Below are 71,148 nucleotides of genomic sequence, written 5' to 3'. Positions count from 1 at the left end.
CAAATGGTGCATGTTGAAAGCCGAATCTCAAGGATCAGTAGTTCATAGATCTGACAGTATTTTGCTGGTCAGAGTCCAGGGATGGTCAGTATTTATATGCCACAGCATAAAGGATGGGCCGACTTCTTCCTATGTATTTGTTTTGAAGATGAGAGCTTACATTCATAGCTCATAGTGCAGTGGACTGTCTCTGCTCCACTACCAAATGGAGGCCTGCCTTCAAAAGATATAAAAACTTTTCTTCTCCTTCTTTTGTTTTTTTTTAACAGGGGATCACAGATTGTGTTTGGCAAAGCACTAAAGCCTTCTGCGGTAGTGCGAGGCAAAGAGATCATTTGTATGTGAAATACTCATTTAAATCCCATTCAATAAGCGGGTTATCAAATGAAATCAGGGCTCTGTCAGGCCTGCCACTCAGGCCTTTGGGCCAGACATCATGTGTAAAATTGGCCAACAAGAGATTTGGGGGAGCGCTCTGCACGCCCCTGTCACTTCATCCCTCAGGCCCCTTTTAGGAGGTGCCCGGCCCGGGGTCAGCACTCCTGGGGGGCTGCTTCTATGGACTGCCACAGGGCGACAGGGCCACAACATCACCTCCAGCTGGGAGACTTATTACAGCCCCTTGCCTCCCTAGCTCTCTTTTTCTCTCTCTCTCTCTCTCTCTCTCTCTCTCTCTCTCTCTCTCTCTCTCTCTCTCTCTCTCTCTCTCTCTCTCTCTCTCTCTCTCCGTGTCTCTCTCTCTGTGTCTCTCTCTCTCCTCTCCTCTCCAATCCCCTCCCCCACCTCCCCCTCACCTGCCCCAGCCATTCACAACATCATCACGCCATCACATATTCATGAAGCTGGGGAGGGGGGGGGGGGTTCCACAGTGGGGGTGGGGTGGTAGGAGGAGGAGTGGGGGGTTGGAGGGGGTGGCGGTGGGGTGGGGTGTAGTTGTTGGAGACGGTAGGGGGGTGCTTCTGCAGGTGGCTGTCACATCCGTAATTGCCCGATACTTCCCTCTGCAGCGTAAAATTGTTTTCATTATGTGTCATGCACACAGAGCCAGGCAAGGGGCCCTTGAGAGCGTTCCCAAGAGCCAGAGGGAGGAGGCACACCACTTAAACAGCCGCTTAGCTCCAAACAAGAAAGGAGAAAAGGAGAGGAGAGAGAGGAGTTGGCGGACGAGTGTGAAAAAGAAAGAAAAAAATAAAAACGTAGGAAGCTCATCATTAACTGTGTTCCGACAACGGCAGACAAGTGCGAGCTCATGCACACACCAACAACAAAAAAGCAGGCTGAGCTTCTCCTAAACATCTCAGTTACCCAGGAGGGGGAAGGTGGGGGTGGGGGGATGTAACCCCAGCCCCCCTGTGAGCTCCTGGAGAGCTTCCGCGGTCAGAGGGGGGGAGAAGAACAGGGAGCGGGAAAAAGAAAAAGGGGAGAACGTTTCCACCTGACTGGAGTTCCCATGGTTTGCCATGCAGGAGGGTAAGCAGGTCCCAGCAATAAACTCAGGCATTGTCAAGCGATAATGCCCAGTCAGGTCCCTCCTTTGGGATTCAAGGGTGTCTTTTTCTCTGCTCCCCGCGCTGCACTAATCACAGGCCTACTTTGTTTAATTGCGGCAAAAAGGGGGAAAAATGTGTTCAAAAAGTCATCCTAATCCCTCCCTCTCACCCTCCAACTTTATCGCTCCCCTCTCACATCTCCCTCCACCGCCACACTCTCTCTCTCTCTCTCTCTCTCTCCCGCTCTCCCTCTCTTTCACGTTCTTCCTGGGTTCCTCCATCTCCCCCTTTTTCCTATTTTAATGAATTGTGGAACTATGCAGAGACAACAAACACTGCAGCTCTAATAAATAAGGGTCTTGTTTTCCAGGGCGGTTCGGGAGGGAAGAGGTGTAGGTAAGGGCCCGAGGCGTTGGCTGGGTGTGTATAGAGAAACGTTTCCGCTGGGTTAAGGGGGGGCGGGGGAGGGGGGCGAGGCAACAAGTGAGATCACAGTGCCGTTTAGATGCTGCTGATACACTGGGAGGTGTGGTGGGGGGGGGGGTTCAACTGGTGAATAAAAACCTCCATGCAGTTCGCTGCTCGTCGCCCGCTGAGCCGGCATGCCCAGTATAATGACCCTAGCCGAGGCGCGTCAAAGCTCCCATAATGGACACAAATTCGCTCCTTCTATTTTTCAAACGGAGATTTAGAAACTTAAGGTGCAGCGCATTGTACTTGATGACTCCAGGGTCACAGGAGCCAGAGGGGGGGGGGGGGGGGGGGGGGGGGGGATGGGGGGGGAGCAGGGGGGGTAGGGGGTTTATCAATCAGACCTTCTCGCCTTTCTTAAGCTGAATAAAAAGTGACCCATGAAGAGAGACAAACCAGTCTCCTTTTAACCGAGGCCTTTTCTTATTCATTAGATCTGGATTCTGGGTTTTCTCTTTTCCTCCCTTTGCTGGGGAATGAGGGAATCTTGGCCATAGAACCTTGAGGATCGTGCACCACATTCAGACAGCATCTCAGAAATCTAGTTAGAATTTATATGAAAAGTTCTCCTGTAATTAACTTATGGCCAAAAAGAAGTTAGCTGATCCATTTACATAATACTTATGCAACATCGGATGTTGCCGTATAGGATGTTTGAAATTAAGATGATTATTTTGACCAAAATAATTTGTTGAATTTCATTTTTCAATAACTTGATTTTGTTATTTTGTTGCTGTCTTTGATCAGACTAACATTTGAATCCGCTTATTTGACAAACCGGGACAAACAAAAACATTCAGTGCCGATACCTTTGCAGAAAAGATCAGAACATCTGTTTACTCTACAACAGTCAAGTGTCAAACACCAAATAACCAACGTCGAATTCCAATCAGTCTGGCTCTTGATAAACACTTCACGATGCAAGTCTAACAGCATGACTGCAAGTAGCATGAGCAGCAACAACGACAACATTGAATAAGAGCTGTCCTCTACTAACAGTACAGGCATGCTCCTATACCGAGAAAACAGTCTTACAGCGAGCAAAACACCCCGATGCAGAGTGGATGGAAGTATGAGGGTTTAGGTGAGCAAATCCACCCCGAGTAAATGACTTCCCATGTGACCTGGGGCAAGTCACTTAACCCCTGTGTTCATGCCCACCACCCAAGTTTAAACAAGGGGCTCGTTCACACCCATCCTCATCCACTCCAGAGCTCCACTTGGAATCCTCTTGGACCAAATCATTTAGCTGAAAAGCCCTGATCTCCATGCCCCCTCGACAAATATTTACCATCTGTGCTTATTTGCAGTCCTCTTTAGTTCGGTGCCATCTGTATATACGAAAACATGAATTGATCACACATACGGTTTGTGATACACAAAACACATACATTGCTATGTATATAATGTGTCCGTGTAAGAGGTTGGCTTTCTCAAATCAAGAGATTAATCAGTTGCAATTTCTTTTCGGGAGATAGATCTGCAATTGTCATTGTTCCAGGGGGTAGGGACGTCCCTCCCCTAACTTCTGTGCAGCTCACTGGAGACTGTAGCAAGCCAATGAGGGCCACCATGGCCTGTGAATTGTAGTATTATGCTCCTCAATCTCTTTCTCACTCTCTGAAAGACTGTTTAAATGGTTTGGTTTATTATTGGCCAAGGGAGGCCAAAGGCTTCTGTCAGCGTTCGGGGCAAGGGGATCGTTGCCTCTTTACTGGACAGCTGTTCAGGACTTACTCCACTTTTCATATGGATATGTATGTTAATGACAGGCAATGGAGTGGAGATGAAGAGGCCTTAGCGCAGTGCCTTCTCTTCAGCGCACTTCTAAAGCCCCCACAAAAGGAGCAGTAAAAGAGGCCGCAATGGTGAAGCTCCCACTTTTGTGCCCCGAATTAGTTCTGCAAGCAATGAAAGTGATCTTTTCTGGGCGACAGGGGAAGTCTGCCGATGGCTGGACCAGCTCATTAGCACAAAAGTCTGTTGGGACAGATAATTGACTGATGCAGATCCCTCCCCTGTCTGTCAAAACACGACCCAGACTGCAGAATGAAGAACACACACACCCAAAAAATACTTTTCCTTAAAAACGTATCTCACACTTTCTTTGAGCACCACCTCCCCTTTTCTTTAGGTGTTGTGTTTACTTCCTTGTATGCTAATGCTGCTTCCTACACTCAGCTATGGAGCTGAGCTTCCTGTTTATGTTGTCACTCTTGATATCAGATCTGTTTGCTTTAGTCCAGAGGAAAACAGACTTTATTCATCAGGAAGACTACAGTAGTGATATAAGGTCTGGCCATGCATAACATGTGGGTTTCAAATAAAGGCAAGATAAGTCAAATCATGATCTCTTTTTAAAGTGATGCTACAAACTGAGATGGAAAACATGGCGAAAGTGGAAAACATGCCTGTAAAATATCAGTCACTCTCTTCTTTTGTTAAAGACGGTATACTGAATAGTACTGAAATTGGTATGTTGATGTGGCTCTTGGAGAAGGTCTGTATTTCAAAGCTTTTTTGTAGGGTTTTCAGATAAGGGAATCTGTGTAGCAAATATGCTCAGCCCACCAGAAGCCCTTAATGGCTGCATCCTTGTTAAATTGACTGGAAAATGCTGTTTTAATTTTCATGTTAATTGAAATGGACTAATTGTTAATATATTCTGAGAGCAAAGGACCAAAAGGAAATGGGTTTCTCAAAATCAAAATCCATTTAGGATTCGGTGGTGATGAGAATTTGGGAAAATAAAGTGCAGTGCTTTTAAAATGCCACGGACGACTTCAAGTCCTCAAATTCATAGCCTTGCTGAAATTCGAAAGTTATTTTGACACCTTGCTGCATTTACCAAATCCCCCCCCAAAACAACAACATGTGAGGTGAAAAAAAGGACAGTGTAGAGAAGTCCTCCTGAAAACAATAGTTATCCATTTTATCAGCAAAAGAATTTTGTCAAGCAGCTAAACAGGGTATTCTTCTCGGTCCCCTTCTTCACGGGCAACTATAGAAATTAGCCCTACGTTTCTCAGCTCTCACACATGGATACACACGCTTGCATGGACACAAGAAAAATTTCTTTTCTTCTGTCAGCATTCCTGGCCAACAATGGCTAGATTAGTGGACGTGAGGGCCCCCTCGGGGGCACGTATTGTGGCACAGAATACCCTGGGCAGGAACAGCTGGTAGAGGTTAATGGCTACTGAACCTCTCAGCCGGAGCTCTTTCTCTATTGTGTGTTCTGCTCATGGGAAGGAAGGAGGACGCTGACAGCTTCTGGGGTGTGGGGGACCCTCGGAACAGCACCCGGGTCACCCCCGAATGGGGCGCGGGGCAGAGGGTTGGGGGGTGGGGTGGGGGTGGTGGCGGGGGAGAGAGACGGGGGTCGGTGTTGAGGGTGGTAGGTTGGTGGCAATGGGGAATTCTCTGTGGACTAGCGAACCCAAATCTGTGCAGTGAGACAGCGGACAGCAGAATTAGCATCGGTGCATATTCAGCAGATAACAATGAGGGCCAGACAAAGGGAGGGGGCACACTGTACGCTCGTGGAAGGGATAGCGTGAGGAAAGGGGGGATAGAGAGAGGTAGGGGGTAGGTGGTTGGGGGGCAGGGGAGGAGGTAGCAGAGGACAGAAAGGGAATCATGAGTTAGTGGGAGGAACGCTGTGACACCACTCCTGAAATGTGATCTCATCCGATGGAAATATTGATTCAAAGTGTCGAACAACAATAAATACTCTGCTTATAAAATGTTTTACAGAAATATTTCCAAAAAAACGCATATTCCTTCACATCAATTTGTTAATTTTATTCCGTTTTAAAACCCAGAATCAAGTTTGTCTTATATATTGGACATGACTCTGAATGAACTGTAAAACAAAAAACTATAATATTTGGACTTCTTAAAGGTGTGAAAATGTGGAGTAAACAGAATGTAGAATAATCAGCTCTGCAGTCTGTGTAAAAAGCCTATTGGCCATTACCGACATGGTGAATAATCCTTCACAAAGTATTGTCAGAGCCTCCCTTTCACACAAATGATGTCTCTCGCCCAGAATATCCCGGCGTCTTAATGATCCTGTTGCCTCATTTTAGCGATGGGGCCTGTTGTGATCCAGGACTGGGGTCATTCTAATGGGCCTCCTCTCCTGTAATGGCCCCCAGCATTAGTATTCAAAGCTGGTGACACACAGGAATACTCAGTCTTCAGATGTTGCTTCTTGGCTCTCCTTGTTTCAGCCACAAGGCCATTTCCCCTGCTCGGCTCCCTTCTCCGCGTGTGTGTGGCCCAGCCGGCCTCAGCTCACTCAGGCGTCGTAGGACCCCAGCAATGCCACCCAGAGGAGTCCCTCAGTCAGCGCTGCACCTCAGTCTTAATCCCCCCCCACCCCCCACCCCGGCCCCTTTTCCCCACGCCAGCCGGCCACCCCCCGCTGGGAAGCGTGGAAAAGCCCCTCACCCTGATCCAGCACGCCGCTGGCCGCGCTCATTAGGCTTCTGATTATGATAGCGCTCCGGCGTGATGTTTAATCGAGTCTGACACCTGATTCGCCCTGTTACGAATCCTGTCATGCAAATTGAGCCGTTGGTGTTGTTTGATATGGAGAGATGGGCTACGGAATGAAAGATCATCCCGGGGATGAGACGCTGGGGACATGTGCCCTCTGCTCCCATCGCCGTGATTACAAGGATGAGAACACGCGTCTTGTTACGCACCAGTCTATCGTGTAGGGCCGGTGAAGATTAAATTAACATAGCGCTTTTCTCCCCGGTCGAGCCCCAGGAATCAGGAGAGGAGCCCATCTCTGAGTAAATGTCTCATTTCCCCCCACAAACAAGGGCCAGGATAATAACACTCACTCCTCTGAAATCATAGCAGCCTGTCACAAACAATGTAAATAATTCAAAAGGATAGATTGCTTTTTATCTGCTACATCGTGTGTCCTTACCTTAGCAGCTTTGGAGTCGATTCAGACTCCATCTTATTCTTATCTTAAGTAAATACAAAATGTTTCTATTGAAAAACAAAGCCAACTTCATCCTCACCTATTTTTTCTGAACTCCACATTTGGAAGTATGTATTTGGATGACATGGTGAAAAATATTCCATCCAACATAAATGCTGTAATGTATTAAAATAACTGTTGTAAAAAAAGAAAGAAAGCCAACCGGGTAAATCAATTGGCCGAGGGCTCAGGGCTGTCCATTTTTCACTGATGACACCTGTGTTGAGAATGACCACTTCTCATTTGTAACTTGTAGTGACAGTCAAGAGGAAGTCTCTCCTTTCGTCTTGTGTCCCCTCAGTTATCAATACCCCCTACTGTAAACATTTCATTTCCTCTCTCTGTCACCCCTTTCTTTGTTTAACACTTGCTGGTTAGCCCTTAATCTGAAACACAAACTCAGCCAGCCAGGCAGTCAGTCAGCTGCCTTGTTTTCCACATGCTATTCTCTTTCCTCTCCTCTTCTTGTGACAACATTTGCCTTCAGTGCCACTACACTCAACATTCAGGTATTTCTACCTCTTAAATGTGATTACCTTTGAAGCACATTTCCTGTTAAGTGACTTCTTATTTGTCTTCAATCTGAACATTGTCAGCGCTGATGTTTATCTGCTGTGTTACAATGGATCACCTCAAACATGGTCAGATACTGACAGCTACATGGGACTTTTTATACCCTGCTATGCAAGGACATTTCCACACATCAAATTAAACTGTGTTTTGATTTCAGTCACTCCCCGGGCATACGGCCAGGGCTACATTTTGAGTTGTAACACCAGCAGGAACCTTTATGTGAGTCAATCCCTGTCTCAGTGGAAATCGACCTGTTTTTACAAGTCATCCCTTCTCTGAAACACCTGTACTGAGCAACAGGCTCGTTGTTTTCCTCTTACCGGCATCGTAAAGCTTGAGAGACCTCTGAGACATCGTCAGGCGGCTTTGCTGAATCACTCAACCATCCTGGCGCCACTTGTCTGACTGAAGAGTTCCTGTCAGAAACATTAATGTCATGAGATTTGTTGGACCTGACATACCAGATGCTAGTCGTTGCTACTACGTAACATAACTTCAAGCTATGTTGTTAAACATAGCTTGTACACACAATGGTTTATCTGAATGTGAAGTACAGTTCATCATAATATCTATACATGAATATATCATTTGATAAAACTGTTGTGTAGCACCATGGTACATCATATAATTGGAATAGGATCATTTATATTCATCAGTGGAATAGGGATATTTATAATCTATCAAGATGATTATTTGGCGTGGTAGAAAAAGTAAAGAACTTTAATTTGGTATTTTACACCAGGTTATGTGATGTGCAACACTCCTCCCAAATGATATTCTTTTTCAAGACATTTGGATGACAAATTGACGTTGTCCGGCGAAAAATAGCACTGTGTGAAAGCAACAATTTCTCTTTTACAGACAGTACAAACATAATGTGACTGATTTTCATTCCAAGTTTCAGTCAGAATTCTTCAACCTATAATCCCTGGGACATAGAAGAGTTACTCACACCTTTCAGTTAAATAGAAACGTTACTGTTTTCCTAAACTGCCCAGAATATTGTGAAGTTATGGATTACTTGTCATGTTTGGTGGTTCTTATTGATGGTGTGAGAATGTGAAAGTAGCTCGCGACCTGGATGTAAAGATCAGGATTTATGGCCCGGAATCTCTTGAACAATTTTATCAAAAGCCCATTCCACTGTAACATTTTTTTCTCCCATAAATCACTGAGGGGAGATCTATCAGTGGACAGTAGTGAGAGATAGATGAGCAAGGGGATGAAAGGGTCAGCAGAGATTTTTCACTGGCCCTTGCCGTCACTGCTGCGGACCCTACTTTTTCACCTTTATGAATTGGTCTTTTACCAACTGCCATGTGATTTTAATTTGTTTCACAGTCTTCGAAGGAAATAACAGGCCCTGAACATTTAGACTTTGCACGTAAGATAATGTATTGATTGTTAAAGCACTTGTGCGTCGGCTTGCTGGTTCATTTTCAGGCAAACTTTTGAGGAAAAGAAATATTGGAAAATACATCCACCCCTCTACTAACTCAATATCGAAGACATTCTTCGATAGACGCTAAAGGGTCTTCATGATTGACATGCACCGCGTTGTGTATTCAAGGTATAAATGGTAAAATAAATGGTGTTATCTTGGGTTTATCCACATCCTTGTCCTCAGGCACATGCTACAAAGATAAACGGTCGTCCGGAAGAATACATCTTACACACAGGTTCATTACTCTGAAAATAACTGTCAAATCATGGCCTTTACAGAGGGTAAGTCAGCTACTTGCATAAACACGTAGGATGCTGTATTTCTCCCTTGCAGGTTTTTTCTTTCTTCCGAAGGGAAATGCCAGGACTTGTCATCCCACATCAAGTCAGACACTGACACTACACAGAATGAGACAATATACTGCCTTGGTCGCATGTTTCAGTAATGTATGCATGTTGAAATTAAAGATGGAGACTCCACTGCTGTTTTCATTACTTTGTCAAATGAACTATGTAAAATAATCCAGATTTTGGGCACATGCACTGATATGTGGCCTCTCTCTTGAAACTCTCTCCCGAAACTGTATTGTTCTGACCATGAGACCAGCTTTATTTTCTTTCCCTCTGATTGATTTATTTCTTTGTCATTACTCTCAGTGCTGTGTTGGTGTTCATACAGTCCAGCCACCCAATCCGACTTGATTGAGGGCCTTCATTTGCTATGCGGCCATGTAAAGCAGAGGCTTGAAATAGCACAATGACCTTGACGTTCCTCTCTGATTCATCTTTCCCCCAACATTTCCTCACAGATAGGATTTGTCACAGTTATCCATCTGCTTGTAATACTTGGGATTCATCCTGGAACAATATCTTTTTTGTTTCACAGATTTCCACACTTCGAAATGCACAGCTTTGAAGTCATTATCTTAAAACAAACTTTGATTTAGTTTGGTTAAAAAAAGATTTTGTCACATGCCATTTTCACTGGTTTTAAATATTTTTCATATTGATTTTATATTTTTCCTTAAGTGTATACACAAACAGACACACACAATCAGACACACACCCTTCCAAACACACATCCTCACCCGTCCCGTAAAACGGTTAAGTGTTAAAAGGGCTCCACAGAGTTGTCAGGTGACATTGTTGGCATACCTGCTACCTGAGCCCAGGGGCCTAGAAGCGGTGCAGCTCAGGGATGAGAGGGCCGCCTGGTGTCGTCTATCTGCCTGATTTACTGTCCCACCATGTTTGAAGTGGGACAGGCGGAATTCACTCCACTCCCGTCCCCTGTGATCAGTCCTCCCAGATTACAGCCCAGGTGAGGCTTGTTGCTGAGCGCCATCAACTACAGGATACACTACTAGGAAGTGACTGTCTGAGAAACCCAGACTCTCTCTCTCTTTCTCTCTCTCTCTCTCTCTCTCTCTCTCTCTCTCTCTCTCTCTCTCTCTCTCCGGCGTGTCCCCGGCTTGACCTGTGTACGGATAAACAAAACATTGGGGACCACAAAGGTAATGTCTTTTGAGGTCGACAGTCAGAGAGCATACAGAATTGCATTATGGATATAGGACCTTTTTGTTGATGTACAAAATTCTGATGAGAATGTTGCAGTGGTTCTTTCAGTTGAAACTGCAGTGTGAGAGGAGCCTGAGGCCGTAGTGGAGTTTGAACCTGTGTGGACCCAGACAGCATGGCGAGGGCCTGGCGTCAGGGATATGTGTCTCTCAGACCTGCTCACCAATGTGAGGCGCATGCCAAAACTCACAGTCAGAACTGTAGGTCTGTGCAACATATGGATTTTGTAAGATTCTGTCACTAGAGCCCATGCACAAAGCATCACTCAACATTGCAAGAGCACGGCTGGATTTTTGGGGAAAAGTAGTAAAGTCTGTGTATTTGCTAGTTACAAAGGAATAAATAATTTAAATTAAAATCTAGTGTACATTCAAAACAGCGATTAGTGTGGCAGAGTATTTATGTTTGAAACCTGCCTCTATTAAAGTCACATCAAGTGTTGCATTTGATCACTGAGCATTTTGCAGTGCTCAACACATCCAATCAAATCAATCAACAACAGACATTGGTTTCAGGACTGCCTGATAATGTACATTGGCATGGCTTGGTTGATTTGAGTCAATCATCCGTGGTCAAAGACTGTAATCTCCTCAGACTCACCCCTAAACAACCACAACAATCTCCCAAGATGTCCCTACAAAGGACATCAGCTAATGGCAAAGCCAAAAATGTTGTGGGCCGAGGCGAGGCCTGATTGCAGGAAGAGTTCTCATTTTTATTCCCAGCAGAGTTGGCATGCTGATTCAGTGCCATTAGGGTTGGTGCTGAGAGGGGAGGCAGAACCCAATCAACGGTGTAAAAACCTAGATAGAAAACAGATATCAAACAAACTGATTGGAGAGGATTTGTAACTGAGCCGAGCTATCTTAGAACTGCGATCAGCAGCATGCACTGTGTCCTTCTGGACCGCACAATCAAGAATGAATGGTAGGATCATTAGTATTTTTGCTTCTGAATTTCTACAGTTTTTGCAGGTAGGAGTCCACTTCTTTGATGTGAGTCAGAGTTATTGAATTAATTGTATTCAGAGGACATCATTTATGTTTTTTAGTTTAAAAAACATTTTTACCTATGGGAATGTGTAATATTGATTTTTTTACTCCACAAGATACCCCCTAAAAATGTACTAATACAAATAACAAGGAGAAATATTATCTGAGAACACAACATCAGTTGTGTCAGATGGAGGGTGTAGTAAGACATAGTCAGTCAGAGTTGTAAGGAGATGACATTGCAAAAGGTAGAGGTAAAAAATGTGGTTTACAATGGCAGTTGGGTTAATAAAGAAACCACTGACTCTTGTAAAGAATTGCAAGGCAAGGTTGGTGTATTTTAGATAATAACTAGAGACCATGTCTTCAGAGGTATGACTCTAGACAGTTGCCGGAAAGTATTTTCACCACAAGTGAAATATCTTGTTGCTAAGTAACCTATATCAAAAGGTTTTACATATTCTGTTCTACATACCTGCTATTACGATAATTAAACAGTCTGAAATGAATAGAGACTGTGATGTTATTGGTTGCTAGGCCCCAACACAGACTCCAACTCTACATCTGTGGGACACGTCTGTCTGAAATGAGAACATGAAGAGAAAAAAACAGTTGTGTTCTATTTGTGTAACTTTGTGGAAGCTTTTTTCTTCCACACTGAATACTGTACAGATGCACCAAAATTGGGATCTAAAACACGAACACAGGCTGGCTGAAGGACAACACCGAAGGGCACCAAAGGCACAATTCCTTTCTTCTTCTCTACTTTTTTTCATAGGGCAGTAAAGCAGACAACCACTGTGAAATCAACAACACTACAGTGACTTGGCATTAACATGTGTCAGATAAGAAACTTTCAAGTGTCTTGTGAGAACTAAATAATTAGCTATTGCTGTTTTAGCATGTCAATGGCCACTTTAACTCTGAAAGCTCTCATTGTTTTGACTTGCGGCTCTGGCCCTATACCCTCCGTACTAGTTAAGTCTCCCATTGAAGAGGAAATCACAAGGCCAACATTTACATTTAGGATGAGGCCCAGGGGTCTTTGTATGTCAAGGGGTAGAGGGACCTGTTTTGTTTCCCATCACTTTATTGTTATTTCAAATGATTACTTAAAGGGCAAACAGAGTAAAGCTGATAAGCACTCTCTGGTCATGAAAAGATCAAATGTCTATCTGTGCATGGGAGATCTTTACCCACCCAACATTCAGCTACTTACAATACCTCTAATATGTATCTAGTTTCAACGACACTCAAGCTAATGCTCAACATGCTAACTAAATGATTACTGTAATGGATCCTTGATAGATTCCCTTGAAGGTATATTAGGTCAAATGTTTTGTCCCCTTTAAACCAAATGTGTAATCTATCGACGTCCTCTGACTGTTGTTTAAGAAGATGGACAACTCAGTGTCTGTGGAATTTCAAATTTTTGGAGCTGACCACTACTTTCCAGCCAATTATGTTCCAGGGATCCTTTCCCAGCCAATCACTTTGGCAAGTCAGGCCTTCCACCTTGGCTTATTTTGTGAGACGACTGCCAATCAAACTCGGGCCTGAGGAAAGCGCGGAAGTTCAGACGCGAATTGAGGGCATTTTTTCTCATCATTCGAATTCATTTTACAACGTTCACTAGCTTTAAATACACAATGCGTTCAGAGACAGCTGTCTAAAGGGTGCCCTGAGAACTCCAAATGCCCGTCATGATAGCCAATCAAATCACACCGGCGCGGCAGCTTCAATGAACAGGTGGCCTGTTGATAACAAAGGAGGGTGGCCAGTGTGGTCCTGTGGAGAAGTATTAGGCTACAGTAAGTTGAACATAAGGCCCTCACAGCTCCAGCCACTGTGACAGAAAGCTGTCAGATCTAGCATTCACACCCACATGGCTGACTGATCATATAACCTATAGTAGTGGAAAAAACCCGTGGTTCCATTTTGAAAATGATACCGGCATAGTGATAGCTTTTTACTAAGGTCACGTGTTTCTAATTCCATAAAGCATATCAAATGCAATTACCTTAAGTCTCATTCTTTAGGCCGTCTCGAACACTATAAGTGTGCATGAACTTACATGGAATTGACAAATCTTCACTTGGGGTGTTTGGAACTCCAGGGAGCCCCAAATTGAATTACATGCACAAAGGGGAGCCATCACTAATTAAAACCATGTGATTGATGACACTGACGCGTCATGCCAGGAGAGAATAAATCACTCTATCCACGTTGTAGCCTTGGTTGCTATCTCCACAGCCTGTGTGCTGCAAACCCCGTTTGTGAATGATTGAACTACACAATAATAGAACAGTGGATCTGTGTTGCAGAGAGATCATCTGTGTTTAGACGACCATTACGAAGCTCTGTACATGGTCACACCTCTAGACTGTGCGTGGAGGTGACTTGATTTTTGTCCTCATCAGTACAATATCTCACATTTCATACACCGTGAATCAAATGAGATGATTTGAGACGTCGACACAAGCACTGAGACTAAATAAGATCTCACTCGAATTACATCGTTAGAATGTGAATCTGTGGTCAGTGAATATAATTGTGACCTGGCTTATACATCCTTGCTCTTAATTATGTTAACCCTACGGGAACTCTGACCCATAAAAAAGGCTAGCTGTCAAGCCACCCGTCAAGGGACAGCACTTAGTGGGTAATCACTGTCTAATGGCTTTTGAACTGGGCCAATGCAACACACAAATGCGCTTGTGTACGCGCTTGCACACACATACACACACACACAAACACACAGACTCACAAACACACACACACACACAAAGGCTTCGGACTATTTGTACCTGCAACTCTCTGATCAAAGCTTTGTTTTGGTTCAGTGTCCTTTCTCTAACCTCACCAAAGCATGCTGGGAAATCTCTAATTGGGAAGTGGAGACCTTAGTTGACAGAGAACAGTTAAAAGTGATTCACTATACCTGGTACATCAATAGATCCAATCTGAAAGATAGTATCATCCGTAATTACAGTGCTACAACCCCTAGAACTTTTCGGTTTTGTATTATAACAATCTGCGGAACCTGTGTGGGACGTGAACTCATACAGTATCACATTCATCTTCAGTTTGTGATGGACTTTTCAGTTCAATTCGTCAAAACTGTCAATGATACAAATTCAGAATGTCAATGATTTTTGACATGAATTGGGTCTTTATATTATATTATGGCCTTGCATTACAACAAATGACCTCTATGAAGTCACCTTTCTACAGTATTTCCATGTGGAGCGGAAGTTGTTTGGACGGATTTCTGAGGTGAAAAGACCAATGCTCCTACCCCACGCAGTGACCAGCCAGTAGGAGGTCCACTCCAACTCCCTCGCTCTCTCGCTCTCTGGGGGGACTATTACACTGGATGTCTCTGGCCCAGAACAATTTCACACTCTTTAAGCTGTGTGCAAGTCTGATCCTGTCAGTGGGTTAGTTTTGTTCCAGGGACCAATTAGTGGGTCCTACCTTAGCCTGCAGCTAAAAGGCGTCTAATGGCGGGGACATCCACCTGAGAGGTACGGAGAACTCCCCGCTGAGCTTTAATTTGAGAGAAGGAGGGTAGCGGCTTCTGAGGCTTTTACCATTACACAGGACTTCATTGTGGCTGCTGCCCGTTTGATCTTAAAATAATTTACTTAATGATCTCACCGCGGGAGCAATTGGTCCTGCTCGATTAGTCTGCAAGGTCTAATGGACATGGGAAGAAATAGGGGGGGAGGGAGGGAGGGATGGAAGGAGTGAGGGAGGGATGGAAGGAGTGAGGGAGGGAAGGAAGGAAGGAGGGAAAAGGACAAGAGAGGGATGGCACAGTAAGCTAAAAAGCTCCTGCTTTGTAACCTTGAGGTTCAAGCGTCATACCGACAAGGAGACTGACGTTTTGTGGCCAGCAAGATTCCAAACTGTGTTTTAAAATTCATCATTTGAAACCTGGCTGAGGATCTCAAATATGTTAAAATACTTCAATGTTTAACATTAAAGGAACAGGCCAGGGGCCATATTTATAGTAGTATGTTGGTTGCTCTGGGTTGATTTCTCCCTCTTCCTGATCCTGGGTATGAACCCTAACCCCAACCCTAGGTACAGGCGTTAAAGGTTCCTGGTATGGGTTTGTCTGCCTACAAGTTGTGAGTCACTGTAAGGGGGAAGGGGGGGGGGGGGAACGGTACACTGGAGCCCCCGTTATTAAAATAATTACATTTATGATCAGAATTTCCCCAGACGCTTCCCCATTTTATGGAATTGAATGAGCAGCAATTAAGTTTAATGGGAAAGTTTAGAACTCATTTTAGTTCGCAGGGGCAAATTGAATTAAGGCAGGCACATAATTGCAATAACACTGATGCCTACTTAATTTAAATCACTGGTAAAGAAAATCTGGATGATTTAATAACAAATTGAAACACTGTAATTTAACCTCTGCCTATGTTGTACTATCTGTCTTACCTGTGCTATTTTCAGTAGAAAAGCACAGAGCTGTGTCTTAAGAGCAACCTAGAGGACGTCAAGGGAGAGCATTATTATACCACACATTGGAACTTCAACATGCAGTGTGCTGGATAAGATATTACAATGGAACGGTTGAACATTTTGTGCAGATGAAGGCAATCATTTGTTTGAATTGAGAGAAAGAGAGCGAAACTCAGAGAAAGAGAGACTGTGTGAGAGAGACAGATGGAGAGAGGGATGACCTATAGGGTGAGGCGTTTGGGGGCATGTTGTAAAAAGGAGTTGAGTTGGAAAGATTGTTTAGCTCGAACTAACCAATCAGGAGCCACAGGGCCAAAAAGCCCGACTGCCCCCTCCTGTTCTAGTTGGACTCAGGTAAATTGGTGCAGTTTACGGTAATCCCTCTGGCAAAGAAAGAAAGAGAAGGTGGGGGAAAGAACGAACACAGATCACTGTTATTAAATCTCAGAGAAAGGTTGTGAGTGCACATGCAGTTGGTTGGGACACGTTATGACAAACACATTAAACACTTTTTACATGCATCAGCTTCCAAGTAAAATTTCTGAATGAAAATTTGGGATGTAGATAAAACTATGTGACATCACATTTGATACAAACAGCTGCCTGTGGACATCTATTCAGAGTCATGAGGGACGGCTGAACTAGCTGTATTCATTAAAAGCAGTGAATGCATTAAAGACAATTTAATTTAATTTTCAACTTTATATTTTTGATGCTGTATGAATATATAAAATGTATTTATAAGGTAACAATAAATTGTCTTAGAACAATGTCTAAATTAATATTCCTTTTCAACATGTTTATGATAGTTTAGAGGGAGCGTTCACATTCAAACTGGTTTGAACAACATTGCAATTTTGCTTTTTTTTCGAGAGGAACTAGTTTCTTTTTACGTTTGTCAATAAAACGTACGCATGGTAAATAGTCGACAGTCTACTGCTGAAAAATCCATTCACCAAACCGTCGTAAATCTTAAAGCAGAGGTTGGGGGGGGGGAGGATTCACTACAATGGGATCTTTATTTCTCAATGCAATTCTTAAGTTAAAACTCAGACTCCACTCTGCTTTGCATGAGAAAAAAGGATGAGCTCGCCAAGCTTCCATTGGGCTTTAAAAAGGCACCACTGGAGCACTGTAACACTGTTTGTGCTGGTGAGAGGGCAAACACCAGAGCGAGGGAAGAATACCTCTTCGTTTGCACTCTTGATTTTTATGTCACGAGTTTCAATACAACTTGGGCAAAGGTCAACCACTTTGCTTCGTATAGTGAGTGAGTAGACCAGTGATTACGAACAACATTCAACTCACTCATAACAAAATACTCAAATAGGCTTTTATCGTGTAAACACTGCTCCTGTTATATTATGATTAACAATGAAGTGGTTACCATGCAAGACTATCAGGATCATCTTGACAGATATTGGTGCAATACATTTGCTCCTTTTCATTTTATGAAAAAATTCAAAATACATAAATCCACATCAATACATGAAATTCACTGCCTAGTTTAACGTGTTCTTATTTCACTGTTGGAAAAAAAACAACATACATACTGTTTGTATAATATCAATATGACAGTAGGGTCTAACATGCATTTTTAAATGTTTATTGACCCGTCCCATCGCCAGTCGTCCTACTGCTGGGCTCTGCCTGGGCCCACAAGGTGTGCATATTAAAACCGTTTTTTCTTGTTTTTTTACTGGAGCTCCACAACACCTGCGATCCCTACACCATTGAGCCCCCTTTGCACCGCAAGAACATAAATCACTGTTTGTGAGCGGAATATCTCACTGAGGGCCAGCATTCCACAGCTTGTGCCGGGATTAGAAAATCAAAAGGGCACACGCTCTGACAAATGTTACGCAAGGCCCCAAGGAAGCGGGAGTGTTGAGAGGCAACCAAGGAGGCTCACTCAGCTCTGTCATTTATTACAGTGCGGGACTGACAGCAGCCCCAGGGACATCACCGCTACCATCCCCAAAACCACTGGCTGCATGTGCCATCCAAACAAGTACAAATTATGGCCCAAACGCAGCGGAAGAGTCGCAGCTAATTGCAGAAAGCATGATCCGGTGTCTTCATTATCTTGTTGGTTTTGGAGATTCATGTTTCTTCTTTTTTTGGAGAAAATTAGGCGATGATATACCTTTGGAGCTATTTTTCTTTTCCACTGCTTATTTTTTGAGTAAATATATCTGAAATTTCACATGGTTATGAAGAGTAATTTGCTTTCCTGACAGTAATTGAAAATGATTTCATGGGATACTATTCTGTGCATTTGGCTTTACTGTGTGTAAATATAAATAGCTATGAAGTAGGTACAACAATACTGTATACTGTAGCTGTGTCAATCCAGCAATCATGGTAATGAAAACGCATGCTTTTTCAAACACTTCTGAGGGTGTCCTGAGATGTTAGTCAGAACATCGGAGGGATTAATTTGCATTTATGGAGTGAATGATTACACAAGTACACTATATATGAGAAAATAAAGCAGCCAGCTCAGGTTAAGGCTGACTGACAGTGGCATTGTCTGCTAGGCTTTCACTTCATTCGGAGAAGCCCACAGTGACCCCAGGCATTATGACCACGGGGGCAGTGCCAGTCTCTCAGGATGCTGATTAAGTGGGATAAACCAGCCTCTCAGACACAAGTGGTCCGGCAGTCCTCAGGGGAGTCCCCACAGGTCTCCATGGTCTGCTCCCAGCCCCCTACCACACCCCTTAGTCTCTCCCTCTCTCTCTCACACACACACATACACACACACATACATATGCACACACACACACACCGTCACTGTGCATGTTTGTGTCCCATATAGGCTAATCACTTATGATTTTGATTGTACTACAAATAAATTGATATGTACAAGAGCCAAATAAGTAATGAGTGTGGTTTTAATCGTTTTTTGTTGAAACGTAGGCCTAGGCTACAATATAAATTGTGAAGAGCCTAAGTATTTCTAAACAAAGCAGCCACGGAACACTAAGCAGCGACAAGACATTTGCCTGAAATATGAGTTAAAAGCCAAATAAAATACAGGAAATTGCATAACAATTGTAAAGTAATATGTGTCCTTAATTCTTTTGTATTTCCACGCAGGAACACACAAAAAACAAGCCTTTCAAGATAAGCGCCTCGGCAGTTGTGCCGAGCTTACCGCGTCCCCCAGGACAACATATCCATCAACAGATGCCCTCGGGTGTGGGATAACAAATTTGTTCATTCTGGGGCTTACATAACTCCGCGGGAGGCTCACAAGAGACCTACGTTGGGTCGGAGTTGGAATTTTGATATGCAGTACGAAATTCCAGTGGTCTCAACATGTTGTTTGTTTTTGCATGGAACATTGAGGTTCTTGCTAAACTATCCGACCTATTGTCAAAATATTTTGTAACAGTTGTTTTTTCTTTGTAAACTAATAAAACACGAATTGAATAATAATGTATAATAGGCAGGACTATCTTTTAAAAAATGTCATTATATTGTTAGGTAAAAATACAAATAGGGATTACGTGTATTTAGGTAGCCAGGTAGCCCATAGGATAGAATATTTTTTTTAATGGGAGAATAGCAGACTTTATTTACACGATGAACACACGTTTTATGATACGATTTTGATACTCACCAACTTTATGTTTCAGCCAAAGGAGTTGCCGATTTAATGTCCAGCTCCCAATTCAACGCTAAGGGACGTCTTCTCGAGGCAAGCTTGATGCCAAGTCTTGTGATCTGGCTACAAAAGAGACAAGCCACTGCCCTCTGCAGGATGTCAGAGATAACCTTACTAATGTCTGTTTGTTTCTGACAAGGCCAAGGCCATGTAGTCTTTTTTTCTGTGGTGTCTTCTTTTGAAAATCTTTCCGTCCTTTTTGTCTCCCTATGTGAAACTTTTCACAGCTAAACAGTGAGGGATTGTTGTGGGAAAATAGTTTCTGTGATCAAGTAAGTAACCTAATGGGTTCCCAATAACAAATCCTGTAGAGGGCATCCTTGTAACGCACACAGCCCCCCCCCCCCCCCCCCCCGCACTATTTAATTTCCCACTAACAGCACATATTTTGATATCTGGCCTCCCTGTTCAGCCTTGATTAATTATCCTACTGTATCAGCAGGTCGTATGCCATATGTGACATTTGGGCAAGTGCCAAGAATCGGAGACGTTATGAGTGTAAACATGCATACAAAGTGGTTCTATGTCAAAATGGAATCGACTTTGTTTTGTCAAATTCGCTTTGGAATGCTCAAACTGACCACGCGACAGAAAGTGCACCAAATCTCGAATCGGTCTGTGCAACCACACAAACAAAATATATCAGAACCATGTTCTTATAATGTAGTTAATTTACCTAAACTTCTGTCTCCGAAGTTCAAGTTATATATGAGCGTCGGATGGTTGTCACCAAGGGAACGAAACGCAGTAACCGCCCACTAACATTTAGGCACGAAGAAATCTTTTGAGCTTGTGCGGGGCAGTCTGGATATTTCTTAAAACACAAACGATTAATGTTAAAAAATAATAACAGACGCTACGTTGATACTTAAAGTAACAGTAGGTAGTCGTGGAATAGCTTACTAAGATAGAAAATGTCCAGAGAGGACATGTCCGACGAGGAAAATGAAAACAATTTTTCTGAGGACGATAGAGTGAAGTTTGTGGGGGGTCAAGTTTGTCAAATATTACAAGTGAAACAGGAAATATGGGATAAATGTGTAGCAATTGAGCCAAACCAGAAAGTACTTGAAAGGTTTTTTGAAGAGCAAAATTATAATCAATTTTTTATAACAACATCGACTGTTGGTCTAATTGCTTCTAAGGAGGTAAGACTTGTAAATATTTCAATTTGCGTTGTTATTTTTGAGTATTTCGATGTTCTTAAAAAAATCCTTAACATTTAAAATGATTCTCTGTAGGTGTCACCACTACCCAAAAATAATGCATTCTACATCCTCAAGAAGAAGCCTCTGCCAATTACTTCTGAAAACTACAGGAAACAACTTATTTTTGGGCTGGTCTCTCAGTCACCTCTGCCACAGCTGTCAAACACGCTACAGCAGGTGATTTTTCCATTCATTGATTTTCTCAAACGGAAATACAATGTCATAGCCTACACAATATTATAGCTTCATACCGAACATCACATCAGCTGTGTATGAGCATTCTTTGCCGAATATTGTCTAGGTGTGTGTCCCACTTCTGTCAAATAAGAAGAACCATCAAATGTGGCCTAATCTGATGTCTCAAGATATTAGTCGTCATGTCGAGCACATGAGGAACAAGACATCAGTGGTGCGGGGACACTTCCTGGGGAAAACTATCCTTCCCATTCCAACAGCAACAGCTGGGATAGAAGGTTCCCAGAGTAATGTCAAAATGTAAGAAGCAACTTATCCGAACGCTTGCAACAACTGTTTTACAACACGTGATGTCTCCAAGGCTACAATCTTAACATAGTACCCTTTCTAAGTCAACCTTTTTTTTAATTAGGCCTGACAGCTTTGACAGGACAGTCGTCCATGCTATTGAGTCCATGGTCATCAGTTGGACACATCTGATCCAGAAGGTTCTGAAAGAGGATTCTTCAGAGCACCTTCTGCAGGGGTTGAACCCAGGCCCCAGTGCAGAGATTAACTTCTGGATCACCAGGAATGCCAATATGCACAATATACATCAGCAGGTGTGTACTAGTACTGCATGTTGCATCATACAGCACTTCTCCCCCAAAATATGAAGCCTATCTTTCTGAATAGAAGTTGTATTTAACCAGTATGTCTTCTGCCTCTTCAATCACAGCTTCAAAGTCCCATAGTCCAAAAGATGGTCAATATTCTAGAAATGGCAGAAAGCAGCTATTACCCTTCAATCAAAACCCTGATTGGAGATGTGTTTGATGGTAAGAAACCTTTGTGTCACACTCGAATGTTTTGTAATGAACAAACGAAAGCTTTCCAGCCTGGCTACGATAATAAAATAGATTGTTTGTGTTTGAACGGAACACCACCAGCCTTACAAGAAGCCTGGAGCATTGAGCTGCACCTGCGTCCACTGAGTGTCCACCTGTTTCAACTGGAAAAGGAAGAGTTTCCTCGTGTTGAGACTCTCCTCCCGCCGCTCTTCCACCTGCTGTTCCTCATCTGGACCCGCTGTCCGTCGTACAGCTACCCCACGCGCATGGTGGTGCTGCAGCAGGAGCTGTGCAATCTACTCATCCAGCAAGTGAGTGAAAACGCCTGGGAAAGGCAGTCAAGACGGTTTTACCCAAAGCGGCATACACATACTGCATGTAGTAAGTGCAGCAGAAAATTAAAAAGACTGAAAGTGCACAGTTCTGACAATGTTACAGTGCTTAGTGCAAAGTAACTTTTTATGACACAGGTAAACAATAACCTAGTAATAATCCTGTAATATTAATCAGGGTATGGATGTATTACAGATTAATAATCAGCCTAGGAAATCACAACAGAGGACAGCTGATGTTTAATGTCTAATCTCATCCAGGCCACAGATTATCTGGCACCTGAACAGTTGCTGAGGGAAGACACAGAGGAGGGTCTGGAAAAGGTGCGGGCGGCGATGAAGGTCTTCAGATGTTTCCGGCACTGTTACCAGGCTCAGCGCGAGAAGCTGGCGTGCCAGGTCACTCATGCTCTCTGGGACTTCCCGTCTTCCATTGTTTTTGGACGCTTCGACCGTTTCTTGAAACGACTCCTTCAGTTAGAGGTGAAAGATCATACTTTGTGATTTCAGTCACCTCCGTATCTAGGGAAGATTCTTCAGTGTATAGATGTCAGTGTGTCTCGCCTGATTCAAACTTTGAAAATGGTTTGACCTTGAGTTGATGTGGTGTTTTTTCTCAGGACTTGTTTGAGGTTATTCTGGACTTCCAGAGGTTGGAGAAGCTTGAGTTTGGTGGCCTTAAAGGGAATGTGTTGAGTGACCAGGCCTCTCAGATGCACAGGGAGTTCCTGGAGCACTGCCAGGTGTTTAAGGACAGTGACTACAATCCACTTGATTACAATGCTCAGGTAATATTTTGCTGTGTTCCCAAGTAATGAAAATAAAAAATTAAACAATGTACTTTGACAGAGAAATTTTGATATTAACCAATAGTTTCTTATCCCAATTCTCTGATATGGTATGTAAGTCTCTAATGTTTCATATATGCATAGTACGTGACTCTCTTTAAACGAGTATTTGCTTTAGATAAGATACTAACAAGAAATGTGGTTTCTAACTGTGCAGTAATCAGGATGCAGGGCTGTAAAAGCACAACTGACAAAGTGTTTAGGCAGGCAAAACCTAGCAACGTTTGTTACTTGCAAACATCCACCTTTCAGTTGTGTGTTACACATCTATGATACACTGCACAGTATGCAGCAACACAGTGGCATTTTAGAAATTCAGATAAATTCCTTGCCTGGAATTTACATAGTGTAGAAATGTGTTTTTGTAACATAGGACTCAAGGAAGTCAACCTAAATTCTTTTATCTTAACAATTATTTTTATTGACAGGAATTTCAGAAGGACTATGAAGCCTTCAAAGAGAGGGTTGTGGACTTTGATCGCCGTCTCGCGTCCATTCTTTGTTTGGCCTTCAAAGATTGCTCAGGATTAGAATCAGCATTCAAGGTGACACCATATAAGTCATTGACGTAATTATAATTCACAGTAACATCCACAATCATCTGGACTGACAGTTGCTGTTGTTTTCCCCTTGATAATTAAAGCTGCTGGCCGTTTTTGGAACTTTTTTGGGGAGAGGACTTGTCAAGCAGATCTTTAGTCCCAACTTCCAAGTTTTACTTCAGCTCTTTATGGAGGAATTGGAAAAGTGCAAACACCTATACGACTCCCAGTTACAAGGTCTGACCCCTGTGCCCAAAAACATGCCACTCATGTCGGGAGCCCTGAAGTGGGCAAAAATGCTCAGAGAGCGAATCCAAACCCCATGGGAAAGTTTCCGATTTGTGTTGGACATGTGAGTGCAGTGGTCATTTTTCTATTTTGACAATTATACTTCATGTTCCATTATGTTAAATAAAGACCTTGGCCGGGTTTCCCAGATTTGTTAAGAGCTTTTTTAACGAATCTGGGAAACCTGGCCCTTATTATTTGGTACCTGGACGCTATTTGGCATGTCAAAACCACCATGTTTGTTCCATAGGCCAATGGAGGGTGCAGAGATGGATCTGGTGTACCACATGTACATGGAGATGTCAACTCTTCTGGATCAGTTTGAGGATGACGTCTACAATGACTGGTGTAGTGGTTTGGAGCAGATCTGTCAGTTCAACTTGGAACAACCTCTCATCAATAGACATCCTACATCTGGCTTGATCTCAGTGAACTTCAATCCCAAGGTCTTGACAAATAACATGAAGGATATAGTAACATTTAAATTGGAACTTGTTTTCAGAAAATACTACTATCTCCTTAAATTGACTTGTCCTTTACGTTTCTTTCCACTTTAGCTAGTTGCAGTCTTGAGAGATGTGAGGTACATTCTGGCTCTCGATCAGACCAACATCCCTCCTGCTGCTATGGCTGTGTATGAGAAAAGAGAAACGTTCATAAAGGTTAGAAACATCGAGCTTCTCAAATCATTCATCCTCAAATCACCCTGAAAAACAAACACCTCATGTTTATCAAACGCTTTTGTTTGGCAGTACATAGGCAGTCTACAGTTACTGGTCCAGTGGTACAACACGTTAAAGCAGACGGTTCTGGAGGTGGAGTTTCCTCTCATCAGAGCTGAGCTGGCGGACCTGGACCTGGAGCTAGGCCGGGCTGAGACGCTCCTCACCTGGCAGGACCCGGACAGCTGGAGCTTCATCCAAGCCACCAAACATGTGGTTCAGAACCTGCAGTGGAGGGTCCAGAGGACCAAAGACAACTGCGACGCCATTCAGACCCTGATGAAAGGCTGGAGCAAGCAGGCTTTGTTCTGCAGGAAGGACAACAGGAGAGACGCGCTCTTACAGCTGGACGACAGGAGCGACCGCGTGAGCAAAAGATACAGTGCCACACAGAAGGATGGATGCACCATCCACAAACTGATACAGGTGAATATGTTTATGTCTACAGTACCACTACGTGAGAGTCAGTCAGTTTTATGTTAATCCGTTTTAGTCTGGTGACAGGTGACACGACAAAACGACCTATAACGATTTGTTCCCGATTCGTCAAAACGTCTCACTCCCTTAGGAGAACATGTCCTACTTTTGTGCGGACCCTGCTTCGGAGTTATGGCAGTCCTACCTGGAGTATGTGGACGAGATGCTGGTGGAGGGCTTCTTCTGCGCTATCAGCCACTCCCTGGAGTTCTTTGTGGAGAACATGGAGGCAGGGCCGCGTCAGGTTCCTCTGCTGGAGGCCCGGATGGTTCTGAATGGTTCTGCGGTGTCCTTCCTGCCCTCCTTAGAGAGAGAGGCAGGGGACGGCCTTTATGAGCTGGTGGAGACCCTGGTCGGAGACATTTTTAAGATGTCGGGCACGGTTAAGAGGGTGGCATCTTATCTGGAAATGGAGAGCTACCAGGTACCAGAAACATTTTGTGAACGAGACTTGTTTTGTTTGTTTGTCTATGCATCAATCTTAGTCACACATTTTTTATGGATATGTTTTCATTTACAGGATGACATGGATGACTTGTTGGATCTGTTAGATATGAGGCAGCACGTCATGGAACGAGTGGAGGATGTTCTCAAAAAAGCCGTGGAGTACCAGAGAACATTTGACTGCTACACCCACTTGTGGCTGGATGACAGGGCTGAAATACTAAGACACTTCCTCATCTATGGACAGGTGCCAAACTCTGATGAGATGGATATTTATGGGGAATATGCATTTCCAGAGACCCCACCGACGATTGAGAAGTTTAAAGAACAGGTTAAGTTCTATGTTGAAATTTCTTTGGCACGTAGTGTCAGGTTCAAACTTTAGGTTTTTAACATGGATTTTATGTTACATTTGTGGCTTTGTTTTTTCAGATTGACTATTACGAAGACCTGTATGCACGAATCAGCAAGTTTGAGGACGTCAGAGTGTTCGGGGGATGGTTTAGAGTGGACATCAGGTCATTCAAGAGCAGCCTTTTGAACATTATTAAAAAGTGGAGCTGGCTGTTTAAGGAACATCTCATGACATACGTCACAGACAGGTAAACCTCTGGGAAAAGGTACTGCCTTTTACTTTGTACCTTCTATAACAAACAAGTATAAGGTGAAGCAAGAATAAGCTGCATGTACCTGACACAATACAATCAGTCTGTATCAAAGGCTATACAGTATTCTTTACATATGTGTATGTTGTACTGTATATAAACACACACACACTCACAGTATGCACTGTTTTGTTCCCAGTCTGAAAGAGCTGGAAGAGTTTGTCCAGGCCACCAGAGAGGGTTTGGGACAGCCTCTGATGAAAGGGGACCACCATGGCCTGGTGAAGGTCATGGGTCACCTGCTGGCTGTGAGGGACAGACAGGTGGCCACAGACAGGCTGTTTGAGCCTCTCAAGGACACCATCACCCTGCTGGAGGGATACGGAGAGGCCATGCCAGACCAGGTCTACTCACAGCTTGAGGTTAGGAGCCGGGAAACATGGCACTTTTTCCCTAGTTAGCCTAAAGTTAGTCCATAAAAAGCGATTCAATTTGTAAACTTCTGTGGAAGTGTACTTCTTTTTGGCAATAATAGTCATCTAGCCACTCATTAACATGTGCTCCACATGCTCTTTAAAAACAACGGTTATTTCAGGAGCTGCCTGAGAAATGGAGTGGTGCCAAGAAGCTGGCTTTGTCAGTCAGGCATGAGGTAGCGCCTCTGCAGAATGCAGAAGTGACCGTTATTCGTCAATGGTGTTCGGCTTTCGATGTGAGGGGGCAGTCTTCCTACTTATGAGATGTTCCTCAGACTTCTGCCCATGTATTCAGAATTGTAACCCGTTCTCTTCCGATTGTGAGGGATTAACCCATTTTGTATGCATGCCATTCCACAGACGAAGCAAAGCAAATTCAGGAAGAGGTTCAAAACAGAAGCACCTTTCAGTTACAATGCTGTGAACCCATATATCAGACTGGAAAAAGTAAGGGTTCCATCATAAAAAAAAAACACTTCATATGTAGCTATGTGTGAAAGTACATGTGTTGACAGTGATTTGTTGTCCAGTCCCACAGAGAGATCCAAGCCCTGGAAAGAGAAGTGGCAGAGCTTCAGGAATCCACCAACCTGTTCGAAGTCACCATCCCTGACTACCGAGACCTCAAGACCTGTGGACGGGAGATCACCGTCCTCAAAGAGCTCTGGGACATTGTTGTGTACGTTCAGGTGAGTACTTCAGCCCTGTACCTGGATACTGGCCATGGCATGTCCTCACAACTGAGGAGGAAATATAAACAGTGCAGCCTGGCCTGTTATTAGCAAAAGACATCTCCCTCAGAGCCTGTCCTCGACAGCATTAAACACCTCTGAGGCCCTGAAGCATCCGAATGTCCTCATTAGGCACCCTCAGCCCATTCACTTCTGCCTGTGCGTCTTTATCTATGCAGGGCAGTGTGGAGGACTGGACAATGACCAAATGGAGGGAGATAAACATCGACCAGATGGATGCCGAAATGAGGGGGTTTGCCAAGGTGAGGTCAGCGAACACATCACACCCTCACTGCGGCCTCATATCAGCACACTGTCCTGCCCCCGTATCAAGCCGGACAGGGTTCGAAGCAGATGTCCAGATAACTGCAGTAATTGTGTTTGCCTTCCTTCTGTCCGGGTAGGACATGAGGCAGCTGGACAAGGAGGCCCGCGTGTGGGATGTGTATTCGGGGTTGGACCTCTACGTGAAGAACCTGTTGACGTCTCTGAGAGCTGTGAATGAGCTCCAGAACCCGGCCATACGAGAGCGCCATTGGGCCCAGCTCATCCGAACCACCAAGGTGGTTGACTAAAGAAGCTGAACATGGGATGTGAACCTATGATGTGAACCTATGATGTGAACATATGATGTTCAGCTTCTTCAGTACACACAGTCAGTGTTCACATATGATGTTAAAACGAGTTCAGTTCAAATGGAATAACCCCCAAAGCATCTGTCCGCTTGTAGGTTGACTTCACAATGACCAGTGGAACTACTCTTGGTGACCTCTTGGCACTACAGCTTCATTTGTTTGAAGAGGAAGTTCGCAACATTGTGGACAAGGCAGTGAAAGAGATGGCTATTGAGAAGGTAAAACTATCCATTAAAATTCATTGCATCTCAAACAAGGTAAATGTATTTTACACTAAATTGTCAATATACTGTACATATTATTGTTTATTGTTGCAGGTTTTAACTGAAATCAGTCAGACATGGGCAAAGATGGAGTTTTCATATGAGAGTCACCATCGAACATCAGTCCCTCTACTGAAATGTGACGTAGAACTCATCGACACACTAGAAGACCATCAGGTAAATGATATCACAAAAAAGTGTGCTGTTACGCTTTTAGACTGTAAACCCCATTATTCAGAAGTGGAGATATATAACATCAAATGACTTAAGCAATCTAAGCAATTTCTTTGAAAAGGTATATCATTTATACAATACAGTAATTGATTTATTTAATAGTCTTTATATAATCACTTCAGAGCGAATTAGAATACTTAACTCGTTTGATGTTATCAGTTTCCACATACGTTTTGAGTAAACCCCTTCTCGGGGTTTATAGCGAAGGTGTTCTCCAGTATCTTTCGTTTGTGGTGCGGATGTTGTGTTTGTGTTGCTATGTCGCTACAGCGGTGGTGAGAATGCACAGGGGGGTGGTCTGCCTCCTACGAAGCTGAGAGAGTAGAGGTCCTTTTCATGCGGCCCTATTGAGTCCCTCCAGATTTATGACTGCTCTGGGAGAGGGCCCTTTGTTCTCCTCAGAGGGTCTTTGTTAGCATGTACCACATGTGCAGGAGGTTACACACAGCAATTAGATCTCCCCTCCCCCACCCCACTGCGTCCTTCTGTCTGCAAACGGACCAGCGCCCTCAACCACAATCTATCTAGGAAACGAGGGGTCTCCATAGCGATTCAGTAAAATTCAATTCAATATCTATATTGCTCCATGGGGAAATGTGTTGAGTTGTTAGTGTCAAACAGAACTGTTTGTGTGTAAACATTCTGGAATTAGTGAAATGTGTCACCAACTAAAAAGTTCACAGTTTAGTTTCAGGGTTTCCTGCAGAAAATTTGATAGTTAAGGTGGTAGGGTTTGCTGTCAGACCGGGGGGGGGGTTATAGTTTGTGCGGTATACTAATGCGGGGAGGGGGGTAGTTTATGCGATTATGCAGAGAAGGGAGACTGGCGTTGGTCACTGTTTGGAATGGAAGTGAGAAAACAGGACAACGGCGGATATCGCTATAAAAAAAAAAACGGACAAAAACAATTGTAGTTAAGGCGGCAGGCGCGTGTTGCTTAGGCGGCCACCTCAACTGAAAAGTGCTGCGGGAAACCCTGAGTCATTGAAATGAGTTGGATCTTAAGCTCTTTAAACTGATGTGTTACACATGACCCACCCAATTAGGTGCAGCTCCAAGGCATCTCCCAGTGCAAGCACGTGGAGCACTTCCTGTCCCAGGTGTCGGGTCTTCAGGGCCAGCTGACGGTGGCGGACTCAGTGCTGCTGGTCTGGCTGGAGGTCCAGAGGACCTGGGCCCACCTGGAAAGCATCTTCATCGGCTCAGAGGACATCAGCCTCCAGCTGCCTGACGATGCAAGAAGATTCCAGGCTATTGATCATGACTTCCAGGTATTCTGGTCGGCAACATTCCAAATCCTCATCCAAATCATGAATTTAATCGAATATTCCGAGAGTGTTGGGAATTGATGTCTTGGTTGGTGTTTATCCTTTTAGAAATTGATGTTTGACAGTGCCAAAACCAAAAATGTAATTGAGGCTACAAACAAACCATACTTGTTTGAGAAGATAGAGGATCTTCAGAAAAGGTGACTGTTTATCTATTGGATCTATAACCAATATATTTAACATTTATATGAAAGGTACATGATACATGAACTGTACGAGATGGGATTTCTGCATGTTCTTCTTCTATGCTTCTTCTCTTTTGCAGATTGGCACTGTGTGAGAAAGCTCTGGCCGAATACTTGGAGACAAAACGACTCGCCTTTCCACGCTTCTACTTTGTGTCTTCAGCTGACCTTCTGGACATCCTCTCCAAAGGAAGCCAGCCCAAACAGGTGCTGTAGGATCCTCACTGCCGTCATCGACACATGCATCTCATTTCACCGTTCCATTCAATTCATTTTGGCATTTCTCATAGGTCACGTGTCACCTCTCAAAACTGTTCGATAACATGGCAGACCTAGACTTCACCGGGGACGATGGAGTTGAGACTGACAACGTTGCCGTAGGAATGTACAGCAAGGAGAAGGAATACGTTCCTTTTCCGACTCGCTGTAGCTGTGTCGGTCCGGTAAGATGACATAAGTTGCAATGGCAAAGGAAAGCATGAAACAGGTCGAACTCCAAAGTATGTTGCCAGTTAACAAGGTGCGAGGGTGTAACAATGACATGGGGCGGTGTGTGTGTGAGGTGGAGGGCTGGCTGACGCGGCTGGAGAGCACCATGAGGGAGTGTGTGAGGGCCCACCTGGCGGAGGCCGTGTCCGTGTACGAGGACCGGCCCAGGGAGCAGTGGGTCCTTGCCTACCCGGCCCAGGTGGCTCTGACCAGCTCCCAGGTCTGGTGGAGCAACGACATGGAGCTGGTGTTCCAGAGACTGGAGGAGGGCTTTGAGTCTGCGCTCAAAGACTACAATAAGAAACAGGTGACGCGGCCGACCAAACCAAACAAAGCGCAAAACCATAACTGCCGTCAAACTCCCAGATGTTGAAATTGCAGGGATCAATCACGTCAACTGGCACAAGGATTATGCGGTGCGCAGACCCAGCTATTATTAACGGAGCGAACTGAGGTATTACCACATAGAGGGATTATCCCATGCACCTGTAGTGGAGGTGTGGACAGCTGTCAGAGTGTGGACACCTGTTCCATTATCCCACCCTGGACCCTGGGACCTGTGCTGAGGGTGGGCACTGCCCAGGGGCTGTGCTCACAGTTAGTGTGTGATCAGGGTTGTCGGATTCATCAGCAGTACTTAAGGTTAGCATGTCCTTGGCTGCTGTTTGAATAATCTCCCTCGTTCCCTTCAACCTGCAGTACTGTACTGATTGGATCTCCTGTCATGCAGAGCTGGTGATAAATGCAAGCTATCCCTCCGTGTTTTAGCCAAAACAGGAGACTGAGATTACTTCTCATTTGCTCTACAGTTATAAGGATGCGGAAGACTGTCTTCATATACATTACACACACAAACACACGCACACACACACAGGCATCACACACACACACTTCAAAAGCACTTTGATGAATGAGGTAAATTTGTCTTTTTTGCTTGTAGACTGGAATGCACGACCTTGCTTCATAAAAGCAGTGTTCGCATCTACTGCAAAGAGACACACAAAAAACTGTAAAGCTTGCAGAAAAGTCAACATAATTAACTGTTTAATAAGCATTACCGATACATCATGTAATTGTCAGGAAACATCAATATTACAGGTGTGTTAATTCAGATTGACCTACCTTGTTCGCCTTGTCCAGATTGCGCAGCTCAACTCTCTGATTAGCATGCTGTTGGGGGAGCTGAGCTCTGGAGACAGGCAGAAGATCATGACCATATGCACCATCGACGTCCATGCCAGGGACGTTGTGGCCAAGCTCATCGCTCAGAAGGTTAATACAACTCGAAATGTCCAAGTCGATAATCTACGGAATGCCAAAATCTATTGATGGATTTGACTTTCCACTGGTGCCAGTAATGTGACTGGGCACTGGTATCATGTCCAATTCTCATGTTTTGAAAGGTCACCAATGCGCAGGCCTTCCCGTGGTTGTCCCAGCTCCGACACTGCTGGGACGAGACACAGAGGCAATGCTTCGCCAACATCTGTGACGCTCAGTTCCTCTACTCGTACGAGTATCTAGGCAACACGCCGCGCCTTGTCATCACCCCCCTCACAGACAGGTAGGCGGGGCCTAACCCTCGATCATTCTACCCTGACCCCTCCCAGACCATCCCTCCATGTTCTCCATCCGGTGAATTGACCTCATTCAGTAGTGACGCAGGACTGATGGAACCGTCCATTCGTTGTTTGTTGTTTTGGGAATGTCCAGATGCTACATCACCCTGACCCAGTCGCTCCACCTGACAATGAGTGGTGCCCCAGCAGGCCCCGCCGGCACGGGGAAGACTGAGACCACCAAGGACCTAGGGAGGGCTCTGGGCGTCATGGTGTATGTCTTTAACTGCTCCGAACAGATGGACTACAAGGTTAGCATGTACAGGAGCCACATGCTGTTGCTCTACTGTTAACATCCTCACATCATTGTTTTGTAGGATTGTGGGTGATGTTGTCAAGTCGTGTTTTCACACTTCCTGTCTTGTTTTCTCAGTCTATCGGCAATATCTATAAAGGCCTGGCCCAGGTGGGAGCTTGGGGCTGTTTCGATGAGTTCAACCGCATCGCGGTGGAGGTTCTGTCGGTTGTGGCTGTCCAAGTTAAAACCATACAGGACGCCATTCGCAACAAGAGGAAGAGGTGAGGAGATGGACAGGAGTTTGAAAATGTGGCATCACTTACAAATACAGTATTTATGCAATAGGTACATATATGTAATTTTGTTTAAATATTTTTTATTAAAACTTGAAATAATTTATTGTGTGTGCAAAATTTTGCTTTTACCTCTTCATTCCATCTCAGGTTCATTTTCCTTGAGGAGGACATTGTTTTAAAACCATCTGTGGGGATCTTCATCACCATGAACCCTGGCTACGCCGGCCGGACAGAGCTTCCTGAGAACCTCAAGGCTCTCTTCAGGTGAGACCACTTGAAGACAGCTTGAACATGGGACACATTTGTAGGCCCACACCAAAATCAGGGTATATGAATATTACTCTTTAAAGGTCCCATATGCAAATCCGTTCAGGTCTTAAAGAACCATCTAAAATACAAAATGATATATATTATATTTGGACATTTCTGTCTTGAATCTTTGTCAGAGGGTTTTTCTCTTTTTAAAACAGTAAGTCTTGATCATTCTCTGTGGCCTGTTTTTAGACCTTGTGCCATGGTGGTCCCTGATATTGAGCTCATCTGTGAGATCATGCTGGTGGCAGAGGGCTTCCTCAGCGCCAAGCTCCTGGCCAGGAAGTTCATCACCCTCTACACACTCTGCAGAGAACTTCTCTCCAAACAGGTCAGAAAAAGATGCCAGATTAGGCTGTCTTAAACGTTGGAACAGGTGTCGATTTTCACGGCCATCTGAACCTGACCTATCTTAGGACCACTATGATTGGGGTCTGCGTGCCGTGAAGTCCGTCCTGGTGGTTGCTGGTGCTCTGAAAAGAGGGGACAAGACCAGACCAGAGGATCAGGTGAGCAACTGAACCATTTCCTCACCAACTTAAAAGAACTTCCTGTCCCTGGGAGGTTTCAACCGAAGCTCATTCCCAGGTGCTGATGCGAGCACTGAGGGACTTCAACATGCCTAAGATCGTCACTGAGGACGTGGCCATCTTCATGGGCCTCATGGGAGACCTGTTCCCTGGTCTGGTGGTGCAGAGGAAGAGGGACCTTGAGTTTGAACAGGCGGTCCGACAGACAACCCTGGAGCTGAGGCTGCAGCCAGAGGAGACCTTCATCCTAAAGGTTAGATGGAGCTCCACCATGAAGATCCAGGTGAATGGTTAGACGATTGTCAGTTCTGGATGAGGGCCACTCTGTGAGACTGTTTGGCTGGTCTTCTCAGGTGGTTCAACTGGAGGAGCTCATGGCTGTTCGGCACTCAGTCTTTGTGTTGGGAAACGCTGGAACTGGGAAGAGCCAGGTAACACAGAGGGAATGTTAACGACGCTCTGCCTGGAGATAACATATCATGTCAACTGACGTGTGTCAAAGTCAAGATCAAACTGATGCGGAGGGATTTGTGTTTGGATAGATATTGAGGACGTTGAATAAGACCTATTCGAACCTGAAGAGAAAGCCAGTCTGGAATGATTTGAATCCAAAGGCAGTGGACACCGATGAGCTTTTTGGCTTCATCCATCCTGCAACCCGAGAGTGGAAGGATGGTAACCATTTTCAGTAGAATTACACACCAGATTGAAAAATGACGAAACAAATGTCAAGAAAAAAAACATACAAAAAAAAAGGTTTTGATTTACGTAAGGCCACAATAGTAACTCCCAAAATGACAAATTTTCTTTACTGACTCTGAATGAACATGTCATCCTGTATCAGGTCTGCTGTCTTCGCTGATGAGAGAGCAGTCAAACGCCTCACACCTCGGGCCCAAGTGGATTGTTTTGGACGGGGACATTGATCCCATGTGGATTGAATCTCTCAACACGGTGATGGACGACAACAAGGTATCCTCCTTCCCGGTCATCTAAACGTTGAACATGCTGCGCTGACGTGCAGAACATGCCAGAACAGATCTGTCTTGTTTTGATATGTCGTCTCAGAATCTGTCCCTTTACCACCTCAGAAATAAAGTAAATAAAGTCATTAAAAGAAACAAATAAATACACATAAAATTGCTCAGCCTCTTACCATTCCATTTGTTATCTAGAAAAAAACATGTTATCAGGTTTGAACAGTCTTTCCATCCAAACGTTTCACTCATAGTTTTGATTGGTCTGGGAACATTCAGTCATGATTTCAGCGATCGTGTCGTTTCACACGATTCCTCGTGTGGCAGGTCCTGACTCTAGCCAGTAATGAGCGCGTGCCTTTGACCCCATCCATGAGGCTGGTGTTTGAGATCAGTCACCTGAGAACGGCCACGCCGGCCACCGTGTCCAGGGCAGGCATCCTCTACGTCAACCCCCAGGACCTGGGCTGGAATCCGTGAGTTTCACCCAGCCTCCCAGAAATATCAGGTGGAGTCAGGTGGCTGAGCGGTTAGGGAATCGGGCTAGTGATCAGAAGGTTGCTGGATCGATTCCCGGCCATGCCAATGACATTTTGTCTGGATAAGAGCGTCTACTAAATGACTAAATGTTAATGTAATATCACACTGTGGAGATATACACAGTGTATAGTCAATACAAAATCATGATTTTCATCCACCAGATTTTGATTTAAAAACACTTTTTACAAATTCAAGGTGAAAACATATTTAGCAAACCCATTCATCCAAAGCAACAGGCTGAATTTGAACCTAACCTCTTGATTTGCACTCAAATGCTCCACCACTAATCTCCACCCTCCCCTAATAAAGAGTTATGTCCAGTACTCAGATGTGACCAGTGTGAAATATGACCTCTGAGAGACGCTGTCATGTTCGAGAGGCTCTGCCTTCTGTCCAGGTATGTCACCAGCTGGATCGACTCGAGGGCTCGTCAGACCGAGAAAGCACACCTCACCATTCTGTTTGACAAGTACGTTCCTCGCTGCGTTGAACAGATGAGGAGCACTTTCAAGACCATCACGCCTATCACAGAGAACACGATGATCCAGGTTCCCAATCGCCCTCTTTCTCTCTGACTCCACGCACGCACATACTTCAAAACACACAGATTGGGGAAAATACGATGGGATGGAGACAACAGATTGAGCTGCCTCGTGTCTTTTCCCGCCTCTGCTAGACTCTCTGTACGTTGTTGGACTGCCTTCTGACACCAGAGAACATTCCCTGCGACTCTCCTCGAGAGCTCTACGACACCTACTTCACCTTCGCTTGCATCTGGGCCTTCGGAGGGGCGCTGTATCAAGATCAGGTATGGGGCCGTCAGACTGCTTTCACACTGGGATATCGGTCGTGTTCATTGTGCTGGTGCAGAGGTGTCAGGCAGACAAACTGTCTCCTCAGCTGTGCGACTACCGGGCCGAGTTCAGCCAATGGTGGGTCAAGGAGATGAAGGCCGTGAAGCTGCCCGCCCAGGGGACCGTGTTTGACTACTTCCTGGACCCAGTGACTAGGCGCTTCCTGCCCTGGAGCCACAGGGTCCCGGTCTTCCACACTGAGCCCCATACTCCGCTCCAGGTGACACCTCCCCTACCTCACACACAGTTACTGTGTTTCATTGAAAAAGCTCCCCTACCTAACACACAGTTACTGTGTCTCACCCCCAAAAAAGTGAAGAAATGATAGCAAAAACATGACAAACTTTTCAAACCAGCTCAAAAACGCGCGTCGCAGGAAGCGTTGTTTTCCTCTGGGAAACAATTGCACGTCGCGAACAATCCGGTCGTATTAAAAATGGTAGAGGATGCCTGAGTGAACATAATGAGAGAGGGCAAATCCACACATCAAGGAGGTCATTGCGGGGGTTCCAGGATTTCAGAAAGCCTTGCCACTGTGTCTGATTACTGTCTAGTGCACCACATAGCAGAGTGTGTGGGGGTAAAGGCACAGGCACAGTACCTCTGGATCTCACCCACTCGCTTTTGTCTTCCCTCAGGCACTTGTCTACAGCTGCTACTGTTCCAAAGACTTCTTGCTGAGCCATAATTAGTGGGGTTTTGTTCCAAGCTAATGACGCTATTATGACAGACGCGTGGCGCTCAACAGAGGAAATATAAGAAGTGAAACATTAGGAACAATTCACTGGGCACACGCGTCTGTCAGTAAATCACAAGCCATAATCGCGGTTTGTGTTTCTCCCCGCTGTTTCCGTGGCGCCAGGCAGTCCTGGTCCACACCTCGGAGACGGTGTGTCTGCGGTTCTTCGTGGACCTGTTGCTGGACAGGGGCCGACCCTTGATGTTGGTGGGGAACGCTGGAGTGGGGAAGAGTGCCCTGGTCAGAGACAAGCTGGACGACTTACCAGACACCTTCATGACCGCCAAAGTGCCCTTCAACTATTACACCACTTCCCTCATGCTGCAGAGTGAGTGTGCGTGTGCGCGTGCAGTTAGTGTGTGTTTGTGTGTGGGCGGGTAGAGATAAGGTTTGTAATCCATGGCCAATCATATCCTTCACTGACTTGATCTAAACAGTAGCACCATCTACTGGTAGTACTTAGAGAGCATGAACTGTGTCGTTTGCTCAATCATATCTGATTTTCTCAGCCATCTTGGAGAGGCCGTTGGAGAAAAGGGCAGGCAGGAACTTTGCCCCTCCAGGAAACAGGAAGTTGATCTACTTCCTGGATGACATGAACATGCCAGCTGTGGACAGTTACGGGACAGTGCAGCCTCACACTCTCATCCGCCAGCACCTGGACTACCAGCACTGGTAGTGCTGATGGCCATGACACACAATACACAGTACTGTAAACAGACAATAAGTGGATTTGTTTTGACCTGTCGTAATCTGGACGATTGGGTTCCATCTCACACACTCAGGTATGACAGACAGAGGTTGTCCCTGAAGGAGATCCAAAACACGCAATATGTCGCCTGTATGAATCCAACAGCAGGAAGCTTCAACATCAACCCCAGACTACAGGTGCCCAACAGTTCCAGTTCCCCCAGTGTAAAGTGTCGAAATCCGTGATCGTAAAAACCCAGGACGGTCCCCATGTTGCGAAATCATGCTGAAGCTCTCTCTAATCTCCCTCCCCTTAGAGACATTTCTCAGTGTTCGCCGTGAACTTCCCGTCTGCTGATGCCCTGGAGTCCATCTACAGCCAGGTTCTGAGTGGCCACCTGCAGCAGCAGCCCTTCAGCTCCGCGGTTCTGAAGACTGGCCCGGCAGCGGTCAAGGCCGCCATCGCCCTCCACCGCAAGATGGCCCACAACTTCCTGCCCACGGCCATCAAGTTCCACTACATATTCAACCTCAGGGATCTGTCCAATGTCTTCCAGGTGGGTCAGATAGAGTGCTCTTGGAACAACGCATCTGCAGATACAGTATGTATGAGGGAAAAAAGTCGATGTAACGTGTGTTCCAGGGCCTCCTGTTCTCTGGAGCAGAGACTGTGAGACATGGTTTGGACCTGGCTCTGCTCTGGCTCCATGAGACCAGCAGGGTGTACTCAGACAGACTGGTGGAGCCCAAAGACCTGCAACTCTTCCACAAGCTCCAGCTGGACACCCTGCATGAGAACTTCGAGGTGCCGTCAACACGCTTCCTCCTCTTAAGCATACACACACCACACATAGTCATCCTTCACGCTCACTCACTGTGTGTTGCACCATGCCACCAGCTTCAGACGGCCCGGTCCCTGTTTGAGCGACGTCCCTGTGTGCTACCTGTGTGTTTCCAGGAAGTGGAGGAGCAGGAAGTCTCGCGACAGCCCCTCGTGTTTTGCCACTTTGCCCTGGGGGCCGGAGAGACGCGCTACGCGGCCGTCAGAGACTGGGCCGTGCTCAGGAGACTCCTCAGCGAGGCGCTGGACGGCTACAACGAGCTTAATGCCGCCATGGACCTCGTGTTGTTTGAGGAAGCCATGCAGCATGTGTGAGTAAAGGGTAAAGGGAGTTTAGGGATCCATTATCGACCATTTAAAACTCTTCAATGTTCCAGACCCTATGATCGGTCAGGACCGTTTCTTCCGTTGCTGCAGCAACGAAGAAAAATAGGATAGAATAGAAATATTATCCTACTTTAAAATTAAAATATGGAAACACTCTGTTAAACCTTATGCGTAGTATATATGTCTTGAACAGCATTAAACTTGACATTTCTCTTTTGTACGTGGTCGGACGGTCAATAATGGAACCCCCATGGCTAAGTGCCAGAATGAAAGAATTTGTCTTCCCCAAACAATCACGATTGGATTTTTTAGTCAGAACTTTTTGATCTAGATCTGTACAGTTTCATATCTACATATGAAAGTATGATGCTGCAACTAAACATTTTTGGTTTGTATTATATTATATAAAAAAATATAGTGTATATAAATATAGTGTAATAATATAATATAGGAGTATCCAGAGCTTGCCGGTCAGTAATGGGTCTCTTTACGCTTAAGGGTTGGGAGGGTTTAGTGAGTAGCAGCATATCCTGGATCAGTGGAGTGTAGCTCAAGTCCAGTGAGCTAAGACTAACCGTGGTTGTGCTGGTGGTGATGGCAGATGTAGGATCAGCCGTGTCCTGCAGTGTCCCCGCGGTCACGCGCTGCTTGTCGGCGTGGGGGGAAGCGGGAAGCAGAGCCTCACTCGCCTGGCGGCCTTCCTGTCCTCGGTGGACGTGTTCCAGATCACCCTGAGCAAGACCTACAGCATGCAGGACCTGAAGGTACAGCCAAGCCCTGCCTCCCTTAGACAGCAAGAACCGGGCCGGGTCTTGGCTGGCTTGATTTGTTTCACAGGTCCTAATTGAGATTGTCTTTGACTATGGAAATCCCGAATGCATTATAGGCAATTGTGCGCATGATCATTTGTTCATGTGATTCAGATTAGGTGTGAAATAGATTAACTATTCATTTTGTGTTTTAGTGTAAATACATGTGTATACGAGGTAGATAACTTGCAGGTCCGTAATTTGAATAACAAGATTTACTAATTGGGTATTTTTGTAAATACCTCATCCAATGTTGATACTTTAGTTTTTGTCACTGGCTGCTCACTACCAAAGAAGTATAATTCAAAATGACTGTGATTAATTAACTAAGATCGAAGTTTCTTTTAGACAACATTTCCCAGATCAATATCTCTAATAGTCTCCTGCAGGATATTGATCTAATTTAGTGGTCTTCACCCTCTCCAGTGACTCATGAAGGAACAATTGTCAGGTGCTATTAAAGAGGCCGGGAAAATATTTCAATACCTCATTGATGAGGAAGGCCTTATCCATTTAATCATCTGCTTAAAGATCCCAGAGTTCTCAGTGAGTTTGCGCCATTCCATTGATCGCCCCTCAACTACTCCTGAACGGGCGCTGTGTTGAAGCAGTGGTGCTCTACGCAGTGCGTGTGACACATCTGGGTGTGTGTGTGCAGGTGGATCTGGCTGGTCTGTACTTAAAGACAGGTGTGAAGAACCAGCCCACAGCTTTGCTCCTGACCGATGCCCAGATACCTGACGAGCACTTCCTGGTCGTCATCAACGACCTGCTGGCTTCAGGTATCCCATGAGGGGGGACGCCATAAACACACACACACACATGTGCCCTCACACACACAAACTGGTTGCTGTAGAATAACGACTGAGGTGTGAGAACCGGTGGAGATTTGAAGGACTGCGATGAGTGTTGCCGTTGGGACGTTTTGATGCAGCATCTCAGCTCTTGGGGGTTCACTGCTTGCCCCCTCTACCTCCCTCTTCCCCTCTCCCCACCCTCTCATCCCTCCATCCCCCCGTCTCCCCATCCTCTCATCCCCCCCATCCCCTCCATCCCTCCCCTCAATCCCTCCATCCCCTCCATTCCTCCATCCCCCCATCACTCCCTCCCCATCGTCCCCCTCTCCCCATCCCTCTCCAGGAGAGATCCCGGAGCTCTTCACTGAGGAGGAGATGGAGGGCATTGTTGCCCGGGTGACGCCTGAGGTCCGGGGCCTGGGTCTGCAGGACAGCAGGGAGAACTGCTGGAGGTTCTTCATCAACCGCGTCCGGCTACAGCTCAAGGTCACGCCTTTCAAAGAATTGACACAATTCAGCACTCTCTCAATTTTTTTCCATTTCAAATGTCGTTGCTGCGTCGGAGAGACCGATCCATAGAGCCTGTTATAACATGTGGCTAGTTGAGAACATGGCGGGTCTTGACAGGGCCGGACAGACACTCGTGGAGGAACGAGAGAGGCGGGGGGGGGGGGGGGGGGGGGGGGCTGGAGGAAGAAGAGGTCTTGTGTCAGTGCACATGTGCCTGGTCCATCTGATGCGTGGGTTAGACCTTCTGGTGCAGCCTCCGTCTGCTAGGTCCAACAGTGGGCCTCCGCGTGCCAGACACCCACCACGATAGCAGTGGCGAGCGGGTGAATAGAAGAGACCTGCCAGTTAGTATTGGATGCCTCTGCTCCATTACTGGTCTATAACTGAGTGTTTGGGTTTGCACGTGTACATTTGGCAGCGCTTCCCCCCCCCCCCCCCTTCCTCGCACGTCTGTGTTTGTGTTCAGCACATATGTGTGTTGGGTGGGTGGGTGTTGCCAGCGCGGCCAGTCTGGCACGCTCGCCCTCCCCCCACCGTCTCCCAGAGCTGTGTGACGGTGCTCTGATTCTCTGCTTCCTGCTTCCTGCTCCGTAGGTGGTCCTGTGTCTGTCTCCAGTGGGCCGCGGGCTGAGGGTCCGGGCGCGTCGCTTCCCCGCCCTGGTCCACTGCACCACGGTGGACTGGTTCCACCTGTGGCCCGCGGAGGCCCTGCGCTCCGTCAGCCACAGGTTCATCCAGGAGATTGAGGGCATCCAGGTGAGGGTTTCCCAATCTGGTCTGGTTCTGAACCGTGTCATCCAAATCGTATTGGTTGGTACCAGTGGGCTTGTCTCACTGGTGTTCATCAAATCCTTCACAACTGGCTCCCTCATCATTTCCTCTCTGGTATGAGATGGTGATTCATACAGGGAATATTTCCTGGATTTGAGTTATGTTATGGCCATGATGAAGAACAATTCAAAAACCTACTGACGAAATATACAAAAACAACAGTTGACACTGGCCTATGTTTGGGGATGTCCTTCCTAATGAGACTCCAAGAGAGGAAGACTTAGTTAGTTAGACTTTTAATGAACATCTTGTAATGACCAGAGTGCAGCTGTATTACCTTCTAGATAGATCCCTCATCATTAGTTCTACTCTGAGGTGCTGATAAATCGCTGATCACATGCCCGGAGACTAGCGAACACTGCAGACGTATCGTTGTTGTCCCTTGCGGCAGTGGAACGATCACTACCCAGGATCATTTATGTTAATGAGAGTGGAGTGATTAATAAGCGTCATGACGACCCTCTCAGAAGGCACAGCTGTCACCTCCAGGAAGTGCCGTCACATGGTGCGGGGGCCGCGTGCCAGCATAGCAAACTAGGGCTTTCTCAATGCATGCGTGTGTGTTTGTGTGTCGTGTGCGAGTGTTTGTTTAGGTGTGTGTTTGTCATATGTACACTTTGATTTACCGTCGGTCCAGAGTATGTTACATGTGTTGCATGGTGTATCCATAACAAGACATGATTGATTGCACTTTACCAGCTAACATAGATAGCACTAGCTTAAAATTACGTTGGGGTGTATTTATCAATAAAATATACTATATGGAAATGTGCCTTGTATGAGGGGTTGAAAACATGAAATCACTATTTGTGAAAAATTATGGCCAAAGCAATCAATATTCTACAAAAAATCCCAGATTGTTTATCTTATTAAAGTAGCGGGCTGACAACAAATGAAATGGTCATCTATTTGAAGTTAGAAATGCACAACCGACAAATAGCTGATGCTCAAGTAAATCAAATCAATGAGAACTTTGCTCGCATCTCAACTCCACGCGCACGCTTTGTCAAAAAGCATAATGTCAGGTCTTAATTAATAATGATTTTATTTCCTTGCTGGATTCTTGATCGTTAACAATGGTTTTTATGTGAGTTATGTTCATGTTTGATCCCTGTTTTCTATGCTCGTTTGTTTCTGCATTAATTGATCCTTTACCAGTATGATTAATAAGACGCCATGTCATCGAGCACCTTATGATAAATACTAGAGCAGCGTCGCGGCACAGCTCCGACAGAGAACAGAGAAAGTTGGAGAGCATGAGGGATAACGTGAACCATGATCCTGCTTTCCAAGCTGCATGTCAGCGGCCGAAACACATTATTTTAACAGTGGTTTCAAAGCCTAATCATTCCTGCCAGCTGCACCAAAAATTTCAGATTGAGTAAGTCGAAGCTAGCCAAGTAAAATGGCAAAACTTGTAGATGAATTCGGAATTTATGAAGATCATATTTCAGGCTCCATCAGCTTGCCATGTTAAACTCCACTCAATCCAGAGCGCCCTGTGCCCCCCCCCCCCCCCCCCTTCCCCGCTCCTCTGCTTATTTTTACAGCCCGCCGTCCAGGAATCCATCAGTCTTTTCATGGCCTACGTTCACACCAGTGTCAACCGGGCAAGTGAAAAATACCGGCGCAATGAGCAGAGGTACAATTACACCACCCCCAAGAGTTTTCTCCAGCAAATCACCCTGTACGCAAACCTGCTGGCCAAGCGTCGGACTCACCTCCAGAGCAAGATGAACCGGCTCGTCGGCGGCCTTCAGAGGCTCCAGACCACTGCCTCCCAGGTAGGGGGGGATCCAGCTTTATGTCGCAGGGTTAATATCGAGAACCAGCCGAGCTCAAGGCTGAGGCACGAGATTAGCAATGCCTTCAGTCAGATAGACTACTGCATACTGTACATGTGAAATGTCCTCTCGGCCCATCTCTGGTGGAACGCTCATGAATCTTGGATGTAAATCACGTTTTTTATCGCTCCGCCACAGATACCTATGACACGTCGTTTCCGTTGGGCTGTATACATATTTATATACAAATTCTCCGTTCGCGTGGCGAATTGCATGCTGAACTCATGGGCCGCGTCATCTGAGGCAAAATCTGTAGGATTGTGACCGTGTTCCTGACTTCAGGTTGAGGACCTGAAATCCAAACTGGCGTCTCAGGAAGCGGACCTCACCGTGAAGAACCGGGACGCCGCGGCTTTGATCGCAAAGATAGGCCTTCAGACGGAGAGGGTCAGCCGCAAGAGAGAGGCCGCAGATGTGGAAGCACAGAAGGTGAGCCTCTCCGCCTACCACAGCAGCAGGGGTTACACAGACCACCCGCCCTGTTCCCATTTGAAGATATCATTGGCTATTACGATAGCCACGATACGATATGACGATATGACGATATGACGATATTATTGCGGCCGACTGATTCCGTTGACAGGATTGAGGCAGAATACTATGAGGATACGTCTGCTGTGTGTGTTACGCAGGTGGCCGTCATCCAGGCAGAGGTGTCTCTGAAGCAGCAGGACTGTGAAACAGACCTGGCCAAGGCAGAGCCGGCTCTGGAAGCCGCAACAGCAGCCCTGGACACCCTCAACAAGGTCCTCTCTCCTGCTCCCCGTAGAAAACCAGCCAGTCCTACCCCAGCCTAAGAGATTCACATGGCCTGCTCCCAGTGTGTCAAAACGCAGTTTTCCTAAGGTTATTGGATTGGATGTGTTTACCGTTCCCATCTCCAGGTGAACTTGACAGAGCTGAAGACGTTCCCCAACCCCCCCGCGGCGGTGATCAACGTGGCGGCGGCGGTTATGGTTCTGCTGGCGCCGCGCGGCCGGGTGCCCAAGGAGCGGAGCTGGAAGGCCGCGAGGGCCTTCATGGGCAAGGTTAGCCTGTCAGCGTGTCGATCCCGTCTGATTGATGCCATTCTCATCTGGGCGAGCCTTGACCCCGTGACCCCGCCTGGCTCGTCTCCATGCACTGTTACTAGCTGGAGGGCTGTATGAATATGCTCGCTGACGAGGAGTTCGGGGCTGTGCGCTGTACGGATGCCACAGATCCCCCAGTCTATACAGCAGGAAACTATAGAAAATATGAAGAAAAAATATATTACATAAAATCTGTTTTAGCATGTTTAATTGAATACGTCTAAAACTAAAGCTACATTTGTCATTGAATGTCAATATGTCTGACTTCCTAGCATCTTTCTTGAGCCACTCTATCTTCTTCCTGTCGCCAGGTGGATGACTTCCTGCTGGCGTTGGTGTCGTACGACAAGGAGCACATCCCCGAGTCCTGCCTCAGCGTGGTGAAGCACGAGTACCTGAGGAAGCCAGAGTTCCACCCCGACCTGGTCAGAACCAAGTCCACTGCCGCCGCTGGCCTCTGTGCCTGGGCCCTAAACATCGTCAGATACTACGAGGTCTGACAGCACATTTATGGACTTTTTTCGTTTGTTGTCATTCTGGACATAGACTGAGCTAAATGGTGATGTTTTTGGACTATTATTTGTCTTTGTGCTTAAATTGTTTTATCAATCAAGTGTACTTATGTATGACTTGAATGTTTTGGAAGTCTGTGTAGTGCACAAACACTTTGGAATGCATGCATAATTCCTGGCATGCTGTGTGAGTATGTTTTAGTTGCTCAGTGTATTGTATCTGCAGGTTTACTGTGACGTGGCACCCAAACGGCAAGCTTTGTCCCAAGCTAACGCAGAGCTGGAGACTGCAACGGTGAAACTGCTGGCTGTGCAGAAGAAACTAGAAGTAAGTGTGAATGTGAACCGCGTTTGAAACGCAAGCATTGGAAATGTCCTCCGAAGCGAGTCCCTGCAGTGTCTCCCTGTGTTGCTGTGGTGTTTGTCTGCAGGACTTGGATGTAAACCTCCAAAGCCTCACGGCACAGTTTGAGAAGGCCGCTGCTGAGAAGCTTCGCTGCCAGGAGGAAGTGACCCGCACCAACCAGACTATTGAGCTGGCCAACCGGCTGGTGAAGGGTCTAGAGGTATGGGGAGAGAGAGAGAGAAAAGAGATGGCGAGAGAGAGATGGCAAGAGAGAGAGATAAATAGAGAGGGGGTGGGGGGGTGGCGAGAGAGATAGATAGAGAGGGGGTGGGGGGGAGGCGAGAGAGATAGAAAGAAAGGAGAGTGAGTGATAGAGGAAAAAGAGGGAGGAGATATAACGAGAGACGGAAAGGGAGAAAAAACGAGATGGAGAAAGAGGGAGGGTGAGCATTGGAGAGGGGAGGAGAAGGGGCGTTCAGAGTGGCCCCGACCTGGCGCTGGGTGACCGGTGGATAGTGAGGTGTGCGTGGAGAGGTGGTGTTGACAGAGCTGCATCACTAACCAGGCCAGAGATCTGCGATCCCCGAGAGGCCTGGCCCTGCCTGTCTGTGGAGTGAGTTGAGCTGGAGTGAGTGGAGCTTCTCCCTGCTCTGGCTAAGCAGTGTGTCGGCGATGTAGGAGGCAGGTACGGAAGTATGTTGGAACCGCGAGCGCGACTGTCTGTCTGGCACACGTCCAGGAGGAAAATGGAAGAGAGATGGCAGGATGGCAATGCAAACAGAACACTCAAGCTGGGCAGCAGACTGGTTTGGGAAAGAGACTGTGAGCGTTCATGGTTGGGTGGCTGTGCTGTTCTGGTTCCACAGACAAAATAAGCACACTGAAATCCTTTGTTGTTCTCTGCGATTTTTATTGTATTCATCTTAATGGTCTGTCCGGTCGTTAAACAAAATTGTGGGTAGATTAGAAAGAATTCTAATTGTTTATTTTGTCTTTTATCCCTTCAAATCTGGCTGAAGTGAAACTGTTTTTCTCTATGGTCTAAGTGGTTCTCTGTGTTTTTGTAATGCATGACTACATTAGTCATTGTTTTTTCATTGCCCATTTTATACATTTGACTTTCTTATTCTGAGAAATAAATGTGGCTTGCATGAGACAGCTTGGCTTTTAAACACATCAAGATGAATGTTTTGTCTTTATGGCATTGACCTGGAAGCAATAGTGTTTAGTCTAATAAATCAGACCGTCTATATTTAATCATTAACTTACCTCAAAGCCTCAACAGCTGTTGGAAATTAAAAACACTTCACCCCAGACTGAGTGATATTACAGGCAATCCATAATGCATTAGGGTAAAATTATAGTGATTTTTAACTGTCTGGGAATTTAGTATGCAGCAAATTCTGGTACCACAGCCTCTTGTAAGGAAATGCCAAACATGATTTATTGTTGTTGGGCTGTCATAGTCATACTAGTGAGGGCTTAAAAAGACGCCAAATTGATACTGATTAAATATGCAGCCCAAACTTTCAAAGCTACTTTAGAGAAATTGGAGATGTTTACTGTACTACTTTCCATTCTTATAGTTTGTGCAGTAGATGTGGGGAAGACTGTCGTCATGCATCAGTCCTGATTAAAGGGCTAATCTATGTTGACGCTCAGGAAACACACAGTCACTGTACCCTTACACCAGGCATGTGAAGTTTGACAGTTGTGCTGGACACGTGTGTTTCATCAAGGCTCATCCTCCGCAACCAGCATAGCCTTCTTCGGGTTTCTCCAATACACAGTCTTCATGATTCGTTTACAGTTTCAGGTGATATAGTGGTACCGCAGCTGACCCTCTGTTGTTGCGTGTGTCCTGCAGTCAGAGAAGGAGCGCTGGTCCCTGGCCGTGGTCCAGTACGAGGCGCAGCAGGAGACCCTCTGTGGAGATGTGCTCCTCACGGCGGCGTACGTCTCCTACGTGGGCTACTTCACCCTGTCTTACCGGCAGGAACTCCTCCGCGATGCCTGGATCCCCTTCCTCCGCTCTCAGAAGGCAAGATTCCCCAGGGTTTACCCAGGGTCTACCTAGAGCTTACCCAGGGTCAGTCTCAACACGACCCAGAGTGTTCCCAGGGCCTCCCTAGGGTCTATCCAAGCCCCACCCAAGGCCTACCCAGGGACTATGCAGGGTCTACCCCGGGCCTCCCCAGGGCTTCCCCAGGGTCTATCCAGGGTCTCCCCAGGGCATTTCCAGGGGCTGTAGACATGTACACCTGTTGATGGGTTTAGCTCATCCCGCCATCCCTATAGTAGATGGATACTGTGCAATGAACACAGAGACTGAACACTTAACATGGATACTGAACCCTGACCATAGATTCTGTACACTGAACGTTAAACATGGATCTTTTACACGGAACATATATACTACACAGTGACAGCCCTTCCCCCTCTGCCCTGTTCCAGACCCCCATCCCCCTGACAGAAGGCCTGGAGCCCATCCTCATGCTCACAGACGACGCCACCGTGGCTGCCTGGCACAACCAGGGCCTGCCGGGAGATAGGATGTCCACGGAGAACGCTGCCATCCTGACCACCAGCGAGCGCTGGCCACTCATGGTCGACCCCCAACAGCAGGGCATCAAGTGGATCCGTAACCGGTGCGGGCCGGGGCTGAGGGTGGTGCAGCTCGGACAGAAGGGGTGAGACCCCACCCCCCCCCTTCTTCCTTTTTTTTCAAACCGATCCGAGGAACTGATGCGATGTCGAGGGAGACGTGGAGCGAATGAGGGAAACAGATGGTAACGTTTGTGTAATTCCTTTAGAAAGCTGTTGTTGAGCATGAATAATTAGCGCTAAGCATATGCTCCATGGATATGTTCCAGCAAAAACATTGGGATATGGAATCACAGGGAATCAGAATGTATTGGTCAGGGAGGTTCAGTTGTCAAAAGCCATTTGCTAATAGTTTGTCATGCTCAATCTTCTTGTCTGAGGACTGTAAAGGAAAAGTTATTATAGGCTAAGTATATATAAGAGAGTAATGTATAAGTTACAAAAGAGAGTTGGACTTAAGACACCGACAGTCATGCTCAGTATAATATACTATGATATACATATTATGATCCAGTCCTTGAAATCTTTCTGTTATTCCCAGCTACTTGGAGATGATTGAATATGCTTTGGCGTGTGGTGAGACTCTTCTGATTGAGAACCTGAAGGAAAAGGTGGACCCAGTTCTGGAACCTCTTCTTTGCAGAAACACCATCAGGAGAGGGAGGTTTGTATGCAAGAAACCCATTCAATGAAACTAAACAAAACGATCAACTCTTTTTAGTCTGTGAGTCAACAAGGGTAGGGGTTTGTAGGTTGAGGTTTTGTATTATCGCTATACTGTCCGTACATACGGTGATTACCCCAAGCAGTTTTTCTCCGTGGTGTACTAATAACTGGTATTCTCTGTCAGAACATTCCGAATCGACCTGCGGTTTGCCGACTATATCCCTTTTGATACACATGTCAATGTGGCCCCAGCATGTCTAAATGCTAGCCTGATGTAGGAGACAATGGGAGAGGATTTGCCTGATGGTTGGGTCCTGCTGAGCACCCGAGCTCCAGAGACACCTGACTGAATGCTGTATGATTGCCTGCTCTTTAGATTATAGATGGATTTGTTGTGCATGTTGAGAATCCCAGAGGCAGACATATTGATTGGCCTCTCAAAGCCCCGGTGATAGATGTATATTTGTGTGCAGATATGCTTTATGTGTGTTGAATTTTGAGCAGTTGTTCCTAAAGCCAATGATTGTGGGCAGCGCCTATGGTTTTTAAGGACTTTCTCTATTTCTCACTAAAGAGGAAAACAACACTTAAAGTCCTTGCTCTTAATCATTTAATCATTACTTTGTATCAAACTCCAGCAGGCTCAAGTGGTGATTATTATATATGTATTATGTGTATGGTGAATGGGGTTTCTCTGTTTCATTATATTTACAATCAGAAAAGCACTTCATGAAAATGGCCTTATTATGGTGTGCCGTAAAAGGATGTTTTATGGACGGATATCTAAAACAGTCTAAAACACTGATCTGCACCTATTCAGTAAATGTCCTATTGAATCAGTCCAGCAACAATATTAATTTATCAGAGCAACACAGTTGTTCGTGATTATCGTTGATGAATTATTTCGGACGTTCCCCTTAATGAAAAACACATTACTTTCAACAAATTCCATAAAGTGGTCACTAACAGCTGAACAATTGGAAAATGAAAATACCATACTGTAAATCGACAATGCTCACAACCACATTGAACACTCCTTCCTTCGAATTCCTTCCTTGTTTTCTCTACCGGAGTGTGAATATTGAACATCTGAGGGGACGTTCTCTGAACTCCTCCTGGAGTCCTGTCTGTCGACCCGTGACACTTCATTGTGGTAAATCTGATTATAAGTTCATCCCTTGTACATGACCCACGCACATGCTTCTGCCTTTGATTAATACTGCCTGCTGCGGCCGCCATGATGGATCTGGTGAAGCTCCACCGCTGAAGTTCATTAATAATTGGAATGTTGTAGAGTGTGAAGTAATGAATACTAATTATTCCTTTCATGGCTGATGGAGGACTACCAGCCAATCCATCAGCAGGGACTTTAATTTGGTGGAGTAATGGTTCTATCAATAGTACATTAATTCCGGCTTGTGAAGATATAGAGTTGAACCAGACCCAGGCCATGAGGAACCTGTGCTGTGAAATTGGGGCCTTGCCTGACACCGGAGGGGTAATTAGAGAAAAATGAAAAGCCACCGGGTTTGTCAAACCACTGCTGATTTAATTGAAATGCAGGAGCAGAGAACTATTGGCCGCTGTGCAGATAATGTTTCAGATGTTATTCAGGATTTTTTTGTTCTCAGTTAACATTTACAGCCAATGTTTCACCTCAAAGGGGCAGTGTGCCAAGGCTTGGTAGATGTTGGTTGGTAGTACTACAGGACAAATAGGAACTGAAAATATTGGTTCTGTGTATACAGTAAGCATACAGGACACTTTTTTCAATGTCCTTGTTTGTACTTGCATGCAGGTACATTCGGATTGGGGGTAAGGAGTGTGAATACAACAGCCATTTCCGGCTCCTCCTCCACACCAAGCTAGCCAATCCCCACTTCCCCCCGGAGCTGCAGGCTCAGATGACCCTCATCAACTTCACAGTGACCCCTGCAGGCCTGGAGGAGCAACTCTTGGGCCAGGTGGTCACCAGAGAAAGACCAGACCTGGAGAACCTGAAGGTAAACCTACAACTTCACCGTCTGGGACAATTTTTAATTTTTTTTATCAAATACCCTCACTCAAGCAATGATACGGGCTTGAATGGGAAGTTAGTCACTTTGCATAGCATGCAAGTTGCTGTGGATGTGAGTGGGCCCTTCGGTGACGTGTTCTCCACGGGTTCCCAGCTGGAGCTGACCACGCAGCAGAACCTCTTCAAGATCCAGCTGAAGAGCCTGGAGGACGAGCTCCTGAGCCGTCTCTCCGCAGCGCAGGGCAACTTCCTGGGAGACCTGGCCCTGGTGGAGCAGCTGGAGGGCACCAAGGCCACAGCGGCCCACATCCACTGCAAGGTGAGGCCAGCGACCGCTGGGGCCTGACCGCAACGGGCCCACTTTCTGAACCAGTGTCCCTAGAAACGGAAAGCGGTAAGGGACATCATTGCTGCGCTAAGCGGCGTCCATCAAGGTGAGTCCTCGGCTTGATTGTTGATTTGGGAGTTCAGCAAGCGTCCCTCAAGTGTTGGAGGGTCTCGTCGAGTCAGAAAGAAAAAAAGACGAAGAAGAAGGAAAAAACGCTTCCTTTTATTGGACGAACTGCAAACGATGTGTACTTAAGGACACGTGTCATGCGAGCGGGGGGGTGGGGGGGGGGGGGGGGGGCGATCTGGAGCGTGACTGAAAGGCTCATAGCTCACGGCGTTTGCGGCGCGCACAGGTGGTGGAGGCCAGGGAGAACGAGACAGAGATCAACGAGGCTCGAGAGCTCTACCGCCCAGCGGCCGAGAGAGCGTCACTCCTCTACTTCATCATCGACGACCTCCACAAGATCAACCCCATGTACCATTTCTCCCTCAAGGTGAGCCCTTAGACCAGCGCTAAGCTGTTCCCAGATTAGCTTTGTGCTCGAGTGTTAACATATGTTACATAACATATATATATATATACAGTATATATGTTAAGATGTAGCATGTTACATCTTATTGTTATATTATTACATGAATGCTGTATAGAGTATACACAAACATTATACGGTCAGTCTTTGTCAAATCTTTTGTCAATTTACTTTGGATATGAGGTTCAGAAGACATTTTCTCCTCACCTATCTCTTTAGGCCTAAGGGTGCCACCTGTGTCAGTGCCACACCGAACCACTTTGACGGTTCCTTATGCGTTTCTTCCTCCCGGTGTCTGTTGTAGACATTCAACACCGTGTTCCACAAAGCCATGGGCCGGGCGGAGTGGAACGAGGAAGTGAGGGCGAGGGTTCTCTCCCTGACGGAGGCCATCACCTACTCAGTATTCCTGCACACCAGCCTGGGCCTGTTTGAGAGAGACAAGTTAACCTTCTTGTCACACACCGCCTTCCAGGTACGTGGCCCCTGGGGGGCCGCCCCGAAGGTGGGCCTCCCTGTCATCCTCATCAATCAAAGCATTTTTCTGCCCCCACATTAACTTCAATTAAAACCAGTCAGCGGGACCACACGCTCCTATTGATTAGCTCTCCCACCTGGCCCCCTGACTGCCATGCAGCCAGTTGTCTCTGACAGGGGGGTGTGTTTTGATGGCATTATGCAAGTATCTGTCAGGGCACCAACTGTTTTCGTCTCAGTTCTAGTTATCCTCCAGGGGCTGTCCTTCATCTGGCCCTGCCACACCTGCTTCCGAGTGCTTGCTAACTCAATGTGTGTTCTCACTGTAACACAGTACCTTTTGTAAACAATGGTACGTGGAATTTTGCTGACTAACTGTAATCCGGGTTGTTTTTCCCGCCGGCCAGATTCTGCTAACGAGGGGTCAGGTTGACGGGCAGGAGATGGACTTCCTGTTGCGTCTCCCCGTGGAGCCCAGCAGATCCAGCCCAGTGTCCTTTCTCTCCCCTCAGGCCTGGGGGGCTGTCCGGGTAAGTCTTATTCACTCAGCCATGACCGGAGCTCTCTCTGTGTGTGTGTGTGTCAGAGGCAGAACAGATAACTCCTTTCTCTGAGATGAGAGTGATGGTTTTCAACGACCTTGAAGGGGCTCCTCCACAAGCTCCGTATTCTCTCCGCGTGTGCCTGTTGATTTAGAGGCTATCGTAGCTCACGACACCGCATAAGTGACGAGTCGGTACCTCGTCGTTTGAGAGAATGAAAGTGTAAAAGTGCGAAAGTGTGTGTGTTTGAGAGGTAAACGGAGACGTGAGGAGATCCGTTGACGTTCTCAGACCATCTCGGCCCTGGAGGACTTCCGGGGGCTGGATCGAGACATCGAGGGCTCTGCCAAACGCTGGAGGAAGCTGGTGGAGTCTGAGTGCCCTGAGAGGGAGAGGTTTCCTCAGGAGTGGAAGAGCAAAAGCTCCCTGCAAAAGCTGCTCATCCTGAGGGCTGTCCGCCCCGACAGAATGACCTACGCCCTCAGGTCAGGTCAGGTTTTCATTTTTCATCCAAAAGCAGCAACTTCTTCATTTAACAAACACTTAACATACAAACAGTGCATGTACTGTGTCGTCAGTACAGCGGCTCAGGATTAGTAGTATTACTAAAACAGCAATTCACAGTATTAGCAGAGGATAGACGTTCGACAGACATATCAAACACCCTGGGGAGCATTATCCAGTAAGCCTGTGCTACGTCGACAGGAACTTTGTGGAGGAGAGTTTGGGCGTTAGGTACGTGGAAACGGCTCGGATGGAGTTTGACAAGACGTTCGAGGAGAGCAGCCCCTCCACCCCTGTATTCTTCATTCTGTCTCCTGGAGTTGACCCTCTGCATGCCGTGGAGAAACTAGGTACGGCCTTGCAAAAAACGCCAAAATAAACATACTAACAAACCAAAGTATTCAAATAAGCTGAGGTAAGATATGCAGTAATATAAAAATGTATATTTCTCTGGACATGCCAGTGGTACAGTATAGTGTACACAGTGTTGACCAATGCCTTGGCTGTTTCAGGGTTGAGGCTGGGCCTCTCCATCGACCAGGGAACTGTGCACAACGTGTCTCTGGGCCAGGGCCAGGAGGAGGTGGCCCACAGGGCCCTGGAGAAGGCCTCACAGCTGGGCCACTGGGTCATTCTACAGGTAGGACACCTGCCGGCGTACAAGAGAGCTGCTTGTGGGAAGCCAGGAGGCTTATGCAGAGAAACAGCCCGTCATTGTTGTAGTCGAGCACCTGATTCGACAATGACCTCACCTCCTGAGCTGGGGAAACAGAGTCAATTTGGTTCAATCAAATCCATGATGAGGTAAATCAGCTGCGTTAGTGAGAGGCTGGAAATGAAGCCTGGAGCTATTCCTGGCTCACTGAGACATATGGTATGGTCAGTGTTTGGTTCTTTTATATCTGCTCTATAGTGTTCTTTTCATGCAAAAGATTCCCTGATAAACACACTTACGGTAAATACAAATGAAGATTCACAGGCACAAACGAGGTTTATTCCAGTACACAACTATCACAGCTGTTGAACGGTAGGTCTGTTGGTGTACTGTTCTCCAAACAGCAAACCAAACAGCAAACATCTCCAAACACCTTGTTTGTGCATCGCATGAGTCAGGGTTGTGATGGTCTTTTGAAGTCCCTGTGTTTAAAAAAAGCATTTTTACAAGCCATTACTTACCAAACAGTTTTTTGTAGGACGTTTTTACGAAACAGTATTCTCCTGCATTGTGCTTGACCTTTTCAAGGTATGTTTCGATTGGTCAGAGGTCTAATCCGGTGTTTGTGTTTGGTCAGAACGTGCACCTGGTGGCTCGCTGGTTGCCCACTCTGGAGAGTCTGCTGGAGAGCACATCGCTGGACTGTCACCCAGACTACCGGGTGTTCATGAGCGGAGAGCCTGCGCCCAGTCCCGAGCAGCATGTCATCCCCCGGGGGATCCTGGAGAACGCCATCAAGATCACCAACGAGCCGCCCACGGGCATGCACGCCAGCCTGCACGCTGCCCTGCATGGCTTCTCTCAAGTGAGGAGGAAGACGAGGGCCAGGTGGCTGGAAACCTGTGTTATGATTCCAATTGTTCTTTTCTTTTTTATTTGGACAATTTACAGTAAAAAAATGTTGGGGTATAATAACAATGTTTCTTTCTGTGTTTAATTTTTTTTATATACTTTTTTTTGTACAGCCCATTTTACAAGCAGTGTCACAGAGGGCCTAAGATTTGTTTTTATGAGTGGGTTTTCACCTTCCGTGCAGGTTTCTGTGCTTTAGCTGGTATGTTGCTAATTATCGGGTGTAACTAATGAAAGTATGAAGTGAATGAAGTCGGATCTCTCCCGCAGGACACTCTGGAAATGTGCTCCAGGGAGCAGGAGTTCAACGGCCTCTTCTTCTCCCTGTGCTACTTCCACGCCTGTGTCACCGAGAGGCGCAAGTTTGGGCCTCAGGGCTGGAACCGCAGCTACCCCTTCAACACCGGGGACCTGGCCATCTCTGTCAACGTGCTCTACAACTATCTGGAGGCCAACACCAAGGTAGGGTTCTGCCCAGTTAGCAACGTTCCACTGCTAGTTATTTGCCCAGTTCCCCAACGAGGACTTTGCCCAGTTATCTCTGCCAAGCTACCAAAGTAGCAGTTAACTTCAAACCAAGAATAAAAAAGGTTCTTATTATACGTGTTTTGCTCTAGTCCACCTCTATTTGAGCTGTGTAAAAGGAAAAACTGTCGTAGAATTTGAAGATTCAGACGGCGATAAGGAATGATCCTACACTTTCTCCCATTATGTAGAAGTCTTCTGTTCTGACGATAAGCGGGACAAATGTTTGATCCTTTATCATATTTTCACATTTTCATGCGAACGGCCACCAACACCCAACCTATAATTTTACTTAATTTGAGAGAGACAAAGAATCCATTCTGATCCCGTTGCGCCCCTCAGAACTCCTAATGTGTTTCTCCTTTCACTCCTATTACTCTGGTCACAACCAATTATGTCTCCAGGGCATTCTACCCTCCAAAAACGAATGTCCTTCATTATGTTAACCAAACAGTAACCTGTATGTACGTATACACTGAATTCATTAGGGAGGCAATGAAGCGTTCTCCTAAATGTAATTACATGCAGCTGATGTGACAGTTCACAACATTGCATAAGTGATCACAGCAATTAGAGATGATGAAGGAAGCAATTTGCTAAACAATACAGGTACAAATGATTGCGCGCCTCTGTCTTTTGTCGTTTTTTTCCCCCGCACTCTTTTTCTTCCTCCTTCACCCTGGTCGGATTGTGACCTCCCGCAGAGAACGAGACGGTTCTTTCGGAAATGGCGTGAAGCGTGTCACAAAACATCACTTTAACTTGATCTCATTTGAGTCAGAACGACATGCTGTAGAGAACATTCCTATCATAATGAGAAACGACTGGAGAACACATGATCATAGATGTTCACTGCGATGTATGCAATGACAATACATTGTACAACTTTGTTCATAGATGTCTAACGTGCACAATAATGAATATGTAGAAAAAATCTGCAAATACATCATGTGTAACTGGAGCATAGCCTATCTTCGGGCATCAGGTGGCTGAGCGGTTAGGGAATCGGGTTAGTAATCAGAAGGTTGCCGGATCGATTCCCGGCCGTGTCAAATGGCGTTGTGTCCTTGGGCAAGGCACTTCACCCTACTTGCCTCGGGGTAATGTCCCTGTGCTTACTGTAAGTCGCTCTGGATAAGAGCCTCTGCTAAATGACTAAATGTGAATCTTATATGTTGTGTGTTGTGTCTCCAGGTTCCCTGGGAGGATCTGTGCTACCTGCTTGGGGAGATCATGTACGGAGGTCACATCACAGACGACTGGGACAGACGACTGGGTCGCACCTTCCTACTAGAGTACATGCATCCTAACATGGTGAGGGAAAGCTTGCCATAGGCCTTGGGAGTTTTCTGTAATCACAGACAGAGCTTTATTGTCATTGCACACGTTTTGGTTTTCAAGCAAACAATCACATTGTTACTTTTATGTAGTTACGCTACAGTATGTATATACAATATATTCATTTTTTAGACAGTTTCGTTTTTATTGACCGATAATATAAAGCTCAATGAGAAGCTTATTGTATTGCTGTGTACAATAGTGAAAGGGTGCCCTCTTGAGATGTCGGTACAAAACTACAGTTTATCTTCCTTGTCACTAGCCACTTAGTCAGGTTTCCATTCTTAGAGAAGAAGAGAATTATCCGGTGAACAATCGCTCATACAGAGCTTGGTTCAAACATGTATCCTTTTCCTAACGTGAGACTTCCACCTTGGCAGAAACTCCCTCACCTGCCTGGTCCAGCTCCTCTCTGACTCCCAGGGTCCCACTTGGCCAAGACTAGCAGATATCCACCACTGTGTTTCTCTTCCTGCACATCCACATTTGCCCACCGCTGTATATTATATTGAGTAAAATCTTGGTGCCATTCTGTTCCAACGAAGGCTCTGCAAAATGCACCTTAACCATACTTTTGGTTGAGGGCATTCTGGAACTTACTGTATAGTGAGCAAAACACTTAAAAAAGAATTGGTCTCTTCTAAACTCCTTCTCAGACATGTTTGTTTAAGAAGACTGTGCCCTGTGTTCTTCCTGTAGTTTGAAGGTGAGCTGTTTCTAAGCCCTGGTTTCCTGGCTCCTCCGTACATGGACTACAACGGTTACCACAGTTACGTGGACGACAAGCTTCCGCCGGAGAACCCGACCCTGTACGGCCTGCACCCCAACGCTGAGCTGGACTTCCTGACGGTCAGCTCACACTGCCTCTTCAGGACGCTGCTGGAACTGCAGCCCCAGAACTGCTCTGTTGGAGAGGGGGCTGTGCAAAGCTCAGAGGAGAAGGTATCAGAGATTACAGACCCAGTCTTGAATATCCACACAATACCAGCCGAGTGGCCAACAGCAGAACAAATCTAACCTCACCAGCCATCACCATCTTAACAGCTTGACCATTCAAAACCTGGTGATTGCGCACTTCTGTTCTGCAGGTGAAGCAGGTGCTGGACGAGATGTTGGAGAAGCTACCAGAGGAGTACAACATGGCCGACGTGATGGCCAAGACGCCCGAGCGAAGCCCCTACATCCTGGTGTGCTTCCAGGAGTGCGACCGCATGAACGCGCTGCTGGAGGAAGTACGACGCTCTCTGAAGGAGCTGGACCTGGGGCTGAAGGTGAGAGAAACCAGCCAGGTCATTCGTAGCCTGACGTTGTCATACTCGTAATTCTAGTCAGAATAAGAGTCTGAGAACTCTCCGTTGGGCTGTGACTATGGGGCGTGTTTCCACCGAACTCGTAAAAAACAAATGCCTCTTCGCTCAATTGGATAGACCTACAACCAATCAGAGCAACGTAATATGTTGTTTGTTGAAAACAAATTCAACCCAAGCGCTCTTTCGTGACGTTGTTGATTACGTTACTGTTGATCATCTGTCCATCTTCGTATAAAGCCCGCCCTGGCAATTTCATTGGTCCGCCCAGCTCCTGGTTTTATATAGTTTGTCCCCAATACGAGCCCCTCCAAACCCAACTTCCTGACCAAATGTTTTTGTGGGCGGGGCTAAGTTGGGCTGGAAGCCAGGCCAGGTCATTCGAGCACTTCAACTCCAAATGCTTATTTATTTTCACTTTTTTTTGTTGTCTCATATTAAACTTGTATAAGATGCACGAGTCCCTGAGGCACGTGTTGCATGATGGGAGTTGTGTTTTGTGTTCAGGGAGAGCTGACCATTTCCTCCAACATGGAGACTCTCCAGTCAGCCCTGTTCTACGACACGGTCCCGGAATCCTGGGCCCGGCTCGCCTACCCCTCCACCAACACACTTGCACAATGGTAACTAACGGAGCCCATGAACTATGCTGTGGTAATAAAACACTTCAACAGGGGGAACTTCCTGGGTTTCAGAGGAATGTTTACCGTGTGCTGTTCATGTTGGGTGCAGGTTCAGTGACGTCCTCTGTCGCTGTCGTGAGCTTGACTCTTGGAGCCAGGATCTGGTTCTGCCTGCTGTGGTCTGGCTGTCTGGGTTCTTCAACCCCCAGTCCTTCCTCACCGGTGAGCATACACACACACATACACATACACACAAACACACACACACACACACACACTTGCAGCTGTGTTGGAGTTTTGTTGAGGCTGTGTTCGGACTGTGTAGGGGCTGTATGGGGGCTTTATTTGGACTGTTTAGAGGTTTTGTGGAGGCTGTGTTTGGACTGTGCAGAGGCTGTGTGAAGGCTGTTTGGACTGTATAGAGGCTGTGTTGGGACTGTGTACAGGCTGTGTGGAGGCTGTTTGGACTGTATAGAGGCTGTGTTGGGACTGTGTACAGGCTGTGTGGAGGCTGTGTTGGGACTGTTTAGAGGCCGTTTTCAGACATTGACCTGGAAACACGTGTTCAGCTGTCATGCAGAGCATCGCTCGTAAAAACCAGTGGCCACTGGACAAGATGGCGCTGACGGTGGATGTCACCAAGAAGAGCAGGGAGGACTATGGACACCCGCCCAGGGAAGGAGCCTATATCCATGGCCTCTACATGGAGGGTGAGGGCCTGGCTGGTCAAAACCTGACCGCCATCAATCCCTTCGCATCCCAATGTGTTGATCTGTATGTCTGTGAAACCAGAGGAGATTACGTTTCTGCTATTAAGTTTCTGCTCTATTAGGTAATGAAACCTTTACTAGTGTATTTAACACACAGCCTTTTGACCTCCTCTCTCTCTCTCTCCCTACCTCTCTCCTACTCCCTCCCTCCCTCTCTCCCACCTTCTCCCCTCCTAACTCCCTCCCTCCCCTCCTCCCTCCCTCCCTCCCACCTTCTCCCTCCCTCCCCTAGGGGCCAGGTGGGACACCCAGGCAGGGGTGATCTCTGAGGCCGTGCTGAGGGAGCTGACCCCGGCCATGCCGGTGCTCTACGTCCGGGCGGTGCCCTCGGAGCAGCTGGAGGTGAGGAACACGTACGAGTGCCCCGTGTACCGCACCAAGCTCCGCGGAGGCAGCTACGTGTGGACCCTCCACCTCCGGACCAAGCAGCCCCCTGCAAAGTGGGTCCTGGCTGGGGTGGCGCTGCTGTTGTCCGTGTGAGCGAGCGCCCCCCCCCCCCCCCCCCCCCCCCCCCCCCGCCCTTCCTGGTCAGGAGGTTAGTGGGGACTCAATTGGTCAAACGGCTGATGCTGATTCTGGTCTGTGTATTTTTGGTGTCAAATCCTCTATTTGTAATTCAGGGTGGATGTGTGACTGGTAGGGGCTGTTTGGCTGTAATGATGTTTTTGAAGAATTGTATTTGTATTTTGGGTAATACAAAAATATGTTTTGTATTACCCAATTTTCTGAAAGGCAATGTATCATGGTATTAACAGTGCAGTTTTGTGGGGTTGGGGGAAAAAATCAGTGTTATATGTTTGAAAAGGATTATTCCCTTTGGTCATGTAGGCTACTGCACGTTCCAGGGAATAAATTATCAACAAACTTGAATACGCTTTGGCTATCAGTGTGTTGTGAGGGGAGGAAGGGATGTGTGTGGACAGAAACATGTGTATTTGTGTGTGTGTGAAACTGTGTCAAACCTTTCCCCCGAGACTATGCGTTTAGGGGAATGATTTGTGGAGCACTTATGTCTCTATTTAGACCATGTAATTCTAGATGCGGAGCATATTTTATTGGAAGGTCAAGATTAAAAAAGCTCTCGGGCTGCCCTCTCCTAACTGAATGATACACAATACCGTCTGGAGGGGTCCCAGCCTAGAATTCCCAGGAGATGATGTGCTTGGCTGCTATTGACTTTTAAATGAGGTGCATTTGACATTGACCTTTTGTACGCCTGCGGCAGAATGCTAACAGACTAGTGTAATTCATTCTGCCCCACGAGAGAGCCATTGAAAGGCTCCTACTGATAGCCTTCCATGAGAGGCACGCCATTAGATGATCCAATCCTTTATCTCTGTGCTATGTTAGCCTCTGATTAACTTGATACGCACAGAATATAAAAACCACAGACCCGACGAGCCGATAGCAGCACAATCAGAGAGTCCTGATCCATAGTGCATAGAACTGTTGAGATGACCTCTGTGCCGTAGCGGATTCGTGTGATAACTGGGGGAGATGAGGGGGGGAGGGGGAGGGGGTTAAAAAAAGACCTGATTAACCAAATATGCTAAACCTGGATAGTGTGGCTACATAGAAGAGGGTGCTTTTCCAAGGTGTGTCGCGTTGAAGAGTGATTGATGCTGTGGGAGCGTTGTGGTGGATGGCGAAGCTGGATGAAATATTACGAGGGGTCTAGAGTCAAGGTTCTGATCATATCCGACCCAGAGGAACTCCTTTTTGAATCTCCACTAAAGAGCCCAGCTCCACCAAGATTAAAAATGGTATCCAATAATAAAAATGAACTATTTAAATGGACATTCTTGTTTGACGCTACTCAGTAGCGAATATATGCAAAATAGGACGGTGCGTTTCGTAATCGAGTTTGTACACGTTGTAGCTTGCAATCGTTTGAATTCTAGGTTGAAATTGGGTTTCTTTTATGTTTTCAGCGATGGCCCTGATGCCTTGGGTCATGTTCGGTAAAGCTGTAATCTCAGTTGATTGGGTAGTTGCTTGCAGATTTCATGAACTATGACGCCATCTGGTGCTCCCAGGTAGTGCAAGAGAAACACACCTCTCCAAACAACCTGCTAACCTGTGAACAGTCGAAACAAGCGACATTTCTCGCGGCACCACGTCTATTTTAGCTCCCGCATATGTGATTGCGTTTGTGAGCTTTCTGTTTCAAATGGCCAAGTTTACCCCGAAGCGACAACCTGAAACAGGAGCATGCGAACGGGTTTCCAGTTTGGAAGTAATCACCACTGTTATCCTCATTTCCTTCGCAAGTGAGAACGAGCCCCCTTCCTCGCCCACAAATAACCTCCGTGTTGTTGTTCTTAATCTCTTCCTGGAGCCAAAGTGGCCGCCACATTGTCAGTGCCCCTCGGCAGAGAGAGGGGTACTGACTCAGTGCATCGTGTCTTCCAGAGGGAGACGAGGACTCAACGCTCCAGTGTGTCTTCCTTTGCCGGCTCTTCCTCTCATTATGCCGCCACGGCAGCCAGCCTGTCATTAGGTGACAGGGAAATGATACAGTGCGCCGAGTGTTTGGGAGGAAATGGCAGGGTGCAGGGCCAGGCACAGCAGGGGGTCACGACGCTGATGGGCATGTTAAAGGCAGGGCAGGGCACCTGGTTAAATGTCCACGAGAGCAGACGCGAGACTCCACTGTTGGTGTGGAGTTGAAAGACTGGTATTGTAGGACTTCTGTGTGGAACATTTGTAAGATTTGTTGTTTCATGTAATTGGCATGGCAAGGAGGCATGGCTTGAATTCATTGTGATAGAATGTCAGAAAAGTTTTTTGTTTTGTTATGTAAATCTGATCAAATAAGCCATGTAAAACAGATGGCAAAGTGTCTGGATTGTACACTGTTTATATTTGGATAATATTTTGTTTTGCATATTTTGTGAGCACAATGAAATGAACAAACACCATGCACTACTTATGTCACTAGGTGGCAGTGGAGGTTTAATAATCCTGTACTGAAAGGTCTGAAGAAACAGTAACGTAATGATCAGACATTGGACTCCTGATTCAGAAAATAAATAAAATATAAGCATTTGGTTAATCATAATGTATAAACTTTTCCCAAATTCATTAAAGGTGGAGCAGGCTGAGAAAAGCAAAGACTTACCGACTTGTATTTCTTTATTGCTAAACAAAGTAGAATTTATGGCATGGTAGTCAAAAACAAAACAGTTGTTTACAAAGAATGGTTTATTACATGCACATTTGGCTTGGTGGTCTATCCACGGCTTTGCCATGTCATGCAGACCTATGTGAACAGTGGCAGAAAAAATAAACCTGAAACTGAAAAATAGGTCAGCCAACAGAACAAATAAATAAGTCTGGAATTTATCAATATGTCCAAGTCCAAGCAGCAAATGCACAGCATATGTACAGTCTGGGGAGTCCACAGGATCGCTCTTCACCACACACCCACAGATCTGGGCCTCAAGATGGGAAAACTGGTGCTTCAAAAGGACAGCTAAAACATCATAGTCTTTCTTCTTGAAAACCTGACCCACGCACACACATATGTCGAAAAGGATTCTGGGAATTAGATGCAAGGAGTACAGAACACTTCATCAAACCTGAGGGCGGCCCATTTTCATTTGTAGTCTGACGGTGAGAGTCAATACTGGACAACAATTTCTACACTCTAACCACAATCCTGTTCTACATCAAATGTAGTACAAATTTTTGTCCACAGTTCAAGTCCTGAACTTAATTTATTTCTTTTTATTGGTGCTGCTATTGCTTTTGCTAAATAATGACGAATACAGAGACGTCCTGTTAAAGGCAACTGTCTCAGTTCAACTTCTTCTGATTGTCCACAGCTAAAGGTAACATAGACTAACTCACCACGTCTAGCCGATCTAAAACAAAACACTTTTGGAATTATATTTGGCACTGACATTTGGGTGACTGATTACAATCAAGGGAAACACGCTCTCACAAGCAATAACCCACACAGGCACAGGCACACCCACAGACCCACACATAGACACACACACACACAGACACACCCACACACACCAACAGACACACACACCAACAGACACACACAGACACACACACAGACACACACACAGGCACATACACACACACACAGACACACACACAGGCACACACAGGCACACACACCAACAGACACACACACAGACACACATGCGCACAGTATCCTGTCATAAGGGCATTTAGAAATCAATGCACTCATTCATTTAGTTTAGGCGGAAAGCCAGTAGATAAAGATAATGCACACATTTGCATTTGACAAAAACATTCTCATATACAGGTGATTCATATAAAATGGAGAATGCACTGTAACTTAAAACGTTCACAGAGTATGTTTATCTTTAAGTCCGTTTTGGAGCCTCTAGAGTTAAACATGTCTGAATTTTTCAGATTCCCACGAGTGTGAACTTCTCACATCATCTGTCCAAGTGTAATAGTCATAATTGTAGCAGGTGAATTGCTGAATTTTGAATGATTGAAATCCTTTGGATATCTGTAGATGGATCTCTGCCATCGTCGGTTCTGCCATCTCACTCAAATGAATTTACCCCTCGTCTATAAAGCATGTTGGCTCGACCGACTGCAGTTCTCTGCCTCCCTCTAGTGTCTGCTTGGTGTCCTGCGGCTGCTCGGCGGACGTCCTTGGTTGCTGAGGAGAGATCTGGGTGGGGGAGGGTGGAGGTGGTTCCCTGGGAGTCTGACTGAGATGGAGGACTCTAGAGCGGGGTGGGGCGGGGGGGACTCGTGCCTACACTCGGGGCTCCAGCCTGTGGGACAGCTCGAACAGGGTCTGCTGATTGTCAATAACGTGGAGGTAGTCCACATAGTCCCTCACCTCTGGGCTGCTCTTCTGGGTGATACCGTTTCCTGGAAGGACAGAGAGTGCATACGTCAGCACCTTTTTTGTTGTCGCTCCAGGTGGTCAACATTTGTGAGAGGCGATCACCGTTATTGCACTGCGCTCGCTGCTTGTCAGTGAACGTTCACCATGGGGACCTTTCCACGCCCAAAGTGTCTATGCGCCGCAACATATAATGACTACATTGATCTGGAAACGGTGATACAGCACAGTACAGTCTATAGACACACAACATCGACTTCACCGGTCTGACTCTCATCGAGTCCGACCGAGGCTATCAACACAGTCAAAGGCCTCTGGGCCTCCCAAAGCACAAGAAACGTCCGACAGGAAAGACAAAGCTTCAATATTGATGCTACAGCTACAGATGCTACATGATGACGTCGGCTGTTTACCCACCCAGAGGATCCTCCTGGCAAAGGCGAATGAGTCGCACTGTGTCTGCTATCATGTGCTGTGTGAGGGAGACAAGAGGAGCCCACAGGGAAACTGTGTTAAGGGCTTCAAGGTGAAACGCGAACAAACAAAGATGCCGCTCGGTTGTTTTTTCACTGCGCTCACCAGCTTCTCAAAGTTGACCAGGTTGTCGTGAAACGTTTTGTTGCCCTCGTGTATAAACGTGATATCTGGAGAAACAGAAGAGAACAACGTTTGAGTGTGTGGGACACACACACACACCTTATCTCAGCGTTCTGGGAGTCATTAGACGAGATGACAGGGAGTGATGCAAGCCGGGTTTATCTTCAGCGTACCTTTCAGTAGCAGCGGAAGAAATGGGATCTTGGGCGCCTTCATCTTCCTAAACGCTTCCCTGTAGGCCTTGTGGTTGAGCGAGGGATCCTGTGAAGACATGTTGAGGCTGAGGGAGATTCTAGTCTTCGGGGAGAGACTTGTGAACTACAGTTCACTTTACAAACACAGCGACATCCTTTGTCCGGGTCCCCCGATGCCAGTGCTAACCATAATCATCACGCTTGCTGCTTTTATTAGCTTGCCCATCATAACATGTTTAGAATGGCCCGATGATGTAATGGTTCGGGGCTACGGTTTGCGATGCTAAATTCATGTTCAAGTAGAAATCGGAGAACGGAAACCTACTGTCAACGTCTCCAGCTCTGAAAACAGTTTCTTGAATTTTCCCGGAACTTTCTGATAGAGAGAAAATAGACAAGGTTCGACAGTTAATGAGGAAACTGGAGGATTTTCAACAGCAGGGCTTTACACACACACAAACACACACACACACAACCTCCTTGATGAATTCTTCCAGACTAAACAAATAATAAGAAGCCAGTCCTCACCTCCCATGTGTGACTGAGACGGCTCACTGCCGCAGCGTTCAGGCCCATGATGATGGCAAAGAAACAGTTGAGGTTCCTTTGTGCCTTGCAACTAGCAGATGGGAAACGCAGAATGATTCATTCAATAAACAACAGCAGTATCACATACTGTACCACCGATCACTGTTTGGTCAAAATGTTATGTCATAGATTCACCACAGGAGGGGGCAAGCACACCAAACACGACCAAAACGCTTGGACACCATTGCAAATGGTTGACCAACCACTAAGATGATAAGGCTATCAAAGATGACGGTTTACAATGAGGCGTGAAAACGTATTGGTCAAGGACATAAAAGAAGGGTTCTCACTGGGCGGCAATCTTGACAAACTTCTTAATGAGCTGGACACGTTTGCAGAGTGTTGGACAAAGGAGCACTTCAGTTATCACCCACAGCTGAACCTCGTCGCAGCGCCGCAACAGCAGCTCCAGCGCCGTCGTGTGGCCACGGCTGGTATGGCGGCTGAATGTGAAGTACACCAACTCTTGCTGGAAGCAAAACAAGACATATCCGTTGGTTTCAGACAGTATACACTATGCTCCTATCGTACAGAACCATTTCCAATGACATTCCCCTCCCTTTTTCTCTGACGGAGGAGGGCAGAGATGGACTGACATCCCATAATAGTAAACGGCAGCTGTTTCCTGGCGGGTCTGACCTCGTGTATGGCGCTGAAGACGCTCCAGTCAAAGTTGGTGAGAGCCACCGTCACGTCCCACGTGTTCATGCTCAGCATGCGAGCTGAGCGCTGCTGCAGTTCGGCGTTATCCGTGAAGGGGTTCTGAAAGCACACGCCAGTCATTCACATGATGTGTGTACGCGTGGCTAACACGTCATTTATTGAGACAAGTCTGTGATCGGCTACACAAGTCCTGTTTGTTTCAAATGTATTTGCCAATGGCAACAAGTAAAGGTACGTTGGAATGATTGGTCCCGCCCAGTTTTGACAGTTCTAGCAGTCTAACTCGCGTCCTACTGGCTGTTCCACAGCAGGAAGTGATGGGCCTCATTGGTATTCCTACCATGATTTCACTCAGGTCCTTTCTGCACACGTGCAGCCTCCCCACGGCGGTCAGCGAATCAGAGTAGACCCTGTCCTGGGGCTGGAGGAGGAGCTTCCCTGCAGAGGAGGAATGTCACACCCAGCGCCACGCCGTTAGAAATGTCTCTCCCAGCGTGTTTACCTGCTATGCGCTCCAGATGAAACGCTGCCTCGTGTGGCCCACTGCACTGATACAGTCTCTCACCAAGATGGCGCGTAACAGAATCGTACACGTCTGTGCTGAAGTCTCTGTTTGGGCATTGCTTTGGCGAGAAGCTTCTGCTCAATGAATCAAATAGCAAAGGACGTCAACATAAAGGATCTGTGTCTGTTCTGTCATCAGAGCATGTCGAAAATTCACTTACGGTATTTACGCTTCAAAAGAATATAGCGTTAGGCTCATCGGTGGGGTGTTTGGGTCACCTAGAATGGAGGTTGTAAAGCAGTGCTGTAGTGTGTGACTGAGTGAGGTGGCAAGCTTTACCTCCAGGGTACGTGACTGCCATCAGGACCAGGTCTTCCAGAGGAACATCCAGCCTCTCAGCCAGGCTCTGCAGCAGCTCCCTGGCCACCACTCCGGCAGCGGCCCTCAGGCTCAGGTACGAGTCCACGGTCACGTATACATGGCACAGCACTGGCCAGGGAGAGAGAGACACACTGTAGCCGTGCCGTGTAGGTGGGGTGTGGTCGAACGTATCTCAGAGGGAGAGGAAAGAGGGAAACGTCGAAGAATGGCCGAGTTGTCATGGAAGTAAGCTGTAAGTGACTTATGTGAGGTGTGGGGCGTTCATTGTTCCCAATCATTTCATTGTTCCCTCGAGGAAATCCCGATAGTTCCTGCAGCTGTAACCGATAGCGCTGGAATGTCGTGCGCAGGACGTCACCGCGCTCAAACTCTGGGGGGGGGGGGGGGGGGGGGGGGGGAGGGGGTGGGGGGAACAAAAGCGAGCGGGGTGGAAGGCGCGAAGAAAGATGTGGTCTGACGACTCACCTTCCTTGGTCTCCCTCTGTGTCCCTCTCGTCTGTGCTCCGTTTTCTCGAAGGCTCAGCTGGTGGGAAAGTGGCTTGGCCTACGAGGAAGAAAGCACACGCATTCACACGAGCTGAGAGCATTCTCTCCTTCCCTCCACGACTCTGAAGCGAGGACTATACCAGGAAATGCGGGGACAATAGTCCTGTTGTCCTAACGACGTACACCCCGAAAAAACCAGGAAGCTTAACGTGTTTAAACGCGTTACAGCTCATTTAGGCGTGTTGCTCTTACCTTTCTGTGTCGTGAATGCTCATCCACGGTGCTGTCGAGAAAAATGAAAACAAAAACGATAATTACCCACCAGCGATAAGGGCTGAACGACACATGCTGTAGGTTGGACGTGTCCGTTCGACGCACCCCTCAAGGACAGTCCTCCTGGGCTACAGGGGGGAAACACACTGCTCTGCAGGACAAGCAACCGCGCGACGCGAAACAATTAAAAGATGCGCTCTTCCCCTAAGTCTTCTCCGTGATGAAAAGCGCTGTGTCAAGCTGAGATTAGAGGGCTTCGCAGATATGAGGCCTCCCCGTTGGCGTCTCCTCGGCTAATCACCCTGGTCTCATCAGCCGGGGCTGTTCTGGGTGATGGATGGGAGCGACTGCATTAGCGTCCTACTGATCCCCACATCACAATAGGCACTCTGGCACTCAGCCTAACCTGAGGGTTCCCCTCCCTGGCCAGAGGACCAGTCACTCATGAATGAAAAACCGGAGTTGCCACCGCCGCCTCGACATGGTCGCGATCTGTTTCTCCCCGGCAAAACGTAGGGCGTGACCGGGGTGGCTTCTGTGAACCCAGGGACGTGTGGACGGACGGGAGGACGAAAGGGATAGAGGAAGGAGGAGAGAGGACGAGAGGGAGGGAGGAAGGAGGAGAGAGGACGAGAGGGAGAGAGGAAGGAGGAGAGAGGACGAGAGGGAGAGAGGAAGGAGAGAGGACGAGAGGGAGGGAGGAATGAGGAGACAGGACGAGAGGGAGAGAGGAAGGAGGAGAGAGGACGAGAGGGAGAGAGGAAGGAGCAGAGGGGAGGGATTGGGGGGATGAGAAGGGACGTGTCTGACAGGGGGGGGGGGGTTTCTGTGTCCCTGTGGGCGCCACCACCAGGTTTCAAAGACCTCATGCAGCCCCTGTGGTTCTCTTCTCCCATCGCAGTCCTCTCGGGCCGCATATCCCATCGGCGGGAATTGACGGAGTTGGATGGGAGCAAGAGGGCTACGAGGGGTTAATGACTCCTGAACGTCCTGTCAATAAAGAGGATCCATTTAGCCCCGGACTGGCAGCAGTCCTCCCCCCCCCCCCCCCTCCCCAACCCCCTGCCACATGCACACTCCCACCCCCCTCCCCCCACCCCATCCTCCCAGCGCTCTGCCCTGGCCTGCCTGGGTCTGGCTGGGGAGAGGAGGTCGTAAATAGCGCGGCTGTCCGTTCTCTGACACCCACACGGCCTGCCACCGCTGAGGGGAGTGGGTGTCGTGGAAGTGTCGGCCACGGGGGTCTTAAAAGGAATAAAGCCTCCCCAGACAATGAAGCCGCTGTCAGGTGGAATTATCTGCTCGCCTCCTTAATGGGCATCGGGTCAGGGGACCCCCTGGGTTCACGCCCTGATTGGACGGTGGGGAAAGGAAGGGGAGGGGAGACCGGGAAGAGGCGACGTGTCTTTGAGACGATTTGACAGGTGGTGGCGGGTTGTTTACACTTGCCGGGTCAAAGTTCAAGGCAGGGCTTATCTTTATTACGCCTTTATTCAACTCGAAAGCCCTGTTGACGCCTTGTATCTCATCTCTCATCACAGGGGCCGACTGGCTCAGAGGGGGGCAGAACAACAACTCCCAGCATGCAACTCGGCATTTACCAAACCCCATCTGCGTGGGGGGTCACAATTTCAATGGCTTCTTGGTGAACAGGGAAGGGATTTTTCACGTCGTCGACAAGAAAGGAGCGACTTTTCTCCTGCAGGACATCTTGTCACGTATCTCCCACTCCTGAAACACTTCGCATCGCCCAGACTCGAACCGCGGTGACAAGGGAACTTAGTGACAGTGACCTTTCTGTTCTACACAACACACCCCAACACAACCCAGTACATAGCCATCACTCTTCATATGTGAATGGATCCATTGACACAACAGAGCTCCTAAAAACAGCCCGTCTGCAGTACTGTATGTTTCCATCCGCAGCTGTCTTAGGGAGCAGGGGTCAGACAAGGCTGTCTTCTTTGTGCTCATACTGAAGGGCCGTCTAATCGACATTCACCAGTGACTTCGGAGCCACCGCGTATTTAATCACTGTTTTGATTCAAAAGTCCCATTTCCTGTTTACAACACGGCAGCTTCCGAGACACAAACAGTCCATATATTATTCATGCGGCACATGAGACATTCTACGGCGCGTCCCCGATGACACCGATCGAGTCCATCTAGACGTCAGGAGCTCACTTACTGTCTGCGATGGAGGCGGAGAAGTTTCTGGAGATCCCTCAGATCCATCTCCAGGCTCGGGTACTCATATAGGTCATCCAGCACGTAGCGGTACAGGCTCTGAAATCACACGTCAGCCCTCGTTTAGAATCCCTCGCTCTCCCCCCAATCACGCCATGGCAACGGCGTCTATCGAGGTCATTTCCTGCCCCCCCCCCCCACACCTTCATGAAGAGCTTGACATGCTCGTCCTCTCGCAGGAAGTCCCTGTAGAGCGTGGTCCACTGGGACACCAGGTGCAGGACTCTGCGCTTCCTGGTCAGAGCCTCCTTCCCGTCCCCTTTGATCCGGTATCTCATACAACAATAGGTGGAGCGCAGGAGTTAAGGAGCCAACCGATAGGCTGGGTGTCTGTTTGTGGACCAGCCTCAGACTGCACGCTGTGGAGACAGCTGAAGGGTGTTTGTCTGAGGAAGGATGTGGCGTTAACGGTGTTTGGACTCAAACTGGTTTCCAAACGTAATTGTGTTTTGAAAACGAGAGATTTCGGTGACGTGCTACTGTTTTCGGTTTGGCTGGGTGGTTATTGCGACGTTATCCATGTTGTGAAACTGCCCTTGTGTTATTAGGATGTGTGTAGACATGCTGTAGGTTATGTGTGCTGGGGGTAGTAATGTGGGTCTGGGTCTGTGTGCAGTACACGGAAGGATATTGTCCCAGTAGAGCCTGACACAGGTCCGTAGTTGACATAAACACCAGGTAGGTCAACAGGAAGTCATCCAACAGGCTTCCTGAAAAACAAGACACTGATCGTCATAACAGTCCAAAAGGATGGCAACACTTTCGTCCTTGACAGTAATACTAAACACTTACGTAAAACACACGTGAAATCGTATCATCTACAAAAAAGCCTGTTCCACAAGTCCTTGACCTCAATTCTTTGTTTCAATCCCTGAAAATGTGATCAGTGATTTTCACCTTCCCAGAGTCAATGACATCCTTCTTCTTCTCATACATTAATCTGAGCCCTCCCACAGTGTGTTAACATTATCAGCTACCCCATCCATCACCCCTCCTACACATTCATACACACTGTAGCCGGTACCAGACAATACACTCAGCAACACCCCTTTATGGTCCTCCATGACTCTGGAGAACACCGATGCTCATTTATTTATTTCGACCTTGAAGAACCTTTTTAATCTCTAGAACGTCAACGGATGTCCTCATGTTCTCCGTAGAGACTGCTGCTGGCACCAACCTGGCAACCATGTGAACAGTGAAGGATGAGAATAGCTCCTGTTGTTAGAAAAGTCAACCGCACGGTCTACCGTGCCAAGTTTTAATGACGGACATGAGCTCGGAGACACCACTCTTGCAGCTTTCCAGTACATCAATATGCAAAGTGTGTATGCCTCCCAAAAAATGTCCTCA

The 71,148-nt window shown here is 46.7% G+C and overlaps 2 protein-coding genes across 2 annotated transcripts; one reads left to right on the top strand and one right to left on the bottom strand.

Moving 5' to 3' along the window:
• The first annotated feature begins 20,506 nt into the window (after positions 1-20,506).
• On the top strand, positions 20,507-59,495 carry LOC124482678 (dynein axonemal heavy chain 11). Its single transcript, XM_047043137.1, has 81 exons — positions 20,507-20,849; positions 20,943-21,086; positions 21,211-21,404; positions 21,517-21,706; positions 21,823-21,922; positions 22,034-22,245; positions 22,528-22,749; positions 22,887-23,054; positions 23,543-23,659; positions 23,758-24,008; positions 24,195-24,390; positions 24,502-24,606; positions 24,697-25,092; positions 25,235-25,567; positions 25,664-25,918; positions 26,020-26,189; positions 26,392-26,614; positions 26,788-26,904; positions 27,029-27,115; positions 27,199-27,357; positions 27,579-27,662; positions 27,804-27,962; positions 28,130-28,252; positions 28,352-28,474; positions 29,578-29,802; positions 29,908-29,999; positions 30,125-30,251; positions 30,335-30,487; positions 30,607-30,840; positions 31,674-31,805; positions 31,937-32,097; positions 32,247-32,403; positions 32,526-32,671; positions 32,834-32,950; positions 33,191-33,329; positions 33,415-33,507; positions 33,587-33,781; positions 33,882-33,959; positions 34,071-34,203; positions 34,373-34,500; positions 34,833-34,981; positions 35,443-35,593; positions 35,722-35,853; positions 35,946-36,119; positions 36,762-36,966; positions 37,148-37,313; positions 37,424-37,526; positions 37,646-37,885; positions 37,972-38,133; positions 38,287-38,480; positions 39,098-39,260; positions 39,964-40,087; positions 40,446-40,588; positions 41,207-41,368; positions 42,994-43,227; positions 43,570-43,716; positions 43,920-44,033; positions 44,172-44,315; positions 44,669-44,851; positions 45,096-45,197; positions 45,301-45,435; positions 47,083-47,256; positions 47,670-47,905; positions 48,361-48,483; positions 50,284-50,488; positions 50,657-50,821; positions 51,186-51,326; positions 51,667-51,837; positions 52,247-52,369; positions 52,673-52,866; positions 53,087-53,235; positions 53,398-53,525; positions 54,178-54,405; positions 54,723-54,914; positions 56,172-56,291; positions 57,015-57,257; positions 57,404-57,586; positions 58,130-58,245; positions 58,355-58,467; positions 58,815-58,955; positions 59,248-59,495. The coding sequence occupies exons 1-81, from the start codon at positions 20,616-20,618 to the stop codon at positions 59,493-59,495; spliced, it is 13,392 nt and encodes a 4,463-aa protein (XP_046899093.1). The 5' UTR covers positions 20,507-20,615.
• A 1,546-nt stretch (positions 59,496-61,041) lies between these two features.
• On the bottom strand, positions 61,042-70,986 carry rapgef5a (Rap guanine nucleotide exchange factor (GEF) 5a). The gene is made up of 15 exons (XM_047039464.1): positions 70,427-70,986; positions 69,939-70,083; positions 69,737-69,834; positions 67,528-67,558; positions 67,255-67,333; positions 66,748-66,897; positions 66,244-66,341; positions 65,880-66,002; positions 65,531-65,709; positions 65,181-65,271; positions 64,978-65,028; positions 64,632-64,719; positions 64,441-64,505; positions 64,279-64,333; positions 61,042-63,887 (listed from the first exon to the last, which is right to left on the bottom strand). Exons 1-15 carry the CDS (start codon positions 70,462-70,464, stop codon positions 63,769-63,771), a joined length of 1,410 nt encoding a protein of 469 aa, XP_046895420.1. The 5' UTR covers positions 70,465-70,986; the 3' UTR covers positions 61,042-63,768.
• Between the last annotated feature and the right edge of the window lie 162 nt (positions 70,987-71,148).

Source organism: Hypomesus transpacificus, chromosome 2, assembly GCF_021917145.1.
Source record: "Hypomesus transpacificus isolate Combined female chromosome 2, fHypTra1, whole genome shotgun sequence".
In the NCBI taxonomy this organism is placed as follows: domain Eukaryota; kingdom Metazoa; phylum Chordata; class Actinopteri; order Osmeriformes; family Osmeridae; genus Hypomesus; species Hypomesus transpacificus.
This window is presented reverse-complemented; position numbering and strand designations above follow the sequence as displayed.

Coding starts and splice junctions, on each gene's coding strand:
- LOC124482678 (XM_047043137.1), top strand. CDS start 20,616: ATGTCCAGAGAGGACATGTCCGACGAGGAAAATGAAAACAATTTTTCT. Junction 26,190..26,391: donor ATGACATACGTCACAGACAG/GTAAACCTCTGG, acceptor TTTTGTTCCCAG/TCTGAAAGAGCTGGAAGAGT. Junction 35,594..35,721: donor CAGAGAACACGATGATCCAG/GTTCCCAATCGC, acceptor CGCCTCTGCTAG/ACTCTCTGTACGTTGTTGGA.
- rapgef5a (XM_047039464.1), bottom strand. CDS start 70,464: ATGTCAACTACGGACCTGTGTCAGGCTCTACTGGGACA. Junction 70,084..70,426: donor TGTCAGGCTCTACTGGGACA/ATATCCTTCCGT, acceptor CCTGCGCTCCAC/CTATTGTTGTATGAGATACC. Junction 64,334..64,440: donor TGGTCAACTTTGAGAAGCTG/GTGAGCGCAGTG, acceptor TCCCTCACACAG/CACATGATAGCAGACACAGT.